The following is a 60948-nucleotide window of genomic DNA, read 5'->3' as shown; positions in this document are numbered from 1 at the left end:
TGAGTGTGTGTGTGTGTGTGTGTGAGCGCGCGCGCGCCGCGGCGAAGGTGGATCCGCTCCCTCCGCAGCCAGCCCGCCCCGGGCCCCGCGACCCGCCGCCGCCACCGCCACCCGCCCGGCCTCCCCTCGCGCGGGCCGGGCCGGGGATGGAGCCGCTGCCGGAGCCGCCGCAGCGCGGGCCGGGGCGCGGAGCGGCCTGAGGCGCGGGCGGCGCGCGGGCCCGGGGGGAGGCGGGCCGAGGGGAGGGTCCTGCGGGCCGGGGGGGCGGGCGCGGCGCGCCCCCTCCCTCGCGCGCTCGCTCCCTCCCCCGCGCGCCCTCCCTCGCCGCCTCCTCCCGCCGCCTCCGGCCCCCCCTCGCCGGGGACCGAGCGCGCTCGCTCCGGCGCCGGCCTCGCCTCCTCGCAGCAGCGCCATGGTACGTCGCCGCCCCCACTTTCGTTTTCGCCCGGGGAGTTTTTGGGGTGGTGCGTGGGCTCCGGGCGAAAGTTGCACGGTCTGGGGGGGCAGGGGGCGGGGGCCGTCCGAGGGAGGGGCCCGAGGCGGGGACCCCACCGCCCGCCCGCCTGCCCGCTGCCGCCGCCGCCGCCGCCGCCGCCGCGGGACCCCCGCCCGCCGATCCTCCCCCCTCCGCGGCTGGGGGCGGAGCTGGCGCGCGGGGCGCGGCGGGGGACCCCGAGTGGGGGGCCCCTCGCGGGCGCCGCGGAGTTGGCGGGGAGGGCGGGGCTCCCGGGAGAGGGTCCCCCGACCCGAGGCCGGGCCCCCGCCCCCTCCCTGGCCGGGCCCGGAGGCGGGAGGGCGCGGCCCGGGGCGCACGACCCCCGAGCGCGCGGGCCGCGGGGGCGCCGGGGCCGGGGCGGGGGCGCGGCGGGCCGTGCGGGGCGGGGGCGCGGCGGGCTCGCGGGGTCCCCGGGCCGGGCGAGCGCGGCGCGCCAGCTAGCGGAAAATGGCCGCTGCGGAGAGGGGCGGAGAGCGCGCAGCGGCCCCGCCGGGCGCCTTGAACTTGGAGCCGGCGGGCGGCCGCGCTCGGCGCCGCGCAGGGGCAGCCCCCTGGCTGCCGTCGCCCCGCCCCCCGGGCCGACCCCGACCCCGCCGCGGCGCACGGGGACCCTGCCCCCCGAGGGTGTCCCCAGGGCGCGCCCAGGCCCCGAGCGTCCGTGGCTGCACTTGAGGGTTCCGTGTCCGGTGCGCGGGCGGCGGTGGCGTCCGCGCTGGAGGGCTGCGTTTGGGGGCTCCCGTGCTCCCCAAACGGGTCAGCGGGAGAATCCGGGGGTGCATTCGCGCGTCTCTGTGCCCGGGGGTCCCGTCCCCGGCCGGGGGTCCGGGGGTCCCGAGGCGTCGCGCGTCCTCTGCTTTATGTGTGTGTGTGTGTCTGCGCATCCACGTGGCTGTGTGTGTTGTGTTGCGTGTGGGTCAGAGCATTGTGCGGCTGTGGGACAGCGTGTGCGTGTGTGTCTTTGGGTAACTGGGCGACTGTGCCATGTGTCCCCGTGGGGCGGTGTTGTGAAGCTGTGTGGCTGGGTCGTGCATCCCCCAAGGGGCCGCGATGTCCCTGGGTGACCATGGGGTGTCCCTGTGTGAGTGTGTGGCGGTTAGGGGGTTGCCGGTGAGCGGGGAACTGTGCCCTGTGGCTGCGTCCCTGGGGACAGTTGGGTGTCGCTGTGACTGGCGCTGAGTGACTATTCCTGGGGATGGGTCTACACCCTCTCCCCTCTCGCGCACCCCCCCCATTCCTTTTTTCCTGTAATCGGGGCCGCTGGGGTGGGGGGGGACGTCTGGTGCTTCCTCGACCTTGCCAAAACTCTCTCTCCTCGTCGCACCCCCGCCCCGTCCCCTCCACTTTCCGCTGCCTCGGAGTCCCCCATCCGCGGGCCCCAGGTGGTCCCGGCTTGAGGTTCGGGCGCGAGGTGGCGCCGGGACGCGATCGCTCGGTGGCGGCGACGTCTCCCGCCAGGGGCTGCGCGTGCGCGGGGACCTGCCCCGGAGGGAGGCGGGGCGGCGGGGGGTCCCCCCACTCCGCCGCAGAGGAGGTCCCGAGGGATGGGCAGTTAGAGAAGCGCGGGAGCTAGGTCGGGCCCAGGGGGGTGGCCCAGGGGACCCCCTCGCCCTCTTTGCTGGGAGCCGCCCCCAAGTCCTGCCTCCGAGCGCGGCCAGACGGGGTGGGCGCGCAGTGCTGTGTGCGCCCGTCCTGGGCACGACCCCCGCCCCAGGGCCTTTGCATAATTTTCTGAATTTCAAAGCCCCAAGACCAGGCCCGAGTTTCTGCTTTTTGCTTGAAACCTGTGTCCCATTTTGGGGGGGGCTGTTTGTGAAGAGGAGGAAAGGGGACCCACATCCACACGGTGAGACGCGCACACAGCCCTCAGAGTCACTGCGCTGGACCCGCCCAGGCCCCTCCATCCCTGAGGTCGGACACCTGGCCTGCCCTACACAGCGCTCCCCTCTATTCTACCATCCCACTTGTCGCCTGGCGCACGGTGGGATGCACTGTGTGCACAAATTCACAAGCACACCCCCGTGACATACCCTCACTGCACACAAATGTACGTAACTCCGTGCACACACAACCCCACGCAGGCACAGATACACAGACACACTCACAGAGGGACACCTGCATTTGTGGGATGGGGAGGGGACAGCCCCCTCGCTCTCCGCCACCTCTGTGTCCCTGCAGGGCCGGGAGAGCAGAGACCCCAGCTGTGGGGGGAGCTGGCGGGGACGGCCATGGGGGAGGAGCAGGGATGTGGTGTGTCACATGTTACTGTGCGTGTGTGTGCCTGTGTGTGTCGTTGCATTTGGGTGTGAGTGTGTGATCGTGGACGAGTGTCCGTGTGTTGCGTTTGGGTTGTGTGTGCACTTGTGTGGGTCTGCGTGTCTCTGTGTCCGTCTGCATGAGTGTGTGTGCGCGTGTGTCAGGTGGGGTCTCTGTGTGTGACAGTGTGTCTGTGGGGTGTGTTGTGTGTGTGTGTCTCTGCCAGCACCAGTGTCACATGCCACCTCTCCTTCTCAAGACCAAGGACCTTGACATCCCCTTCAGAACCTCAGTTTCTCTTCTGTAAAATGGGGACACACAGGACCGCGCGCCAGGCGGAGCAGGGTGGCACTGTCACGCCGTGCACTCGCAGACCTGGCCCTGGCTGTGTCCTCTGTCCTCAGGGTGTGGCAGCTGTGGAGTCACCACGCGGGCTCCTACCATCCGTGCCTGAGCTGCTGTGTGAATTCCACTCACTTTTGAAAAATTTACTTTTTACTTACACAAGCCTTTCATAAGCACCTAAAGAGGAGGAAAAAATGTCCAGAGTAAAAATTGAGCCTTCTTCTCATGCCCACCTGGGGGGACCCCACTGTTTGCATCCAGCTTTGCCTCAGCAACTGCACGTGGAACAGACACACCTTCTCATAAAGCACCATGTCTATTCTTTAAAAAAAAAAATCCCAAATGAGACCTTGAATTTAGTTCCTGGGTCGCTGAGGGTGGGTCTGCCCCCGGGGACACTGGATGATGTCTGGGGACATTTGCGGTTGTCACAACTCGAGGCTGCTCCTGGCATGGCGTGGGAGGGAGAGAGACCCTGGCCTGCAGCTCGCGTGTCTCGTGGAGACATCTGCAGCGGGGCCCCCTGTGCTTTTTCCGGGCTGTGTAATATTCCAGCTGGCACCCGCATCTGTGTTGCTGAACTGGCCCTGCAGTGTAGACACGGGGGCCGGCTCCAAGTGGTTGGCGTTAGTATGACAGGGTGCATCTGTATCGGGGACACTTACAGAGAAATCGGAGTGAGTTGTGGGGAGAGTGCATTTTTATTTTTTATCCAATGAGCCGAATGGTGCTCCGGAGCCAGGAGCTAAATCGTGCGCCGCTCTTCTGGGTCCTTCAACACGCAGGTCCAAACCCCCCAGGTGCTTGAGGCGGAAACCGCTAGGCGCAGGGCGCTGCCCTGGCCTCCCCGGGCATTGGCTGGTTTGCCCACAGCCACTCACGGGGGAGGAACCATCATGGCCTCATTTCGCAGACGGGGAAACTGAGGCACAGGGAGGCTGAGCTGCTAACTGGAGGGGACCCAGGCTGCAACCCGCTGGCCAGCTGTGGACCTACTCTGTGCACCGCAGGGGCCCCTCCTGCTCGAACTGGAATATATAGATAACAGTTCCTTACCGGTTGTGAACCGGCAGAAGGTTCTAGCAGCCGCCACCACTGATATGTTAACACGGTCTGCACACACGTAACCGCGGGCACCCTCATCTCCCCGATCTCCGAGGCGCAGCCTCCTGTGGCCATTTTACAGATGGGGAAACTGAGGTCCCGAGAGGGGCAGTCTGCGCTCGCCAAACCTCACCTTCGTGAGGACCCTAACCTGCCCTGTGATGGTCGCAGGCGGGCTGGGCCGGGGGTGGGGGGCAGTCCAGGGGGAACGCGCTGAAGTCCATTTTAATTTTAATGTCTGTGAGTTTGGGAGTCTGCCCCCTATGTGGCATGGCATTTTTGAATAATAAATCCTGGCTTTCAGTGGCTGGATGTTGGCATTTGGGTTCCTGTGCGTCCCCCGCTGTCCCGTGCCCCCGGTCGCTGTCCGCTCACGATGTTTGAGTAAGCGCTACCCGCGTGGTGGGGAGCCGGCAGGCCCAGGGAAAAGCTGCTCCCTGCCAGGTCAGCCCGGGGACCCTGGTGAGTGGCTTCCCGGCCTCTGAGCCTCAGTTTCCTCCCCTGTAACACGGGGGACTAGGTGGCATCTTCCGGTGCCCCTGGACATGGGGCAGCGGCCCCAAGGTGGCGAGAGGGTATCCTTTGGCCTCACGATGCTCCGAAAGACGAGGCAAAATGGCCAGCTTTCTAAGAATGTCTCTGTGCTCCCCGGACAGGAGGTCAAGGCTCTGCTCAGTGTCCTTGTCATCGGGGTTGCCGACCAGCCCCACGGGGCGGGCGCTGTTAGCCCACTGTACGGGGAGGACGCAGAGGGAGGCCCAGAGACGACAGGCCACGTCGCCGCAGCCTGGGAGGTGGGAGTGAGAGGTGCTGGGAGGATCGGGGAGGGAGCCGGGGGCGAGCTGAGGTCACGGTCATCTGGTGCCCTTGGGGCCGACGGGGGCGGGGAGGGCAGGTCTGTGACTAGCCATTCTAGAGAGTGAATAAGGGACCTTTAGGAATGTGGGCCGTGGGACCAGGTGGCCGGGCTCCAAGCCACTCACGGTGCCTCAGTTTCCAAATCTGTGAAATGGACACACCGATGGGGTCAGTGGGGTTTACGAGACACCCCGGAAGGGGCTGCACGGGTTTATCTGGGCAGCCTGAGTTCCCCCTCGATTGTCCCCCTCCTGGGGTGCTGGGGCCATATATGGGGGAGGCCAGAGCGGCCCCCCAGGTCCACTTTGGTGCTGGCAGAGGAGAGAGCAGACTCCTGGGGGCTCCCGGGGTGGCTGGGGCCCTTCTGGCCAAGGAGGGGCGGTGGAGGCCAAGCCCCTCTGAGCCGGGAACTGCAGTCCTTGTTCGGGGGAGCAGGGGGCGGGGGTGCCGTGGGACCCCTCTCCTGCGGGGCACCTGGGGTCGTACATCTTTAAGGGGAAAGACACGCTCTCTCCGGCCTCTGCACACGTCACTTCTTCATTCCCCCCCCAACTTGGCCCGAATCTCCAACTTCCCCGCCAGCTCAGGGCCGGTGGTGGGAGGGAGGAGGGTCTTAAAAATCCACCTCCGGGGGGGCCCCCAAATGTCCAGCAGCCACCCACCCCCTAGCCCTCCGCGCTGACCCCGGGCGGGCCTGGGGGACCCGCTGCGGGTGGGGCGAGCGCGCCCCTGGGGGGGTCCCCAGTGGGGACCCTGGCGCCTGGAGATCCGTGATCCCCAGTGATGGGGGTTCATGATCGTTGGGGGGGGGGTGGGCGGGGGAAGAAGCGGCTTTCCTTCCCGGCTCGCGCTCTTTTTTCCCTCGTTTCTTTGAAAGTTGGATGTTGAGAAGTGGGAGGGGAGAGCCACTGGGGGGGGGGAGGGAGGCGGCCAGGAGGAGGAGAGACAGAGACGCGGCGAGAGACAGAGACGGAGGAGGAGAGGGGGGGGGGGACGGGAAAGGAAGAGAGAGAGAGAGAGAGAGAGAGAGAGAGGAGACGGAGGGAGGGAGGGAGGGAGGGAGGGAGGGAGGAGGGAGGAGGGAGACCGAGGGAGGAGGCGGCGAGGAGCGCGCCGGCCGCGGCCGCGGGGGGGGGGGGGGGTTTGGAAAAATGACTCAGTAAGTTCAGCGCGCCCGCTCCGGCCGGCCCTGCGCCTCCCGCCGCGCCCGCCCGGGATGTATTCGTCCCCGCTCTGCCTGACCCAGGTACGCCCCCCGCCCGCGCCCCCCGCGCCCCGGGCCCGCGCCCCCCGCAGCCCGGCCCCGGAGTCGGGCAGCCCCGGGGAGGCGGGACGGAAAAGGCGCGCGTCCCTCCCGCCGCCCCGGCCCGCCAGGATGCCCCTGCCACCCCGGCCAGGGCGCGCGGGGGGCTGGGCTGGGCTGGCCCGGGACCCCCCTCCCCACCGCTCTGGACCCTCTCGCCCGGGATTCCCGCCCCCAGGCCCTTCCCCTCTCCCGGACATAGGGGCTGGGGGGTGAGCGGGAGGTGGGCAGGCTCGCCCTCTCCCCACGCAGGACGCGCTCCCACACCCCACCCGGGAAGGGCTGGGGGCGCCCCCGAGGCAGGGCTCCGCGCGAGCCCCCCGTTTGGAGCGCGCCTGCGTCCCAGAGCAATCGAGGAGGGGATCCTGGGCCCCGCGACCCTCTGGAGGTGAGGACGCCTCGGATGCGTTCCTGGAGCCCCCCCTCCCCCAAGGGGGTGCCCCGCCGCCCCATCCGGGGCCGCCTTTCCCCCCACGATTGGCCCACGTGTGCGTGGAGGGGGAGGGGGCGCGCGAAGTTGGAGGCGCCCGCCGTGGGGGGAGGGGGGGCCCGGCCGTCCCGCTCGGTCTCCCGCCCCCCCACCCCCCGCGGCCCCCCGCCCGGCCCGATCTTTCCGCCGCATCGATTCGGGGGCCCTGGAGCCGCCGGAGGAGCCGGAGGGAGGCGGGCGCTCCGGGGTCTGCGGGCACTGCGGCGCTGCGGCGCCCTCGCCAGCCCGGCACCTGCCCCTGCCCCCTCCCGCCGCCTCTCACCCCTGGCCGCGCTCCCGGGCTCCCTTGTGCAAGGCCCAGGGGCTGTGCGGGGAGGGGCGGCCGCCACTGCCCCAGGGCGCACCCTCCCGGGGACCCCGGCCCTCCCCCAGCTCCCGCCAGGCGCCCCCCCTCCCCAGGTCTGCCGGTTCTACTTTCCAGCTCCGCCCTTCACCCCCTGCCCTGCTGTGTGTCTTTAGGCCAATGAGGCTCCAGCCTCAGTTTCCCCGGAGGTGACATGGGGCTAAGGCAGCCTCTGGAGAGAGGCGCGGAGTGGCCTCCAGACTGCAAAAGGCAGCGCATGTGGGCGGTGGGCGCCTGGCGTCCTGAGGAGCACCGTATGGGGAGCACGTGGGGGCCCAGCTTGGGCCGCAGGGACCACCGCTGTCTACCGGGGATCCCCCCCATTCACAATCTGCGGACCCCGTCATTCGCGGTGGGACCTTGCTCCCTGGCCCCCTCCGGCCGCCGCTCGGGAGTTCCTGGCTCCCAGCGCGGCTGGTGCTCAGGGGGTCTCGGCTTGTCCTACCCATGATCCCCTGGGTGACCTTGGACAAGTCCGTGCCTCCCTCCAGCCCAACGCGGCCCCTTCGGAGCGACTTTGGGGGTCCTCCCCAGCAGTCCTCCTGCCGGCCCACCTCTGCCCCCCGGGCTGCCCGGAGCTCCCCAGCACAGGCAGCCCTCTGCCCGGGCTTTTCAGGTGACCTTGGGCCTGGCGGTCTCGGGGCTGGGGGTGCCCCCGCCCCCCGTGCCCTTCCCGCACTCCGGGCACGCTGGGGGGAGCCCAGGGCGGCTATTCCAGGCGCGGGGCTGGAAGGCCGCCTTTTGTCACCGCGCCCTGGAATTCCCCGGCAGGACTCCTCGGGCCGCAGGCCTCCGTCCCGGTGCCCAGAGCGGGTGGCAGGGAGAACCAGAGCCTGGCGTCCCCCAGCAGAGCCGGGTCCCCCAGGGCGGCCCTCGGCGGAACCGAACCATCCCAACTAGGAGGTTGCAAGAGACAGGGAGATGGGGGCCAGCGAGGGACCCCGAGGCTCCAGGCCAGGGTTCACCCCTCCTGTGCTTACTCTCCCATGGGCCCCCCCAACGGGGAGGGCACCTCCTCTCGGGCTGCCCGCAGCCTCAGTGTGACCTGCAGCTCCTTATGGGTCTGGTGTCCCCCTGGGGGACGGGGCAGGACCCCCACTCCTGGCTGTCTGGCTCAGTGTCCCTCATCAGGGCCCCACCCCATTTCTGTCTGGCTGTCTTGTCCCCTTCTGCCTGTCTCTCTGTCTCTGTGGCCGTCTCTCTCCATCTCTCTGTCGCCGTGTCTCTCTCCTTCCCCCTCCCGGGTCCCTCCCGGGTCTCTGGGCCTCCGTCTCCCCCCTTTGCCCCACCAATCCTACAACCTGGACCCATCCTAAAATAGCTCCCTTTTAGCTGATCCGACCCGGATCCTTCTCCGAGCCAGCCAGAGGGGGAGGGGACGGCTCGCTCGGTGCCAGCCCGCCCCGTGCCCCCCGGCCCTGCCCACCGAGGGGGGTGGCGGCCGCCCTGGAGGATGCTGGGAGCCCGGTCCCTGGGTCGCTGGTGACTCAAGCTCTTTTCACTCTTACTCTTAAGAGGAACTGTGTGGAGCAGCCGTTACTTCCATAAATCCTGCCGGCGGGAAGGCCGCCTCCTCCCGCCCGCCCGCCCTGGCCGCCCTCCCTCCCGGCTCCCGCCCGCCGCCGCCACGTTACTTATTCCGGGTTTGGGGCCAAATCCCTCTTGGCCCGGGCGCCCAGGATTCCCCGGGCCTGCAGGCTGGGCCTGGCCCAGGGCGCCTCCCTCCTTCATTCATTCTTCCTTCATTCCTTCCCTCGTCTCTCTCCAGGCCGCCACTCCTTACCGCCCTTTCTCCTGGGGGGAAGGGGGACCGAGGCTGGGAGAGGGCCCTGGCCTCACTCCGCGCCTCCGATGGGGCCAGGCGAGGGGGCAGCAGAAGGTGGCGAGGTCTCGGCCTGGGGTGTGGGGCTCTGTCGGGGTCGGGGGTCCCCCAGCACCTCAGAGCTGGAAGAGGAGAGGCCGAGACCAGAGAGGGCCAGGGCCTGCCCAGGGCGGCACAGCATGGCGAGCGGGCCTGGGTGTGGGGCCACTTTCCCCTGGCTGTTTGGCCTGGCCTGGGCAGGTGGGTGCTCCCCGTGTGCCCCCCGCCGCCTGTGGCCTCCTGGGCTCGGAGTCCCTCCTGTAAAAGGCACAGCCTCGCTGTGTGTCTCTGTCTCTGTGTCTCTGTCTGTATGTCTCTGTGTCTCTGCCCCTCCCTTCTCTGCGGTGGAGGTGCCCCAGCGCCAGGGCCGGCGCCTTGTAAATCACGACGGAGCTGGGATTCTGGCCGAGTCAGCGTTCTCTCCCTCCCTCTCTCTCTCTCTCCCTCCGTCTCTCTCTGCTGACACAGGCCCGCCGCCTCAGCTGCGCCCTGCTGGGGACCCCACCGAGGCAGATCCTGGGAACCCTGGGCTCCTCGCGCTGCCCGAGGAGTCAGGGAGGCGGGGGGGCAGGGGGGGGGCCTGGCGCACAGTAGGCGCTCATAAATGGCGGCTGCAGGAAGGAGGGGAGGGTTGGTTCTGGCAGCCGAGAGAAGGGACCGGAGTCTCTCGGAGCCTCAGTCTTTCCCAGCGTAAAGTGGGGAACGTACCGGCGCCTTCCTGGGACGCTTTGCCCCGCCCCCCCCACCCCCCGGAGCACGGGGCCTGGTATACAGTAGGTGCCAAATAAGTGCAGCTGCTGTTATGGTTGTTGCTAAACTAATAATTGGGTGAAACATCCACAGGCGTCTTTCAACTGGCCCTCCCTCCGTCCTGTCACTGTTTGCTGTTTGCATAAGCCAGGCCCTCACCCAGGTGACGGGGACAGTGGTGACCCCACAAAAGCTGGTGCCCTGACCCCCAAGGGTCTTGCTGTCGGCCGTTGCTCCTGGCTGCGGCTTCGGCTATGACAAGCCCCCGAGCTGAGGAGGGGGTGGCAGGTGACCCGGGACTGAGCGGGGGGCTCCGGAGAGAGTGTGAGGGTGCAGGGGGCCCGGCGAGGGGACCGAGGAGGCAGGAGGCCACGGTCACAGGGCCCAGCTCGGCTGCACGACTCTGGGCCTCAGTTTCTCCCTCCAGACAGTGGGTGCGACATTGGTTCCCATTTTGTGGAGTCTACAGCTCAGCCAATGCTCTGCCTGTGAGAGGCCCGGCCGCACTGCCTGTCTCTCTCCACACCCAGGCCCTCTGCCTCGGCCGCCATCAGCCCCGGGGACATCCAGCCACAGAGGGGGTCCAGGGTGCAGACTCGAGGAGTTCCCTCTCTTTGGACTCAGTTTACCCAGATTCCTCCCTGCAGCCTACAAGGCCCCGCACGACCTGCCTCGACCCCGACCTGCCCTCCCTCCTCCCCCTCTCCCCCTCACTCCCTCTGCTGCAGCCTCAAGGGCCTCCTCACTGTTCCTCCTACAACATCCAGTCCTGCCCCAGGGCCTTTGCACTTGCTGTTTTCGCCACCTGGAAAGTTCCAGCCCTGAACTGCCATCTTTCAGGACTTTGTGCAAGTGTCCTCCCTCCCCTACAGAAGACCCTTCCTGATCACCCCCAGCTGTAGACAGCCCCTGAGGGGTTCCCTGGCCCCCCCTCAGACGCCTTTAAATTCCCTGGAGCACTTTGTTTGACCTGACGTTTTATTGCATATTTGTTGGCTCATTTAACATCCATCCCTCCTCCAGAGCAGGATCCGGGGGAGGGCCCCCAGCACCTTGCTTGGGGCTAGCACACAGTAGGCGCTCAGTAGATGTTTGCTGAACGACTGAATGACTCTCTCCTTTGAAGGGTTAGGTAGGAGCCATTCGTAAATTCTGGCGCTCTGAGCTTGGGGGTGGGAGTTCCCCTAGGTTAGGGGCCTCGGTGCTGGATGGTCCTGGGTTCGAATATGAGCTCTGCCTTCTGGCAGCCATGTGACTGTGGGCGAGTCCCTTAATCTGGAGGAAAGGACATTGGAACCGGGGCTTTGAAGGATGCGTAGGAGTTTGGGACAAGCACTTAGGAAGTGGTTAAGATAGATTCTCAGTAATGTGTGTGGAATCATTGACTGAATGAAGGACAGAGGACCCTTTCTGGAAAGCGTCCGGTTTGGTGTTTCCTGTCCTGAACTGTCAGGGTGGGGGGCCTTGGGGAGGCCCAGAGAGGGACACAGTTGTCCACTGCAGGGGGCCCAGCAGGGGCGTGGGCCTCAGGCTTTACCTCCCAGCTAAGGCTGCCCTCTGTGGCCTGAGAGTTGCAGTGGGCCGAGTTCCTGGGAAACCGGGGTTTCCGGGAAAGGCCTGGCCTTGTTCCCCCTCCCTTGACCTTGCCTCTCTGGTTGCCAGGGCAACAGACAAGCCCTCCCCACCCCCTCGGGCTGTACAGAATGAGAAACTGAGGCCCAGAGAGGAGCAGTGATTGGTTCCTGGGTCGTACAGAAGGAGAAAACGGAGGCCACTGTCACCTGGTCTTACCCGCAGGATCTGCCTGGCAGCATGTGTCATGGCCCTGGCTTGGGATTGGGGACGGGGAGTGACAGAGCTGGCCTCAGAGACACCCCCCCCCCCCACCTTGTGTGGCCCAGGCCAGGGCTGCGGGAACCCTGAGCAGAGCAGGAAAGGCTGCCCGAAGGAAGGAGCACTGGAGATGGGGCTTTGAGGGATGTGTAGGAGTTCGAGAGGATTCTCAGCATCTGCCTGGCCTTTGCCGGCTCCTTTCTCCTGGTCAGCCATGGGGGAGGAGGGCACCTTGGTTGTCGCAGGTCCCATGGGACAAAGAGTGACAGGCCTGCCTGTCACCTGGGCTGACCTGAAGGGGAGGACGAGGAGGATGGGGCAACAGGTCCCTGACCCAGTTGCAGACTGTTTGTCCTCCTTCCTTTGGCACCAGCTGGGGTCACTGGTGACGTGGGCTCCCGCCCCTGCCCGCCTCCCGGGCACCTCTTCCCAGAGCGGGGGTGGGGGCTCCCCGAGGGGAGGGGTCCCGGAGAGGACTCTGGGAAGGCCCGCCCCCTGGCTCACACCCCAGCTGCCCCTCATCACGGCCCCAGTGAGTGCCAGACCTTGGGTGGCAGCCACGGCCCAACGTCAACACCGTTGCTCTGGCCTCCTGCCACCGTGGCGTCCCCCCGGGGAGCAGGGGGCAGCGACCTGTGTCTCCATCGATTCCGTCCCCCCCGGCTCCTCCAGCCACATGGCCTGGCCCTGGGCTCTGCTGCCCGGCTGTGCGACCCTGGGCCAGTCGCTGCCCGTCTCTGAGGCTCAGACGTGGGAAAGGCACATCCGAGGGGGCCCGGGACTGGGGCCTGGGGTGGCCGCCTCCATCGTCCCTCGGCCTCAGCGGAAAAGGGCCTGAGGTCCAGCTGTTCCGGTGACTTACGCTTCGGGGGACACTGGCGTGGGGAGCAGGGCTGGCACCAGCCGAGCTCGTGCCCCCAGCCCGGCCGGGGCAGGAGGCTGTTTTCCGAGGCTCGGTCGTGGGTGAAGTCCGGGGTCGTCCCTCTGCCCCCCGTGCACCCCAAGGCCAGAGGTGGCCCAGGGAGCCGGGGCACAGAGCAGGGAGGCACCCCGGGCCCGCAGGGGGGACCGGCCCGGCCGCCTCCATCTAGAAAGAGCCGACAGCCCCAAGCCGCGGGGTCCCTCCCGGGAGAGAAAAGGGCCCGATGGCCGTGGCGGGCTGGGGTGCTGGGGGCTGAGCCTCACCCGGGCCCCCCGAGACCCCGCAGGACCTGGGCCAGGTCCCCGCCCCTCCGTGAGCCTCAGTTTCCCCATCATGCAAAGAGTAGCAGAACCTGGGGTACTGCCTGCCCCCCCGGAAGACGGTAAGCGAACGAAGTAATCGTCGCAACAACCCCGATGTCAGGAATCGTAAAACGAGCCCAGGGCAGCCTTGTGAGAGCTGGGCGCGTTGCGGGGTTCACGTGCCAGGAAGAGCTGTCCCCACCCGGTTCAGAGACCCAGGGCTTTTCCTCTCGGTGGTCCTTCCTCCTGGGACTTCTTGCCCGTGAGGCTGAGACCCCAGGTCCCTGAGCTTCTGCTGCCTCAGTTTCCCTTGCTGACAAGTGGGGAGAAGGGGACAGCTTTTGCACGCCCGTCGGAGGGGACGAGGCGTGGCCGGGGCTGCGACTGTTTTCACGGCACATGCCTGTGGGTCCCAGCCCCGGCTCTGCCCCTCGGGACTGGGGCACCTCTGGGGCCTCAGTTTCCCCATCTGGGAAAGGGTGTCAGGGCCGCCCAGTGACGCCAGTGAGGCAGAGGGCTGGGGTGTTGGCGTCACAGCACTGGCCAGGCCTCAGGGCCCCACCAGGTCTCGGTTTTTCCGCATGTGGAGCGGGTATGGGGGGACGGGGCGGGCTGGACAGGCTCCGGCCCCCGTCCAGCCTCAGTTTCCTCTGCCGATGGTGGGTCCCAGAGCCGGGCCCCAAGTGCCACTCTCGGAGCACAATGTCTCCTGCCATCATTGGGCACCTGCTGTGTACTTGGTCTGCTCTAGACCTTGGAGCCCAACCTCTCGTCTAGGGGTCGCAAACCACGGCCCGGGGGTCCAGTGCCCGCGTCCGAGTTTGTGAATAAAGTTTTATTGGCGCGCGCGGTGACCGTCCTCGGCATCTCACGGATGGCGAGGTTTGCGCCCCGGGGCAGAGCCGGCTTGTGGCGGCAGAGACTAGAACATTCCGGCTGGGCGTCTCGAGCGTGCTGGTCAACTGGGGTTTCCGGACGCCAGTTCTCGCGGACGGTGGCTCCGTGCAGCCCGGCTTCCGTGATCCCCGTCTGTGCAGTGGGTCCTCAGCTTGCTCGAGGCTCCAGGACGGTGCTCCCTGAACGCGCGCCTTGGCCTGCCCCTCCCACACAGTCCGGGACTCAGTTTCCCCATCTGGGCAGCGCGATCCAGCCTGTCCCCCCCGTGCGCTTCTGCCGGGTGCCTTCCGTTTTCCGGGGGAGGGCGGCGGCCCCTGGGCCTCCCCGCTTGGGGGGTGTGCCTGGGGGGTCCCCGCGCCCCCTGACCTCCGCCCTCCCGCCCGCAGGATGAGTTCCACCCGTTCATCGAGGCGCTGCTGCCTCACGTGCGCGCCTTTGCCTACACCTGGTTCAACCTGCAGGCGCGGAAGCGCAAGTACTTCAAGAAGCACGAGAAGCGCATGTCGAAGGACGAGGAGCGCGCGGTGAAGGACGAGCTGCTGGGCGAGAAGGCCGAGGTCAAGCAGAAGTGGGCGTCGCGGCTGCTGGCCAAGCTGCGCAAGGACATCCGGCCCGAGTTCCGCGAGGACTTCGTGCTGGCCATCACGGGCAAGAAGGCCCCGGGCTGCGTGCTCTCCAACCCCGACCAGAAGGGCAAGATGCGTCGCATCGACTGCCTGCGCCAGGCCGACAAGGTGTGGCGCCTGGACCTGGTCATGGTCATCCTCTTCAAGGGCATCCCGCTCGAGAGCACCGACGGCGAGCGCCTGGTGAAGGCGGCGCAGTGCGGCCACCCGGTGCTCTGCGTGCAGCCGCACCACATCGGCGTGGCCGTCAAGGAGCTCGACCTCTACCTGGCCTACTTCGTGCGCGAGCGAGGTGAGCGGGCGTGCGAGGCCGACGGGGGAGGCAGGGCCGTGAGAGGTCAGAGTGGGGAGGCAGGGCCGTGAGAGGTCACAGGGGGAGGCAGGGCCGCGAGAGGTCACAGGGGGAGGCAGGGCCGTGAGAGGTGGGGGGGGGCGGTGGAGACAGGGCCATGAGAGATCAGAGGGGGAGGCAGGGCCGTGAGAGGTCTGAGGGAGGAGGCAGGGCCGTGAGAGGTCACAGGGGGAGGCAGGGCCGTGAGAGGTCAGAGGGGGAGGCAGGGCCGTGAGAGGTCAGAGTGGGGAGGCAGGGCCGTGAGAGGTCTGAGGGGGGTGGCCGCCCCGTTGGGTAAGGGGATCGCCAGATACGGTGGGAAGGTCCCAGGGAGGAATTGGGCCGCACTGGAGTCGCGGGGGGTGGGCGCCTGCGATGTGAAGGTCGGAGGGAAAGAGAGATGGTTCAAGGAGAGTCTGACGGGGGAGGCATGTGCGTCCTGAGGGTCTGAAGGTAGAGGCAGGCCCTGGTCTTGATGTCTGACGTGGGTGGCAGGCCCTTGAGGTCTCAGGAGATGAGACCGTGTCCCAGAAGGTCTGAAGGGTGGGATACGGCCTTGTCGGGAACGGGGCGCAGGAGAGAGAGCGACGGGAGAGGGGCCATCTTAGCGCTCGGGGAAAGCCGGGAGAGTGCTGGGGTCGCTCTGGGACACTGTCGATTGACTCTCAGACCTCCAGCAGAAGCGGACGGGGCACACACTTGTGCCGTGGGTGGGAAGCTGGGGTGCTGTGTGCCTTTGGCTGGGTCACCGCTCTCTCTGGTCCTCAGCCACCCCTGCTCGCTCGGGCCCTTCCAGCTGGGTGTTTGCTGGCTGCGGGCTCGATGCCCAGGGTCGAGCCTGGTGGGGTTTGTGAGGGTGGGGAAATCGTGGCAGCTTCCTGGAGGAGGAGGCGGCCATGAGGGGCCTCCAGGCGCTCAGCGGCTGGCCGGGCAGAAAGCGTGGAGGCTCGACGTGGGGTCCAGCCTCCAGCTCAGCGGGCTGGTGGCTGAGGGCAGGGCCTGGCTGGCAGGACAGAGGGCTCTGTCGCCCGCTGCTTCCTGGCTGTGTCTGACTCGGGCCTCAGTTGCCCCCTCTGTCACGTGGAGGCCGCCAGAGTCCCCGGCTCGGTTGCGCCGCCAGGATTGGCCAGGCTCACGTGTGGGGTGTGCTGATCGCCAACCGGCCACGTGGCAGGTGTCGGCGGTGACTGTCTTCGTGGGGACCCAAGCAGATGTGGACCCTAATGAGGACACACCCCACACCCCATGAGCCCCCCAGGTGGAGCCGGGCACAGAAGAGGGCACATGCCACCCCCGGGGCTGCCTCGGTGGGTCACGTGGGCGCCCACAGGTCACAGACCCAGCCGGCTAGACCCCACGTGAACGCGCGTGGTCGCATGACCAGAGACGGAGGGAGGAGGGCTGGGGGAGGGGGGTGCCCCCAGTGGGAGACCACGGGGGACACCAGGGGTTGGCCGCCCTTTGCGGGACCTGTGAACCCGACACATCGCTGTTCTGTGCCTCAGTTTCCTTTTCTGTCTAAGGGGGTAACAGGCAGGCCGTCTCCCAGCAATGGCATGGGGATTAGATGAGGTCGGGGGCTCCTGGGGTGTGGGAGGGACATCTGGCAGAGTGTCCCCATCTTGACCTTGAGTCCTTGACCTTGACCCCATCTGCCGGCCCCTCCCCCACCGCCCCCAGTTACCAGCAAACCCCCCTGGGGGCGGGGGCGGGGCTGCGGCTCCAGCTCATTAGGATGCGAGTCAGGTCCCCTCGCTGCCACGTCCCCCTCCAGCCCCCTCGGCTGCTGCTAACATTGCGCCGCGCTTTTCTGCGGCGTCAGCGCCACCTCCGGGCTCCCCTCCCCCGTGGCCGCCTCCCCAGTCACCTCCACGTCCGGCTGCCGCGCCTCTGCGGCGGGTCTGGGCAGCCCCCTCCCCCCCCCCCCCACCCGGGGCCGGGGAAGGTCAGGGCTGCGCCCTCCGGCTCCACTCGCAGCCGGCTCCGTGTCCCCAGGGGAAGCCCTGCTTAGACTGGCCCGGCTGACGCTGCCTCTGCTGGCTGTGAGTGAGGGTCGGGCGCAGAGCCGCCTGCTGCTGGGGAATCCGGGCGAGTTGCTGAACCTCTCTGTGCCTCGCTTCCTTGTCTGTAAAATGGGAGGCTCCAAAAGAGCCGCCTCGTGGGGATGTTGGGTGCTCACGGTATGCGCTCAACAAACAGCCCTCTGGGGTCGTGAAGGCACCGTTTTCTTCCTCGTGGTGGTTACCGTTTCCTCCTCTAGGCCTTTGCCCATGCTGTTCCCCCTGTCTGGAATGCTTTCCCACATGGAAAACTCCTACTTAGGCTGCAAAACCCCAACTCCTAGCTGCACTGCGTCTCTGCTGGGCATTTTTTCCTGAGGGCCAAGCGACTCTTTTCCATTGTCACAGCGGGAATCATTGTGGTCCCCATTTCACAGATGAGGAAACAGAGGCCTAGAGAGAGGGCCTGCCCCCGCCCCGAGGTCGCACAGCCCAGAGAGGGCAGAGGTGGGACAGAGCGTCGGCAGCTTCCGTCACTGACACCCCCCCAACCCCCCGCCCCGTGTCCCAGGCCCGAAGTTTGGTCTGTTCCCGGCCAGGCAGGCGTCCGTCCACTCCCTCCTCCCGCCTTGGGGTCCCTGGGCTGGAGGGGGTGACAGGAAGACGGCGAGAGACACAGAGACACAGACAGAGCCGGGGAGAGACAGTGGGACCTGGACACACGGGGGTCTTTCCCTGTCCGCGGCCGAGGCCGGCGTCCCCGTCTCTCCGGGGGCGTCAGGGGGACCCCGAGGCTGCGCCCCGCAGGGGAATTCCAGGCCTCCTCCCTCGGGGTTATTTCGGGGGACAGTCCCCTTCAGCCCTGGGGCTGCCAGCCCACTCAGAGCCCAGGGCACCTCATGAGGCTGCAGTTGGCTCCCCGGGGGCCCATCTGGTGCCACTGTGGCCACAGGGCACATGCTCGGGGCCGGACTCAGTGTGTGCCCCGGGGGCGGCCGAGGGGGTGAAGGGGTGACATGAGTCTCACCTCGGGCCGTTCAGGGCTGCCTGCTAAGTGCGTGCACGTGGGGAGGGGCTGTGTGCAACTGAGTGGGGACAGGGAAGCCGACGGTTCACGGTTAAATTACTAAGGATGTAGCGACAGGAGGACAGAACATGGAAGGGGCGTGGAGGGGCCTGGGGGGGGCGGGCGCTCCAGACGGGGAGGGACTCCCTGAGGAGGTGGCTTTGGAGGTGAGGCCTGGAGGAGGCGAGGGAGCCCCGAGGACTGGAGTGAGAGCCCTCGGGGGCAGGGGGCACCGCCCATGCAAAGGCCCTGGGGCCAGAACGCCGGGAGCCTGGGGAGCAGGGGGCACGTGGCTCCGGGGCGAGGGCCGGCTGGGCCTTCTGGAAGGAGCCTGCAGGAACCGGGCCGGAGAGGGAAGCCGCCGGCCCAGCCAGGCCTCCCCGCCCCCTCCGGGGCCTGAGAAACCGGAGGCGCGGGCGGGCGCCGTGCCAGGGCGGGGGAGGGGTGCCAGGCCCGCGCCCGCTCCGGCAGCTGCCAGCCCGCCCGCCGCCCGCGCCGCCGGCCCAGATGGTGCCCATCTGCTGACGCGGGGGGCCGGCCTCCCGCTCCCGCCCGGGGCCGTGCCAACCGCCGGGGTGGCGCTGCGGGCAGGCCCGGCCTGGGAGCGGCAGCTGCTGCAGAGGCGGCCGGGGGCCCGGGGCGGGGCGGGAGAGACGGGGGTCCCCGGTGCCCCCGTAGGAACGAGGAGCGGGAATCAGGACAGAGACCCTGGAAACGGAGGACACGGGTGGGGCCCAACCACGTCCGCATCCCCGGGGAGGGAGGGCCTGCCACCTTCTCCTGTTTCCGATGAGCTAACAGAGGCCCAGAGAGGGTCAGCCACTTGCCTGAGGTCACACAGCTCCCAGGAGACAGAGCGGAATTCGAACCCAGGGATCTTGAGTTCCTGAGACCCCGAAGGAAAAATAACTAAGAATCGGTTTTAAGATGGTGGAACGGAGCCCACCCTCCTGGTTGTGCCGATGGCAGACGCATAGGCCCTGAAGGCAGAGGGAACAGGTGAATGGAGAGCCGTGAACCGTGGTGAAGGGCCGGCTGGGCCGAGCCTGGGGCCCGGGGTCCCCGTAAAGTGGACCCTGAGCTCAGGTGGTGGGAGGAGGGGCCTGAGGCTGGAGTGAGGGGACCCGTGTCAGCCGCTGTGCTGTCCCTCACTTGCTGTGTGACGTAGGGCAGAGCGCCGCCCTCTCTGGTCTGGGACTGTGAGGAGCCGAGGGTGGCAAGGGAGGGCCTTGCGGGCCACAGAGAGGGGCACGCTGGACCCCGAGCCACCGCCTCCGCCACCTTCATCTTCCTCCCAGCCAGGGAGACTAAGGCAGGCGGCACAGGGGGGAGGGCGTGTGTTTATCTGCCTAACGGACACCCTGTGCGTCTGTGCTCGCTCCTGGCCCGTGTGAGGTGCGCCCCTCTCTCTGAGCCTCAGTTTCCCCATCTGTACATGGCGAGACTCAGAGCCGTGTCCACCTCATTGAGGATGGGAGTCGGTGATCCCCTGAGAGCATACAGGAGACGCTCAATTAATGCTCAGGCCCTTCCTGGCCCCCAGACCCAGGAGGCAACGGGGAGACCTCGGTGCTGCTCTGTGCCCCCAGCAAATGCGCAGGGGCCCCCGTGACGCAGGCCGGTGACCGCGGGACACCCCCCCGCCGCCCCGCTCCAGGTGTCCCGGCGGCCAGGTGGACAGCTGTCCGTCATGGCGGGGAAGGTGGCTGTGGCCCGAGGGCCCGACGCCAGCGGCCGGGGTATTTATAGCGACAGCCGAGGACTCTGGGCTCGTGGTCAGCGGCCCCGAGGGACTGACAGGTGGGCGAGCCCACGAGGGGAGCCGCGTGGAGCAGGGCCGGACGGAGGTCGGGGCGCAGGCTGCAGCTCCATGTGGCCTTCGGCAGGTGAAGTCGGCGGGGCCTCAGTTTCCCTCCCCGTCAAGGAGGGCCTGGCACGGCGGGAGCGCTGCAAGGCGGCTTCTTGCCCCAGAAAGGGGCACTTAAAAATGGTTAAAATGGTCAATGTTATGTTACATACATTTTCCCACAATAAGTCGTCGTTGTTAATAATAATAAATAGTGACGTGTCCTATGCGTGTAACGAAATGACAAGTAAGTAACTCATGGAAATAACCCCAGTGACGGTGGCGTAAGGACAGGTGTTACTATCGCGGCCGTCTCCTCATCCTTGCCGTCGTTCTGGTCCCAGCTCTGCCCTCTGGCCCGCTGGGCGCCCTTGGGCAGGTTCACGCCGTCTCTGTGCTCCCGTTTCTCCAGCGCAGAGGGGGCAGGGGGCGTGCGCGGAGTGGGCCTGACATCGTGTCCACGAGAAGGGGACCTCGGAGCGCGTGGCGGGGCGGAGGGGCGCGGAGGGTCCCGGGGCGGCTGGCGAGGGAGGGCCGCCCCCCAGGAGCCCGCGGAGGCGGGTGCGCGGCCTTGCACCTGTGGCGGCCACCCCGGCGCGGTGGGGCTGCAGTTGCCGCCCTGGCCCCGCGCCCGGGGCACCGAGGGGAGGCCGAGGGCAGCTCGGGACACCTCCGGCCCCCCCCAACGCCGGCCGCCAGCTGCTAGGCCGGCCCCGTCCCTCCGGCCGCGTGTGGGCGGGAGTCACAGATGGTCAGGGCTGCCGAGCGCCCAGGGAGGGGTCGCCGGATGTCTTGTCCAGATGGGGAAACTGAGGCCCAGAGAGGCGCGGGGCATTGGCTGGGGCTGCCCAGTGAGGGCCCTTCCTCTGGCCGGTTCTGTTTCTTGACTGTCCGGAAGGTTCTAGAATTCTCCTGGCAGCCCGGTCCAGTAGCCGCAGGATCATTGAGCACTTTTCTGGTATCGACACTCAAAGGGGCCACAGCAGGGGCGTGAATTTTCACAGCTGACCGTGTTCCACCTGGACGTCCGAAAGGTGGTCCTTTTGGCCTGAAATCCACGTGGAAAAGTCACTGAGACGTTTTCATTTTTCTTCTTGGGTCCAAAGTCTTTGAAATCTGGCGTGAGCTTCGCGCTCGCGTGTCCATTCCCAGTGGCCATGTGCTCGGCACCACCCGGCTCCAGGGCCCCTGAGTTCTAGAAGATTCTGAGGCAGGAGTCACCTTGGGGCCTTTGAAGATAGAAAGACGGCGTCCCCCCCCCCCCCAGCAATGTGACATCAGGGCCGGGTCACCTCTGGGGGGCCATCCCGGGTGCTGTGGGGGGCTGAGCGGCACCCACTCAATGCCAGGAGCCCCCCCAGTGTGACACCCCAGACGTCACCCAGCGTCCCCTGGGAGCAGGGCTGGTCGAGAGCCGCTGGGCTCAGGGAAGCCTTGGGACTCTCTGAAGCGGGGTGACAGCCGCCCAGGAGGTGGGTCGGGGACCCCCACATGGGCCCCCCCGCTTTAGAAGCCCCCCCAGCGCGTCTCAATGGCCCCGGAGCGGCAGGTCCCGGGGTTTCCGAGCATCCTGAGTCGTCTACACGCGGGTTTCACTTCTTGAAGGACAAGCTCCAGAATCCCGCGAGGTGGGTTCTAGAACATTCTGGGGGCAGGTTCTAGAACTCCCCGGAAGTTCAGGGTCCAGTCGAGTGAGCCTGTCCTCAGACGCCAGGGGACGGGGCAGAAGATTCTGGAAGAGAGGCCTGCGTGCGGGTTCAAGTTTCTTGGGCTCCCCCAGGCTGGTGGCGGCCCTGGGGGGAAGTAGCGGGATGTCTGCATCTGGGGGGACGTGGCCCCCACTGTGTCTCCCGGCGCGCCCAGCCCTACGCCGAGCGCGCTTAGTAGGTCCTCTGGCGAAGGTGGTGGTCGTAACCGGCGACAGTGCCACCTGGCAGGAGACGGGCTGTCCGGTGTGTTCTGGCTCTCGGGGGCGTTTATGGGAGGGGGGGTGTCAAACGCTTGGTCAAAACCAGGGGCGATGGGCGCCCGTTGCCTTCCGCCTCCATCCCACCGAGGTCGCCGTGATCACCAACTGCATTTAACAGGTGGGGAAATTGAGGCCCAGAGACGTAAAGCCGCTGGCCCAAGGTCACACAGCTAAGGGGCAGGGGCAGGATTCGAACCCGGCTCTGGGAGATGCGAGGCCCCACAGGGGTTCCCGGAGAAGGGGCTGTTTGGGGGGTGTCAGCGACCTCCCTAGATGTCCCAGGTCCCCCTCTTGGGGCCTAGAGGACTTTGGTGCTGGAGAGCGGGCACCAGGTTCAGCTGGATCAAGGAGCACTGTTGGGGGCTGCAGCCTGAGTGGGGGTGAATCAGCCTGTAACCTTTGACCTGGGGGAGCCCGGGGCGGGGGAGGGGCGGCCGAGGGTGTCCCTTCCTGTCTGTCTCTGTCTCTGTGTCTGTCTCTGTGTCTCTCCTGGTCCCCCCCTCCCGCCTGGGCCGGCTCCTCCCCACCCCCAGGCCCCCGGGGGCTGCCCGGAGGCGGCAGCGGCAGCTGAATGGGCCCCTTGTTCCCCGCCACGCCCGGCCTTGGGGTCACCCGGGGACAAGCCCTGGCTGCAAGCTGCCTTAAAGGGCCAGCGCCCAGGGAGAAGGGAGGTGAGGGGCCGCCCCCTCCCAAGCCCCAGCCCTCCCGGAAGTGGGGGGGAGGTGCCATATGCAGACCCCCCCCCACCCCTCCCACCCCCGACCCCCACGCGTGGGCCGGGTGGCCCCCGGGGCTGGGAGGCCCGCCTGGGGGAGGAGACTGTGCGGGCACAGTAGGACCCGGCTTTAAGCCTGGACGTAACCTTCTCCTCTGTGTGCCTCGGTTTCCCCATCTGCATCTGGGGCTCCTTGTGCCCACCCCCAGGAGCCGTGGGGCAGGTGGAATAGTCTCTGGGCCAGGGTTTGGTACACAGTCGGCGCTCTTGCTGTGCCCGTGGTGCGGTCACGCAGCCCCTGCGGCCTGGGCGTTCCCTGGCTGTGCGGACGGGCCGTTTGTCACCCTTCTCTGCCTCAGTTTCCCTTCACGGAGCACGAGGCAACAGCAGCGCCTGCTGGCAGGCATTAAGCCCGGGAAGAGAATTAAAAGTGTTGGGGAGCAGGGCCCCGGGTGGCGTTTACGGCTGCATTTATTGAGCGCCAGCTGCATACCAGGACCCGCGGAGCGAGGTCCCCGATTGTAGCCCCGTTTGCCAGAGGGAGGAGCGAAGAGGGAGGCCGCCCAGCCTGCTCTGCGCCTCCGCCCTCCCCTCCGCTGGAGGCTGTGCAGCTTCAGGCTGCTCGCTCGCCCTCTCTGGGCCTCAGTTTCGCCTTCAGGGCCATGGGAGCGGCCCCCTGTCCACCTGCAGACGGGAAGCCGTCCACGTCACCCCCCTGAGGAGGGGACTCCGGGGTGGCCTGGCCCTCCCGCCCGGGCAGCCGACAGCCGGGACAGGTTGCTGCCGGGCCGACAGGCCTTATGTAAGCGGTTACGCAAGGGCGCTTACATAAGGAGGGGCGGGCCCGGCGGCGCCAGGCTCTTAAAGGGGCCCGGGGCCGGTGTCCCCTCGGGCCACGCCCCCGCGGAGGGAGCCTCGCACACCCCGACCCCCGTTCCGCGCCCCTTCATCCCCGTTATTGTTATTGCCGTCGATGTTGTTTGCCGGCCCTCTGATCTTCCCCGTGGCCGTGCGCTCTGCTTCCCACCGCCGCCGCCGGCTGGTCCCTTCTCTCTCTGGCCTCAGTTTCCCCCCCAGTACAATGCGCCTGCGTCCTGGGGCTGCTGAGGGAGAAGCGAGTGGAGACGCAGCGGGGGCTGGGAGCACGCGGGGAACACTGATTGAGCCCTTGCTGTGTGCCAGGCGCGGTTCTGGGTCCTGAGGACGTCACCGTGAGCAAGACGGGCAAAAGCCCGGGCCTCGTAGGGTGCACAGCCCGGGGGTGGCGGGGACACACGGGGAACATGCAGTCAGTGTCGCCTCGTGATAAGGGCCATCGGGAACCGAGATGGGAGCCGAGGGACGGGTTCGTCCGGGAGGCCTGGGGGGAAGGAACCAGCGTGCGCAGATCTGGGGAAGGTGCTCCAGGCAGAGGCACAGCGTGTGCAAAGGCCCTGGGGCAGGATGGGCCTGGTGTCTGGAGGAACAGCGAGGAGGAGGCCGTGTGGCTGGAGCAGAGGGAGGAGGGGGACAGAGGGAGGAGGGAGGGCGGGGAAGGGACGGGGCAGGTCGTGCGGGGTCTGGGGGGCCGCGGGGAGGACTCAGCTTCCAGTCCAGGGAGGGGAGCCTGGAGGGCTGCGGGCAGAGGTGGCGGGTCGGACTCGGGGGCTCCGGGCGCCCTCTGGCCACTTTGGGGAACAAGCGCCGTGGGGACGAGGGTGGAGCACGGGGTCGGGTGGGGGGTGACGGGCGGCCAGGCAGAGGCGGGCCCGGGGGCCGGGAGCTCAGTGGACGAGCTGAGGGGCCCCACACTTGGGTCCCATTCCCGCTCCTCAGGGCCCGTCTCGGCCCCGTGCCTCAGTTTCCCCATCTGTGCCAGGGCCGTGGTCACCCGCGCCTGCTGAGCGGCCCCTGCGCAGCGGGCACCCGGGCCGTGACGGCCACAGTGAGGCGGGAGGCTGGGGATGGCCCCTCGGGGGCAGGTGAGCGACCCTTCCTCGTTCCTGTGACCCGGGACCCCGGCCACAGGGCCTCTGCCTGCTCTGTTCCCACCCGGGCGTGACGCTGTCCCTGCCCCATGGGACAGCTGGGGAAACTGAGGCTCAGAGAGAACTTGGGGTGGCCTGGAGTCACGTGGCCGGTTAGGGGCAAGGGGAGGCCGTGAGCGGCTCGCTGCGTGGCTCTGACGCCCCAGGACCAAGGCGGCGCCCCTGGAACGGGTGGCCAGGCTCCCAGCCTCTCACTGGGCCTCAGTTTCCCAATCTGTGAAACGGGGCCAGGGGGAAGGACTGGACACGGGGAGAGGCTGCGAGGGTTTCCGCGGCCACCTGGGGTCCCACCTGGAAGCCGCCCTCCTGGGGTGGGGGCTGGACCGGCCACCACCCCCGGGGGGCTGCACCCCCATTGCGCCCCCACCCCCCCCCCCCCGCCTCTGCCAGGCCCAGAATGGTCACCCGGGCTGCTGAGTCTCCGCAGGGGCTCGAGTCCTGGCTGTGTGCTCGGTCCAGTTGCCCAACCTCCCTGGGACCTCTGTGCTTGGCAGACTCCTAGTCATACATCAAAGCCCCGGCTCCCGTGTCCCCTCCTCCAGGAAGCCCCTCCTGGACCCCCAGGCCAGGTTTCTGTCCCTTCCTTGGACTCTTCCTGCTCCAGGGCCCTCCCTCCGATATGCGGGAGCAGTTGGGGGAGTTTCTCCAAAGACGATTTCTGCTGATTCTCAAAGGCCCATGGGGACCAAGATGGGCCACCCCTGGGTGACATTCCACACTCCGCCCCGGGCCTGCGGTCAGACGTCTCTTACGTCACCATTGGTCAGGGTCCCATCCCCCTAACCCTGGTCTTTCCCTCTGAATCTCCCCGATTTTCCCAAATTTCCTCAGATTCCTTTGTCCGACCAGCATTTATTTTGCACCTGCTGTATGTCAGCCCCTGTCAGGATAATCCTGCTTATTCCAGCAATGAGCATGTATTAGGTGCCTGCTGTGTATCAGGCTCTGCTGGAGTAAGCAGACCCCCTTGTCTGAAAGCATCTATTGAGTGCCCGCTGTGTGCAAGCACTCATTGAGCACCAACTGTGTGCCAGGCTCCAGGAAGACAGGCCCCCCCGGGAAGGCAAGGGGAGGAGAAAAGTCTCTCACCGCCCAGCCCCTCGGGCTCCCGCTCTCTCCTTTCCAACCCACGTCACCACCGTGGGCCCAGGCCCAGAGAGGGGCAGGGCTGGCCTGAGGCCACACAGCACGGGCAGGACCCGGCCCTGCTCTGGAGCCCCCTCCCTGGCAGCCGCCGCTCTCTGGTCCGCACTGCGGCCACCATGGCTTCCGGGGCCTGCCCGTCCCCTCCTGCGGCCACACGTGTGCGTCCGGCCCGTGGGCACATGTGGCTCGCGGAGGTCCCCCCCCACCCCGCCCGCCGCCCGGGCCTGCCAGGGAGGCGGAGGCCTCGGCTGGCTGCCCGAGAGCCAAGAATTCCCTCCGGTGTAAACAGCGGGTTATTTTGGGTCGGGCCCGGTGGCGCTGACACGTGTGACATTGGAGGGACCAGGAGGGGCACGCGGTATTTTTAACCCCGGCGCTCGCATCCCCGGGCGGCCGAGCGCCCAGAGGGACCCGGGCCGCCTGGCACGGCCGCCACCCTGCTCGGACCCCCCCCCCACCCCGGGGAGGGGAGGGGACACGGCCGGGGTCCCCCGTGTGCGCCCCACCCGGGAGGGGACCCGTGCTAGCCCGTCCTCCCGCGCGCACAAAATGGCCGCCCGGCCAGAGAAGCATCTGGAAGCCGGGGGAGGGAGAGTTGAGAAGATGGCCGCCCGGTGGTGATGTCACAAGGTGGCGTGGCCGCCCCGGCTGGGCCGGGTCCCCGGGGTTGGGGGCCTCCAGGGGTGACGGCCGGACCCTCCACCCCGTGGGGCCCCGAGGCCGAGGCCGGGCTGGACGACGGGGACGACGGGGACAGGGGACGGCCAGCGCCGCCACCCCCGGCCCGAGGTGTCCCCGAGCGTCGGAGGGCCGGCCGCCAGGCCGCGGGGCGCGGGGGCGGTGGAAGGGGAGAGAAAGTTCTTTGAAAGTGACTCCGGCAGCTTGGCTCGGGCCCAGGCGGCAGAGGGAGAGGGAAAGTGCGGGCCAGACTCGGGCCGCGGCCGCGGGAGGGGGGACGGCGGCCGGGAGGTCACCGCGCGCTGCCCGGCGTCCCCGGGCCGGTCCCCAGAGGCCGGGGAGCGCCCTGCCCGCCAGCTCTGCCCGTTTCCTTGACGGGCCCGGGCACAGCCGGGCGGAGGCTCGGATGTTCCAGGCGAGGATGCGGGGCTCAGAGAGGGAAAGGGCTGTGGCTGGGGTCACACAGCGTGGGCCACACCGAGGGCCGGCCTCGGGGGGGCAGGAGAAGGACGTCGGGGGAGGCGGGGTCGGTACCCGGATTCCTGGAAGCCCGGGGCACATTCAGTTGGCCTGAGTCCTCCCACGGCGGTGACCTCACGGGGCAGCACGTGGTGTCCGCCTCGGTCGTTACTGTGTCCCTAGAGTGTGGGGCACGGCCGGGTACACAGCAGGCGCTCGATACATGAGTTGCATGAAGGACTTACAGTTTCCCCTTGGGTTTGCGTGGACTCTGGGAGGGGGTGGGGGCGCAGGTGACACAGCGGGTGGTGACATAAGTGGACGTCCTCGGGGTCCGCTGCCGGCACACTTCTCGGGACGGGGCTAGGGATGTGAATCTTTGAACCTCTGGAACGTCAAGTCCAGGTTCTGTGCCGGGGGCTGTGGACACACTAAGCGCTTTGGAGCAGAGACCCGAATAAAGCGAGGGGGCGGGCCCGGCACCAGCTGGGGAACAGAGCTCCAGGCGGAGGGCACAGCCTGTGCAAAGGTCCTGGGGCAGGCGCGTGGGAGGAGCAGCGGGGAGGCCGTGTGGCTGGAGCAGAGGGAGGAGGGAGGGCAGGGAGGGGACGGGGCAGGTCGGGCAGGGCCTGGGGGGCCGCGGAGAGGACGCGGCTTCCATATATTTAGGGACCCAGACGGAGCCCAGTGTGATGGCAGCCAGGACCGAGGTTTGGCCGGGGGACCAGGGAGGGTGTGCGCGGGGCCGAGGGCCAGGGTCGCGTGCGCGGAGCCGGGATTCCAGGGCCTGGCTTTGCTTCTCTCTCTGGCCGCCGGCGGGAGGCGGACGTGGCAGCGGCCGAGCCAGCGACACTTGGAAGCCGCCCGGCCCGAGAGGAAACCCCGGAGCCGCGGCGGACACGCGCCCGGGCGGGAGCCAGTGACGCTGGGGGCTCGGCTGGCCGGGCCTGTCCTCATCCCGAGGCGACGATCATGTGACCCCCAGCCCATCCCCCTGTGGTGCCCGTGTGGCCACTGCCTCGCTGGGCCCCCAGCCCCGAGAGACCAGAGACTTTGCTGTGTGTGTTGTGGTGACAAAACTCTCGTCACATCAAAGTCACCATTTTAATCATTTTAAGTGTCCAGCTCAGTGGCATGAAGCACACTCACACGGTTGTGCCACCGTCCGCTCCATCCGTCTCCAGAACTTTCCGTCTCCCCAAACTGCAGCTCTGTCCCCAGGAAACACTGACTCCCACCCCTCCCCCAGCCCCTAGCCCCCCATCCACTTTCTGTCTCTGTGGATGTGGCTCCTCTGGGGACCTCCTGTGAGTGGACCACACAGTGTGTGTCCTTCTGTGTCTGGCTCGTGTCACTGAGCGTCACGTCCTCCAGGTCCGTCCACGTGGGAGCAGGAGTCAGGACCTCCTTCCTTTTCACGGCTGCGTAATATTCCAGGCTGTGATGGACACACTGTGTGCGTCCGTCCCCCATCCACGGCCACCCCGGTTGCCTCCACCTCTTGTGACTGTGGTCGTGAGTCACCCTGACCCCTGCTTCTGACCCTTGGGCTGTCTCTGCCTGGCCTCCCCGTCTCACGTGCCCCCGACGTCACCCGAGGGCTCCCGTCTCCCCTCACCCCACAATGTCCCCGAAGCCAGACAGGTTCTAGAATAAAACTCCGTTCGAGTCACAGCCCTTCCCCGGGCTCAAGAGTGACCCCAGGGTCCCCCGCGGCCCCACGGGTTCCAGCGCCCCGTTCCTCCGTCCCCAGCGCTGACGTGACCTCCTCCAAGGGGTCCTCCCTGACTTCTCTGCCGAGAGCCGCCCTCGGTCCCTCGGGACTGAGAAGGACGTGAAGTGATGTCACCCCTCGTCGCCGTCTGTCTCTGGTCCTGCCCACTGCCCGGCGCGTAGTAGGTCGTCCCTGAGCATCTGTGGGACGCAGGCCGGGTGGCACCTCCGTCCCCCGGTGACAGGATGGAGGGGTTGCCCGGGGGGGAGGGCAGGGCGGGTTGGAGGCCGCGGCGGCGCCTTTGTCGTGCGCGGGGACAGGCCCCTTGGGCTCGTGGCCACAGCGAGAAGGAACAGTCCGTCCCCACTGTCAGCGGATCCAGTTTACCTTTCGATTGTCGCCGAGCTCACGTGTTTGTTTGAGCGGAAAGCTCCGGGGGGTGGTGACATTCCGGCTGCACGTGACTCTCGGGGCCCCGGGAAGCCGAAAGAACTGGTCCCCGGCCAGGCCGGGGTGTCACAGCTGCGGGGGAGGGCCAGAGTCTCGCTTAGACTAGCGTGAGTGTGGTTGGCTGTGCTTCGTGGGTGCTGCTGAGGGCCTCCGGTGTCTCTCGGGGACCCAGGGCTTTGAGGAACGTCCCAGAATGAGGGAAGGGCGTGAGCCTTCCGGATGCTGAGGGAACAGAGCTCCAGGCAGAGGGCACAGCCCGTGCAAAGGCCCTGGGGCAGGCGTGTGGGAAGAGCAGCAAGGAGGCCTCTGTGGCTGGAGCAGAGGGAGGAGGAGGACAGAGGGAGGAGGGAGGGCAGGGAGGGGACGGGGCAGGTCGTGCGGGGCCTGGGGGGCCACGGGGAGGACTCGGCTTCTCCCCCAGGGAGGGGAGCCTGGAGGGCTGCGGGTGGAGGAGGGGGAACCCTAGCTGGGGGCTCTGTCCTCCTGGTCCCAACACGGGGATCACCCCAAACTACTGACTGCAAGGGCGCCGGGGCCTCCCTTTGCCAAAGACACGGGACCCGGATGTGAGGCCTCCGGGTGTCTGGGTGTTGATTCCAGGCCTCTTGCCGTGTGCTGGTGCTTTGTGAGTTTGAATATGCCGTTGCCTGTCTTTGTGCCTCAGTTTCCCCATCTGAAAAACAGGGACGATAATCACGTGTGCCTCGTGGAGGAGTTTTGGAGATTAAATGAGTCCGGAGGTGAAACTGGCAGCCCAACGTAGTCAAAGGAATGACTCACTAAGTGTTAATTATTGGAATATGCCATTTCGCACACTGGGCTCCGTCTGGGTCCCTAAATATATGGAAGCCGCGTCCTCTCCGCGGCCCCCCAGGCCCTGCCCAACCTGCCCCGTCCCCTCCCTGCCCTCCCTCCTCCCTCTGCTCCAGCTACACGGCCTCCTCGCTGCTCCTCCCACGTGCCTGCCCCAGGACCTTTGCACAGGCTGTGCCCTCCGCCTGGAGCTCTGTTCCCCAGCTGGTGCCGGGCCCGCCCCCTCGCTTTATTCAGGTCTCTGCTCCAAAGCGCTTAGTGTGTCCACAGCCCCCGGCACAGAACCTGGGCTTGACGTTCCAGAGGTTCAAAGATTCACATCCCTAGCCCCCTCCCGAGAAGTGTGCTGGCAGCGGACCCCGAGGACGTCCACCCCCTCCCAGGGTCCACGCAACCCCAAGGGGAAACTGTAAGTCCTTCATGCAACTCATGTATCGAGCGCCTGCTGTGTACCCGGCCGTGCCCCACGCTCCCGCAGGACGTCAGGGCCACGACGGTGGGGATTTTTGTCCCTGTTGGCCACTGCTGTGTCCCCCGGGGCATCTGACACCCAGGAGGCGCTCAGCTGTCAACCTGCTGCGTGGTCAAAAGAAAGAAGATGGATGAAGAAACGGAGGCTCAGAGACATCGAGGAACTTGCCCAAGGACACACAGCTGGAAGTCGGCCGACTTTGAGTAAAGGGCCAGATAGGAGACACTTTAGAGCTGGAGGTCACTTATGGTTTCTGTCACATGTTCTTTCTCCTTTGAGGATCCTTTAAAAATAGACAAGACCCTTTCTTTTCCTTATTGCTTCTGCTAAGGAGCCTTTTTCGATTTTTTTTTCCTAGTCACTCCGCCCCCTGGAGCTTTCCTGTCACAGCTGCTTTATGTGTCTATGGTTTATACAAAACCAGCAAAATTCTGGAGCCCCCTCACCCCCTAGAATCACTGACAATGGACGGATCTGAAACGGGCTCTCTGAGCCGGGCCTCAGTTTCCCAGCCTCGTCCGACGGTGCCAGGGGGCTCTGACCGTGGCGGGAACTCGGCCTGGGGTCCGTCTGTGCAGCCGGGGGTCTGAGGAGACGGAGAGAGGGGGAGTGGTCGGTGCTGGGTTTTTCCTGATTTCTCACGGAAACATCCAGAGCAGCTCAGCCCAATTGACCTCTCCGTGATGGGGGCACATTCGGCGCCGTCTGATGTGGTCGCCACCAGCCACGTGGGGCACGGAGTATTGACAGGTGACCGGTGCGTCGGAAGTCTTGGAAATTTAAGTTCAGGGCAGCTGATTTTTTTTTTTTTTTTTTTTTTTGAGGAAGATCAGCCCTGAGCTAACTGCTGCCAATCCTCTTCTTTTTCTTTTCTTTTTTTTTTTTTGTGCTGAGGAAGACTGGCCCTGAGCTAACATCGTGCCCATCTTCCTCTACTTTATATTTGGGACGCCTACCACAGCATGGCTTGACAAGCGGTGCCGTGTCTGCACCCAGGATCCGAACTGGGAACCCCGGGCCACCAAAGCGGAAAGTGTGCACTTAACCACTGCGCCCACCGGGCCGGCCCCAAGGGCAGCTGATTTAAATGTCAAGTCACGTGTGGCTGGTGGCTCCCGACGGCCCCGGGGTGGGGGTGGGCGTTTCCAGGAGCCAGTGATGGACGGGCAGGTGGTCACCAGGGGGGATGGGAAACAGTTCACGGTGTCACAGACGAGAAAGGAAGACAGCAAAGGACAGAGGAAGGAGGTCCTGACGCCTGCTCCCGCGTGGACGGACCTGGAGGACGTGATGCTCAGGGACGTGAGCCAGACGCAGAGGGACACACACTGTGTGGTCCACTCACAGGAGGTCCCCAGAGGAGCCACATCCACAGAGACAGAAAGCGGATGGGGGGCCAGGGGCTGGGGGAGGGGTGGGAGTCAGTGTTTCATGGGGACAGAGCTTCAGTTTGGGGAGATGGAAGGTTCTGGAGACGGATGGAGGGGACGGTGGCACAACCGTGTGAATGTGCTTCCTGCCGCTGAGCTGGGCACAGAAAAATGGCTAAAATGGTCAATGTGATGTTCTGTCTGTTTAACCACAATCTGAAAATGAAATTGAGAAGAATCGGCGACGGCGCAGACTCCCGCGTCCTCGGATAGAATTTCCTCCGTTCTCTTGTTTCCCGTATTTTCACTCTGTTCCTGTTACTTAGAATCGAGAACACGCTTGTTTAAGTTCAAACACGCCCCCCTCCCCCCCGCCCTCCCGGGGCTGGAGAAGGAAGAGAGTGTCTGCACGCCCCCGGGGACCCCGGCCTGGCCTCACGTCGGGCGCAACGCCGAGGCCCCTCTGCCGCGTGGGCTCAGGATTGTTCTGGAAGAAACGGAGCCGAGGGCTGTGGATCGGGAAGCGGGAAACGGAACCGTCCCCACTGGCAATGACATGACGGTCGGCGTAGAAAACCCAAGGAAAAAAAAACCCTTGGACCTCAAGACAAGGTTGACACTCAAGGCTGGGACAGGAGACCCAGGAGCCGACATGAAGAGCGCAGCCCCGCTGGTGTCCCCACCCTGCCCTGTGTGCCCGCCGGTTTGGCGCCCGCTCTCCGACCCGGGTTGTCAGCTGGCTCAGCGACCGAGCATCCCCGGTGAGCGGCTTGCTTCTCTTCCCATTTTACAGACCAGGAAACTGAGGCTCAGAGAGGTCGTGTGGCTGGCCAGAGGTCACACAGCGAATATCAACGAGATAAAGGCTCCACGCTGGAGCCCGCCCGTTGCTTTTCGTGGTGCCCAGTACCAGCACCCAGCCCGGAAACAACAATGATGACGTTAATAATAGTAACAAAGCCCCCTCCGATGGCTGACGTGCGGACCACGTGCCAGCCGCGGTTTGGAGCGCCTCACGGCATTGGGACCACCTTGCCCTGCACAGAGGGCGTCAGGGGACGTGCTGTGGTTGTGCCCATTTCGCAGACGTGCAAAGAGGCACAGAGAGGTCAGGCGACGGGCCTGAGGCGCACAGCCCGGCTGCCGGGTCCCCAAGCAGGAGCTGCGGGCCGGGCTCAAGACGCACCGCCCCCCCCCCACCCAGGGAGGCGCCGAGTGCCAGGCGGGCGGCGCGAGTGTGGGCGCCCAGCCCCAGAGGGTCCTGTGCCCGCGGCCTGGAGCCCGCGCGGCCGGCTGCCCGGGCTGGGCCCTTCCCAACGGCGGGGCCGGCCAAGCAGGACTGGCCGCCTCCAAGGGGCCGCCGGCTGCCCAGCCCGGGGTGGCCGCAGGGCGCGGGGCCCAGCCAGGCACGGTCCCCTCAGCCACCGCCTGGCCCCGCCTGGCCCGGCCAGCGAGGGCTGCCCGCATCCGTGCTGTCGTGGGTGGGGAAACTGAGGCACGGGCCCGCTCCCGTGCCACTACGGCAGCCTCAGTGACTATTCCCACAACAACCCCGACGGCACTGACGCTCCAGAGGGGACGTGACCTCGGAGGCTGCAGGGCTGGGATGGGGACTCGGGCGTCGGACCCCAGAGGCCAGTGACTCCCGCACGCCCGACCCCGTGACCCTGAATAAAATAACCCCCGGACTTTCGCCGCCCCCCCCCTCGGTTTTCCTCGTCTGTGAAATGGGTACGTCACCGTCCCAGCCCTGTGGCTCCTGCCCTGTCACCGATGTCGTGTCCGCTGGGACCCACAGAGCGCCGCGTGTGCGGCCGTCGTAGGGGTTTCAAATAACAGTAATAATAGCGACGTGACGGACATCACCTTGGCGGGTCTGGAGGCCTCCTCCCGCCCGGAGCACGGCCCCTCTGTTGTCTCCCGCCACCTCCTGGCCACCTGGTCAGGCCTGGGCGATGCTCACGCCCGCTTGAAAGAGGAGAAAACGGAGGCTCAGAACAGTTGAGCGACTTGCCTGAGGTCGCACAGCATGGACTTCCTGGCTTTGGGGTGTGGCAGGAGGGAGGGTTTCTCTGATGGGGATTCGGGCCGCTTCTGACCTGAGGGGGCAGCGGGGGTGCGGGGTACCGGGGTTGCAGCCGGTGGGGGGCGCGGGGGCCGCAGAAGGAGCTGGCGCCAACACGGCCAAGCGCCGCTGTCTGCCAAGGAGCCGGGTTATTTTTAGATAAGTGGGGGGAGGGGAGGCGCTGCGGGGAAGGGAGCCCCCAAGCGAGGCGGGTGGGCGGGGGTGCTGCCACGGTCGAGGGATCCCCCTCAGCCCCCTCTCTGGGCCCCCAGGCCTTGGAGGGCAGAGGCCGAGGGCTCAAGGACTCGTCTCTCTGGGCCTCAGTTTCCCCATCTGTAAAGCGGGCATAGCGACAGCTCCTACCTCAAGGGGTTAAGCAGGATTCAGTGTTACCCTCACTGCACGGGCGGGGAAACTGAGGCTGAGTTCTCGCCGCATGCCAGCACGTAGGAGTACGGGCACCCTGGGGACCCTCGCTGGCGCCTGCAGGTGCCGGGTTGAATGTCCAGACGCCCTGGGGCAGCAACCGAGGGAGGGGGCCCGGCCGACCCCCGGGGCCTGCGGGTTCGGGGACCCCCGCTCCACGGCACTGGCCCAGCCTCCTGGGGGGGGGGGCGGTCCCTGCAGTGTCACCATGTGGTCCTCCCTCTCTTTGCAGACGCGGAGCAGAGCGGCAGCCCCCGGGCGGGCATGGGCTCCGACCAGGAGGACAGCAAGCCCATCACGCTGGGTGAGTGTGGGGCCCCGGCCCCTCGATTTGGGGACCGTTGTCCGATCACCCCGCCCCGTGGGAGCGGGACCCTCGCGAGTGTAATGGATTCGTCCCTCGCAGCCATGCTGGGGGGCGGGCGCCGCTGTGGTTCCATTGTGCAGAAGGGGAAACTGAGGTTCAGAGAGGTTCGGGGGCGCCCGGGGAGCTGGGCGTGGAGCCCACGGGCCTGAGCTGCCCGCGTCTGGGCTCCGGGGGGCTCACCCTACGGGGAGGCCCCAGACGGCCCGCGGTTCCTGGATGAGGGACAGAGGAGGACGGGCAGGTTCTGGGGGGACAGTGGGGGAACTGGGAGTGGAGCCTGAAGACCCGTCCTCGCCCCCCGTCTGTCCTCCCCAAAGTGGTCAGACGGCACCCGGGAGCCCCTGAGTCGGGCCTGCCCTCCTCCACTCACAGCCCTCCAGGCTCCCCTCCCCCTGGGGAGAAGCCCGAGTTCTCTCTCCCCCTCGCTCCCTCTGCTCCAGCCGCACAGGCCTCCTCGCTGTTCCTCCAACACGCCAGGCCCAGTCCTGCCCCAGGACCTTTGCACGGGCTGTGCCCTCTGCCTGGACAGCTAACTGCCCTCCCTCTCCAGATGACCCAGGTCTCAGCTCACGGTCCCCCCTCTCAGAGCCATCTTCCCCGAGCTCCCCCAGCTCAAGCAGCCTCAGCTGCTATTGATGGGCGCCCTCTGTTTTATTTCCCCCGGAGGAAGTTGGTGATGGCATATGTGTTCGCCCCGTTGCTTAGCGATTCTGTCTGCGTTTGCTTCTCTCTCCTAATGGAACGTCACCTCCTCGAGGGCCGACGTTTTCATCCGTGTTGCTCACCCCTGTGCCCTTGGTGCCTGGAACAGGACCTGGTACACAGGAGGCGCTCAATAAGTATTCGCAGCACGAAAGAAAGGAGAGAGGGACAGATGAAGCAGAGGGGAGGAGAGAAACTCCAGGGAGGGTATTTCAGGGACCAGGAAGGAAAGAAGAGATGGAAGGAACAGTGGGTGGGGAGGGCCGGCTCGGGGTGGCCGGATGGTTCCAGAAGGTTCACAGGGCGGGCCGCTTCTCACTGGCCCTGTGTGACCCCGAGGCCTCCCTGGCCTCCCGCTGTCCCCAGGCGCCTCCCTCCCGGCCAGATGTTCAGGGTCGGGGGGGGTGGGCTGGCCTGCTCCCGGGGGAGCTCGGGCCACTGCAGGGGTCACTTCCTCCGGCCGTCCACCCGCCAGGGAGTCCCCGGGTCTGGAGTGCGCGCTCCGCACAACAGGAAGCCCCGGAGGGAGGGTGCGGGGCTGCTGACACCAGCTGGCCAGCTGGGGCGGCAGGAAACGGCCACGGCCACTTCCCCTGGACACCAGGGGCCACCGCCCTGTCCGCAGGGATGTCCGGGCGCCAGCCTCCCAGCGTGGCCCCAGGGCGGACAGTAAGTGCTCAATAAACGGGGCGCGCACAGCTTGTCGCCCGGGAGGCCGGGGTGGCCGGGGTTCCCAGACCGGCCAGCCGTGGCTTGGGTCTGGGACAGTGGCCTGGGAGCCGGTCCCCGCGGTCCCTGCTGCCCCCTGGGGGCCCAAAGGAGAACTGCTCCCCGCCCCCACCCCCGCCTCCACCAGGACCCTGGGCCCGCCTCCTCTGTGCCCCGTCGCCGGCTCCTGTGCTCCCGCCCTGTTGGCCTCCAGCGCGCTGGGTGCCTTCCAGCCCCGGGGACTTTGCACGGGCCGTTCTCGCCGCCGGGAACATCATGGCCCTCGGGGAGGGGGCGAAACCCCGCGCTGAGCAGCATCCTGCTGACCGCAGCCTCCACGCAGGCTCGGTTCCCGGTGCTTCCCGCGTGGCACCGCGTGTGCGCCTCGCTCGGCCCGACCGTGAGGTGGTGGGGAAATGTCACCCTCTCGGCGAGGCCCTCTGGGAGCCCTTTGTGTGAAATGGGTCCCTCCTCCCCGCCCCCGCAGCTCCCCCACCCCACCTGCCTCGACCTCTGTTTGACTTTATAATCCTTTCCCACGTTTTTTATTGTGGTAAAACGTACAAGATAGAAGATGCATCCTTTTACCCATATTAAAATGTACAATGCAGTGTTATGCACTGTCACCTGTGTCTAGTTCCAGAACATTCCATCATCCCAAAAAGAAACCCCGTCCCCATTGGCATCACCCCCACCCCCTCCCCAGCCCCTGGCCCCTACAAGCCCACTCCCTGTCTGTGGATCGGCCTGTTCTGGACGTTTCCCGTCCATGGGGTCACACGCCGTGTGTCCTTCTGTGTCTGCTTCTCTCCCTGAGCGTCGTGTGTGCAGGTCCGTCCACATGCGGCTGTGTCAGGGCCTCGCTCGTCTTCACGGCTGCGTAATATTCCAGCGTGTGGCTGGACCACATTTTGTGTGTCCATCGTCCACCAGTGGCCAGTGGGTGGGTCCAGCCTGGGCTGTGGTGAATGTGCTGCCATGAATGTGGGAGCACAGGCTTTTCACTTACTGAGCTCCGTGCCCTCCGCCCAGGCTGCACCGGGGCCCAGGAGGGCAGCCACTCCCGTGGTTCTCGTTCCCGGCGAGCTTCTTGACGACATGGGTCCTGCCTGTGAGGGCGCCACGGCCGGGACAGGCCTGCTCCGAGCTGTCCGAGGTTGGCCTGGGCTCCCACCCTGCTGGAGCCAACCTCAGTTTCCAAATCCGTGAAATGGGTTCAAACCACCCCAGTGGGCAGAGGAGGGTCCCTCTTCCTTTGACGTTAGGCAGGAGGGGCTCTGGGGACCTGGGGGTTTTGACTGCGGCCCGTGGACCCTCCAGGCGGCCGGTGGTTCTGAGCCCCCGCTGTCCGCCAGGCGCTGGGCAGAGACACCCCTGCCGGTGGCCCGGAGCTCCCAGCCTGGAGGGAGAAGGATGTGGAACCGTCGCGTCGCAGGGGCGATAAATGATGCAAGGGGGGCAAGCGGCCGCCTAGGAATCCAGCTTCGCATGTCACAACCACCCACACGATGGGGACACGGTCCCCACCTTCTAGATTACAGAGCGTCGAGGCTCGGGGAGGGGAAGCGGCTTGCCCAAGATGCCAGGCCGAGTGGGCGCCCGAGCCGGGCTTTGAACCCGGGTCCAGCCTCCACTGGCGTGCCCCGGATGAAGGCGAGGCTGGATAAGAGGCCTCCCCGGGGGAGGGGACACTGGCTGGGGCTGCAGCGAGGACGACGGGGGAGGGGCTCAGGAAGGTCGGCTCTGGTGGGGTTGGGGGGGGGTGGAGGGACACCCCCAGCGGGCTGGAGGGGCTCAGCTGGCCGTGCTGCTGCCGTGGGGACGGAGGAGGGGACCTGCCGGGGAGCCTGGGCGGCCCCGGTGGTGGGGGGACGAGGAGGGAAACGGACCCGACTCCGCAGCCGCCCGCTGACCCCCCGCTTTCTCCCTGTTCCAGACACGACTGACTTCCAGGAAAGCTTCGTCACCTCCGGCGTGTTCAGTGTCACCGAGCTCATCCAAGTGTCCCGGAGTGAGTGTCCCCGCCCACCCTGCGCTGGGACCGGAGGCGGGAGGGGCTTCGGGAGGGAAAGGGTCCCAGGGGGAGGGGAGGGGCTTGGGGAAGAGGAAGTAGCCGCCCCCCCCCAACACTCCCCCTTGTCCCCTGCAGCCACCCTCTGTCACAGAGCCAGGCTTCCTAGGAAGGGCGGCCTCCAGGCCCCTCCCAGAGCCCAAGGTCAGGGTGACAAGTTCCTCCCCAGGAAACAGACTCCAAAGGCTAAGTGGAGGATTTGGAGAACCTTCCGCCAGCATCCCTCCTTCCTGGGGCCTCCCCCCGCCCCCCCAGAGGGCCCCACCCCGCACCCACCATGCTTCCTGTCCCCTTCCCTTCCCTATGGATCTGCTGGGGACCCTCTGCCCTCCCCCTGACACCCCCGTTTGAACCCCACCCCAGGGAGCTCTGGGCGCTGTCCCGCCTTATCCCTGAGCACCACCCTCTCTGTGCAGATCAGCAGAGCCTGGCTTCTGGGGGAGCCGGGAAGAGCTGGGCTCCGGTTCTGGCTACGCTTCTGCCTCACAGGGTGACCTTGGCCTCTCTGGACGGTCTCGGGCTTCTGATCCGTAGAATAAGCCCACTTTTGGCCAAATTAGGAACCAGCCCGGGTTTGCAAAAGGGGTTCCCCTTTGGACAAATGGCCCCCAGACGGCTCTCCCCACCCCTCCAGGGTAAATTGCTCCCTCCCTCATTCTCCTCTCTGTCGCCCCCTGCAGCACCCGTGGTGACTGGAACAGGACCCAACTTCTCCCTGGGGGAGCTGCAGGGGCACCTGGCCTACGACCTGAATCCAGCCAGCACCGGCATGAGAAGAACGCTACCCAGCACTTCCTCCAGTGGGTACGTGCCCCGGTCCACATCTCCATCTGGGGCATTTCACGACCGCTCGCCCACCTCCATCTGGCCCCACTTGGTTCATTCCTTTCCCTGGAATGCCTTTTTTCACGGTCCACTTGGGCAACTCCTACTCATCCTTCAAAACCCAGCCCTGAGTGCCCTGACACCCACTCAGGGTTCCCACTGCCTGGTGTCCACGGGCCCAGCCCTTGAGACTGCACGAGGATGCAGACACCCGGTTCTTGCTGAGACAGGCCGTGTGCTGTGACCTGATCACCCTGCGTTGGCCTCAGTTTCCTCATCTGTAAAATGGGATCAGAATCCCACGGGGTTGTTCTCAGGATTACAGTGGTCAGCCAGGCCTTTGGGGCTCGGGTGTCCACCCTGCTAGTTTGCCCTGTGACCTCGGCCGGCTCCCTCCCTGCCTCTGGCCCCACGTGTCCCATCCAGGCAACTGGCAGGATGGCACAGGTGTTAACTGAGAACCGGCTCTCCCACAACGTCTCTCGCGATAGCACCCGCCTCGCCCCGCCCCCTCGGGACCGGAAGTCCCAAAGCCCGCCCCGCCCCCGCCCGCCCGCCCCCCTCCGCGTCTCCGTGGTAACCGGCGTGCGTTCTTCCTCCCTCGCGCCTTAGGAGCAAGCGGCACAAATCGGGCTCGATGGAGGAAGACGTGGACACGAGCCCCGGCGGCGATTACTACACCTCGCCCAGCTCTCCCACGAGTAGCAGCCGCAACTGGACAGAGGATATGGAAGGAGGTAGGGCTGGCGGCGGGGGCGGAGCCGGCCTTCCGGTCGTTCGGGGGGTGGGGGTGGGGGAAACCGCGGCGGGGACTACGTATCCCGGCAGGCACCGCGCGGGCGCCGGGGAGCGGGAAGCAGGCCCGGAGCCGCGGGGCCTCCTGGGAATTGTAGTAGTGAGGGCTGCGCGCGCCTGAGAGGCAAGTCCGGATTCGCGATCCCGGAGCTCTTGGGTTCCGCTCGGGCGGGGGAGGGCGGAGACTACCCGTCGGCCGGCTTTCCTGCCCTCTTCCTTTTAGGGCGTCATCTCTGTGGGGTTCCTGACTCAGTAGCGATTCTGATCGACAGGGGGCTTCTTCCTGGGGTCCGACGTAGACTGTCCTCTATAGGGTCCCCGCCAGAGGGTCCCGGGATGTAGGGTCCCTTTTCACTGGGGTCCTCCCTGAGGGAGTTTCCTTTTTGCGAGCATCTCGTCCCCATGGGACCTTCCTCCGTGGGATTCCAGATGTCCCATCACAGTGGCCTCTGCCGGGGACACTTTGTCCTGCTGCTCTTACAGGGTCCCCTCCAGGGCGTCTTCTGGGGTTCCCATTCTGTAGGGTCGGCCGTCCCATACCCAGCTCATCAGCATCCTTTGTCCACTTACCGCCCCCCAAGGGCCTTCTCCAAGATGTCCCTTCCCCGGATCCCCGTCTCCACCGCGGTCCTGCCCCCCAGCGGGCCGGTGCCCGTGACTTTGGGGAACCGTGTGACCCCGGAAGGGTGCCCCGCGTCCCTCGGATTCTTGGTGGGGTCTGTGCCCCACAGTTTAGGAGCATCTGTCCGTCCCGTCTCCCTTTTTGAGGGTTCGCCCTAGGGCCTCACGTGGGATGTGAGGTCCACCAGCCCTTATGGCTTCCGGGGACGCCGCCCCTCGGGGCCTCAGTTTCCCTATCTGTAGGATGGAGACATTGGTACCTGCAGCACCCACCTCGTAGGGTTGTCACAGGGACTAAGTGAGTTAGTACATTCGATGTCCCTAAAGCAGGCCTGGCACATACTAAGCACCCCATAAACCTTAGGGTTTGTTTTTTCTTCCCTCCTCATCGCTGTTACCACAGGGTCTCCTTCCTTATAAAGATCTGTCTATACAGTGTGCCCCACCCACAGGATTCTTGAAAAGCAGTATAACGTTACAATCAAGAGGGCAGCGTCAGGCCCGGGAGAGACCTGGGTTCGAATCCCAGCTCTGCCGTTGACTCACTGGGTGGGCTATGTAACCTAGGGTGGGTGACTCGACTTCTCTGAGCCTCGGTTCCCTTGTCTCCAAAATGGGAGTGATAAGTCACTCTTCTTTCGGGGTAGTAGAAGGAGGAAATGACAGAATGAGCACAGAGTGACGGAATGGCACATGTGTGCCCAGGAAGGAAGAGAAAGTTTGCTTTTGGTTTTTTTTGAGGAAGATTAGCCCTGAGCTGACATCTGCCGCCAATCCTCCTCTTTTTTGCTCAGGAAGACTGGCCCTGAGCTCACATCCGTGTCCATCTTCCTCTACTTTATATGCGGGACGCCTCCCACAGCATGGCTTGCCAAGCGGTGCCATGTCCACACCCGGGATCCAAACCAGGGAACCCCGGGCCGCTGAGAAGCAGAATGTGTGCACTTAACCGCTGTGCCACCGGGCTGGCCCCAAAGAGAGTTTGTTGTTGGTCGTGTCTTTATAAAACTCTCATCTCTTTGAGTCGGTCTGTAACACATCTGATTGTGACACTTGAGGTCCCAGGTGTGGTCTCCCAGAGCAGGCACCGTCTCTGTTTGTTAGGCTCTGATTTATTGGTCAAAGTGTCTCTGTGGTTCTTTGTCGGATTTGTCTCCAGAACTTGTCCAGCAGAACTTGGGGGATGGTTCACGTTTGCCTGGTCATTTATGGATGGGGGACAGAAAGCAGCTGTCGGGAACGCTGCAGCTGAAGGGCCCATGTGCCCCCAAAGTGTGTCCTGTTGAGAGTGGAAGGTGCCCCGTGTGGGGCCACTGCAGTCCCCAGAGGAAAAATGATAGCCTTAAGCCTTGGATTAGAAAGAAGGAAAGGCCAGGAGTAGCGAACCCAGCTTCCAGTTCAAGAGGTTCAAGAAGGGAAAACTGATTTATACAGGAAGGAAATGTGAGAGGCCCCAGGGCTGGGTCTGACCTTCCTGCCCTGAGAATGAAGCGGCTGCAACCAGGGAGGACAAGGAGGAAGCCCTCCCGGGCCCCAGTGTGAGGTGGGGAGTCACAGAGCTGGAAGGGAGTGTCAGAGGGGGTCTGTCCCCCTCCAGCTTGCACTTGGTTACCTCAGGTGACGGCAAACTCACTCCCTCCTATGGGTTTCATCCTCAGGGTGAGCCCATACTGTGTGCCTGTCCCTGCCTTCCAGGGCTCACAGCCTAGTGGGGGAGACGGACTTGGATCTCCTCTTCTCCATGCTTCTCCCCCTCCTCCCCACTCTACTCCCCCTCCTCCCCCTGCCTCCTGCCTCCTCCTCCTCCTCCTCCCCCTCCTCTACCTCCCCCTCTCCCTTCCTCCTCCCCCTCCTCCCTCATCCCCTCCTCCTCCCCCTCCTCTCCCTCCCCCTCCTCCTCCTGCTCCTGGCTTCCTCCAGCTTCCTGTCTAGACAGCTACCAATTAGTTGCTCATTAAGAGGCTTAAGCTGATTACGCCCCTCCCCCTGTTCCTCTGCGGTGGCCGCCACGGGAAGCACTCAGTGGACTGTGTGTCTGGGAGGGGCAGAGGCCTGGGGTGGGGTCCACGGCAGCCCCACCCAGGCAAGAGCTCCCCCAGCTGCACCTCTCGGCCCCACACACCAGCCTCCAGGTCTCTGCCTGTCCTGTTCCTGGCCAGAAGCGCCCTTTCTCCCCTGCCACCTCCTCCGGAGGCCTTCCCTGACTACATCCCCCCTGCCCCCGCCCCGTGGGGCAGGAAAAGGCACCTTCTGCTCAGGTCCCAGAGTGCTTTGCTCTCGCTGCCTCTGTGGCCCTCTCGCAGGGGACACAGCCCCCCCAAGGGAATTATAATACGGGGTGAAGCTGGCAGCTCCCATCTTGCTCCTCTGTCACCCGGGGGTCTTCCCCCGTCTCTTCCTGGACTCAGGGGCCGGCGGGGGGTGAGGGGGATTGAGTCCAGGCTGCCCCACATCTTAGTCCTGTGGCCTGGGGCAAGTGACTTCCCCCATCAGGGCTCAGTCTCCACGTCTGTGAAGTGAGGGGACCCCTGTAACTGCTGAGTGGGACGTCGTGGGGGTGACGTGAGAGCAGACTCCCACTCACAGAGGGTCCTCACTCAGGTCTGTTCTGCCCCCAGGGGACACCGGGCCATGTCTGGGGATGTCTGTGGTTGTCACAGCTCCTGGCATCCAGTGGGTGGGGCCAGGGATGCTGCTCGACCCCCATAGCACCCAGAACAGCCCCCCAGGGAGTGACCCGGCCCCAATGTCACAGCACCAAGGGGGATCCTGGGCACGTTGGCTAACACGCAGAGGATGCTCGGAGGCGGGCTGTGTGCTCGGGGCCTCCCGCCCGCCCGGGCCCCAGGGGTGGTTCTCTCCCAGCCTCCCGCCTGTCTCAGCTCCCGAGGCCCAGTTTGGCCACCAGGTCTGGGACATCCAGGCGGCCAGCAGGGTGTCTCAGGGTGGCCCAGCTTCCAGGCCCAGCTGGCAGAGGCCCAGGCAGCATTCCCCTCCTCCCGACGGGCCGGGGACAGTGTGAGTTCCAGGTCACCCTTCCCACCTAGCGTGGGGCTGTCCCGGGTGCCAGTCCCTGGGGGACTACCTGCCCCATCCCAGCGACAGGCACTCACACGCAGCATCACGCATGCTCAGAGCTGTCGAGGGCAGAGGTTTGTAACAGCAGAAGCCGATGGCAGCCCGAGTGACTGTCTGTGTGTCCCTCTGTGCAGTGGCTCCCGGTCCCCCACCGCGGGCTGCTGGGGGAGGGAGAGGCAGGGCCAGGGGTCCTGGGAGTGGAGCCCGTGACCCTCCGGTTCCCCCCACTACAGGCATCTCATCCCCGGTGAAGAAGACAGAGATGGACAAGTCGCCTTTCAACAGCCCGTCTCCCCAGGACTCGCCTCGCCTCTCCAGCTTCACCCAGCACCACCGGCCCGTCATCGCCGTGCACAGCGGTGAGCCCCACGGGCCCGGGCGGGGGGCGGCGTGGCCCCTATGGCCAGGGAAGTCCCACTGGCTGTGTGACCACAAGTCCTATTGCGACAGCCGGGCGAGAAAGCCTGGAGGTGCCTCGGTGCAGAGTACCCGGGCCTGGCCAGTCTCTTTGGGCCTCAGTTTCCCCTTCTACACAAAGAGGAGGGGCAGCCCGGGGCTTGTCCCTCAGTCTCCTCCCCTTTTGTCACACTAAAGAGACCCACAGACAGACCTCGGGGTCACAGAAGGAGGTAGACACCCCTGACATGTGGCTGGACACACACGAGGACACACATGGGCCACACATGGTATGGGGACGCTCCTGGACATGTAGACACATTCCCAGCAGACAGATAGACTCCACCCACCGCAGGGTGTGAGCCGAGCTGGTCAGAGGGCACCTGGCCCGCTGTTGGCTCGGCTGTCAGTCGGGCTCATAAGTGTCCCCTCCCGGGGCCATCCTTGGGACTGAGTGAGTGAAATCGCGGTGAGAGCTGGACCACCGCCTGGTACCATTGTGAGGATGGTCCCAACTCAGTTCCTCACAAGGGCAGATACGCGCACGGGGACCAGGCGGAAATCCAGACAGTGCAGCCAGTCAGACCAGGAGCCAGCGAACCAGGCCCCTGGTACCTGTGCTTGTCAATAAAGTTTTATTGGCACACGGCCCATGCCAATCGTTGACATGTCGCCTGTGGCAGCTCTCAGGCCACGAGGCGGAGTGAGTGGCTGCAGCAGAGACCCCGTGGCCCCCACAGCCCCAAATATTTACCATCTTGTCAGGGGTGGAAGAGAGAGAACGAGAGAGAGTGACCAGAAATGGACATAGGGCTTCTTTTGGTGGGGAGGGGGCAGGGGAGAATGTTCTAGAATTACAGAGCGAGTGTATTCAGTCACTGAGTTGTTTAGAAAAATAAAAAAGCAAACAGCACACTGGAGTATTACGCAGCTGTGAAAAGGAGCAAGGCCCTGACATGGCCGCAGATGGATGGACCTGAAACGTCCAGAACAGGCAGATCCACAGAGAGCCGGCTCGTGGGGGCCAGGGGCTGGGCAGGGGGCGGGGGTGATGCTGATGGGGACACCGTTTCTCCCCAGGATGATGAGAACGTTCTTTGAGAGCTCATAGTGATGGTTGCACAGCTCTGTGAACGCACCAAAAACCAGTGACTCGTACACCGTCAAAAGACGAATTTTGTAGGATGCAAATTAGATCTTAATTTATAAAAAATAGCGACCACCCGGCGCTTTACGCAAAAAGCTAGCTGAGGCCCAAGTGAGGTCTAGACTCGAACCCTGGGCCAGCCGCCTGCTTGCTGTGTGGCCTGGGACTGGGGTGTGAACCTCGGGCAGCCATCGTGTTATGCTCTGTTCAAATAGACAAGGAAACAACCAGGCAGGGGCCCCGGGCCCGTGGGGCTGTGCTGGAGGTCCCGTGTGCGGGCATGTGGTGACCCCAGGGCCTGGCCCGTGCGGGCTGCTGGGCCTGCTGGCGTTTGTGGGACGCGCCCCCAAACCCTGTGACGCGGAGCCGAGCGGCCAGCGCGACCGCCCCGGTGACCGGCTTCCCGCCCCCGCAGGGATCGCCCGGAGCCCGCACCCGTCCTCGGCCCTGCACTTCCCCACGACCTCCATTCTGCCCCAGACGGCCTCCAGCTACTTCCCGCACACGGCCATCCGCTACCCGCCGCACCTCAACCCCCAGGACCCGCTCAAAGATCTCGTCTCGCTGGCCTGCGACCCGGCCAGCCAGCAGCCTGGACCGGTGAGTCTGGGGGCCCCGGCGCGTCGCAGGTGGCCCCCCCACCCCCCGAAACGGGCAGCCTTTGCCTCAAACGGTGGTGTTTTCGTGGACGACGAGGGTCCCGGTGCCTCGTCGGAAGTTTCCAGATGTTAGAGCTAGGGCTGCGGCTCGGGCGGCTTTTGCCACACTCCCTCAGTGCTCAGAGCCGTCGGGGTTCTGGAACCGCCAGCAGGTGGTTGATGAGGATGTCCCAGTGGTGCCCGAGGCGCGTGGACGGGCCCCGTGAGGTCGAGGGGCGTTGGCATCGCGTGCAAAGAGGGAGACGGGGTACATGGTGGCTCAAGACGGAGAGGAAGGCGGTGTGGGCCCAGGATGCTGGAGGCCCACGGGCAGCCGCCATCCCCGCCACCCTTGTCCTGGTGGCCCCAGCCTGGCCACGGCCCCCAGGCCCCCCGGCCACCTTAACCGCCTGTCTCTCTGTTCCCCCCAGTTAAATGGAAGTGGTCAGCTCAAACTGTCCAGTCACTGCCTTCCCGCCCAGATGCTGGCCCCCCCGCCCCCCGGGCTGCCGCGGCTGGCGCTCCCCCCCGCCGCCAAACCCACCTCCGAGGGAGGATGCGCATCGCCGACCTCGCCCTGTAAGCACTCGGGAAGCGGTGCCCGCGGCCGGGCGGGCGTCCCCGAGGGCCCCTCCCCTCCCAGCCGGCCGTGCGCCCGGGCGAGTTCGGTGGGTCCCCACAGAGAGGCCCAGGGCCGCGTGGTCAGGTCCCTGCGGGGCCAAGGCAGCCTCGGGGGGCGGCAGGACGAGTCTGGGGTCTGCTCCCTGCTCGCCAAGGGGCCTGGCGCCCCCGTGCCCACCCTGGGCCTCAGAGCCCTCCCCTCACCCCAGCCGCTGGCGGGAGTTGGAGATCTCAAACTGGCAGCCCGAGGGCCAGCCCCAGACCCCGGGTGCCTTTTGTTCATGGAAAACGAGAATCTGTCATTGTTTTAAAATCGGAACATTTCTCATAAAAGTTCCAGAGTTCTGGATTCTGGGAAAGAAATGGCCTCTACAGGCCTGGTTCCTGCCAGTGACCCGGGCTGGGCCGCGCCTGTAGACGGGACGGTCCCTGTCTGCTCCCCGACCCCAGGAGGCCACTTGGCCTTCTAGAACTTTCCACCCTCTGGATGTGGTCCAGGTGGTAGCTTGGTGGAAGGCCCTGGCTTGGTATCCTCACCTTCTAGAACTTTCCACCGTTTTGATTTAGCTCCGGGTTACACTCGCTGGCCCCTCGTGCACCCCAGTCAGCTGGGAAGCAGCTCTCGGCTCCCCATCCTGGGGTCCACCCCGTCGGCGGGGGCTGTGCCCCCAGCCTCTCCCTGGACCCATGAGCAGGCTTGGGGGAGCTGTCCACACTCTGCTGGGCCACCGAGCCCCCCGTCCTTCCGGTGCCCAGCACCCAGGGTGTCCGCTGCCTCGAAGGCCGAGCTGCCGGGGCGGGGTCCTGGCAGAGGGTCTCAGAGCCCGCGACCTCTCGCCATCTCAGTCTGCCCCTCGCCCCCCAGTGAGACTCCCCCCAGCTGCTCCATTTGGGCCCCATCACCCCTCCCCATGTGCATCCCCCTGACCCCCCCCACCCCCCCGCCGCCCTTCTCCCCCGGCGTCCACTGCCTGCCAAGCCCAGGGGCAGCTTCCCGCTATCTGAACGCCAGACACAGTGCCGGGCGCTGGGCTGAAATCCTGTGTGACCTCAGGCAGATGTCCTTCCCTCTCTGAGCCTCAGAACTCTCAGCCGCAAAATGGGACCGTCATGGCACCCAACTCGCGGGCAGCAGGGAGCAAGTCGGGGAACTCGATGCGGAGTGGGGGGAATGTGGAGCGTGACATTGGGCGCACAGTGGAGTCAGGATGTGGTGCCGACTGTCACGTGCCTCCCTACTTTCTTATCTGTGAAATAGGACATAAGCGTGTCGGGCTGCGTTGAGGCCACGGAGGGTTCAGTGGGCTCACGCCTGGTGCCCGGTGTACAGGAGGCGCTTAATAGATGCGGCCTCAACGCGGATTTCTTCTTCTCCTCCTGCACCGGGCTCGTGGCTGCCGCTCCTGCCTGCTTCCCCCGCAGCCGCCCCCGTCACCCCCGCCCGGCCGGCCGAGAACCCTCGGGGACCCTCCCGAGGACCCCCAGCCTGTCCCAGGCCCGGCCCCCCGGCGGCCCCAGTCGTGAATTATTCACTCACGGACAAAGCGTAATCGCCGGGCTTTGGACATAAATAAGTAAACGTCGCTATAAATATCGCATCACCGAACCGGCCCTCCGCTCCCTCCGGGAGGGCAATGAATAAGTAAAGCGCCTCCATAATTCATGGGCCAGGACGCGGCTGGGCGCGGTGGACCGGGCGGGAGCGCCCTGAATAATTCACGTGGCTTCTGCATCCTGCATCTCTCGGCGGGACCCCTGGCCCGCGCCCGTGGGCTCCCCGAGTGCCGAGACTGGCCAGGGGAGGGCAGCCAGCTCGGAGGCGCCGGGCGCTGGGCACGGAGGCCCGGCTGTGTGACCCTGGGCAGCGGCCGCCCTCTCTGGGCGCCCCCGCGCGCGGCCCTCTCCGCTAATGGGCTCTCGGTCTCTCTCCTCCTCGCAGCCTACTCTACGCCCGGCACGTCCCCTGCAAACCGTTCCTTTGTGGGATTAGGACCAAGGGATCCAGCGGGCATGTATCAGGCACAGGTAGGGGCCGTGAGGCCGGCTGGCGGGGGGGGGCGGCGGGAGGGCGCGCAGGGAGAGGCCACCCCGCAGCCGCGCCCCCAGCACGGCGGCCACTGAGCGTGGCAGGAGGCCAGCCTCCCGTCCCCTCCCAGGGCCTCGAGCCCACGCCTGGGGATGCGGCAGAGCTGCGTGGGGCCGGGGTTGTCACCAGCCCGGGCCCATTGTGCAGACGGGACCACTGAGGCCCGAGGAGGCGAGGGGATTTCCCCAGGATCACCCAGCGAGGCAGCCCCAGCTTCCAGCCCCCCAGCCTTTGTCCCTTCCGTGCCGCCGGCCAGAGGGAGCACAAGGGAGGAGGGCAGGGAGTGGCAGAGGATTCTGGGATGCTAGGACAGGTGGGGAAACTGAGGCAGCCTAGGCGAACGTGTGGGCTCCCACCCTCCCCCCCCAGGCTCCAGCCTGCCAGGTGGGGAAGGGCTGGCAGAGGCGGAGTTGGCGTTACTACTGCTGAGTGGGCGCCAGGGTGGGGGAGCGAGGCAGCCTAGGACCAGACAAGGAGGCTCAGAGAGGAGGAGCGAGTTGCCTGAATCTGCACAGCAGTGGCAGGCAGAGCCTCGGTGGCTCTCAGTGGCCTCACCCTCTCTGCCCATGTGTCCCCAGCACCGGCCCTTGGGTCAAGGTCCACATCTGGATTGGCAGACAGTGCCCGCGGGTGATGGCTGGACCCCCAAGCCCCCTCACTGGCGAGGGCAGTGCCTTCCAAGGTCCAGATGTGCAGGGAAGCCAGCTGGGGGCTCCCCAGCTTCTCCCAATCACCGGAACCTCAGAGCACGGGCATTTATGGGGTCCCTTGGGGCTACGTTCCGAGTCTCCCGCCCCCGTGGAGGGTCCCCTACAGCAGAGTCCCGGGTGGGTTCAGGGAGGAAGTCCCCTGTTCTCAGCTGAGCCCAGAATCAGCCAAGCGGACCAGGCCCAAGGAACCTCCTGCCGCAGCCTGGCTCCCTGGGGACCCTCCGATGCTGGCCGGGTGGCTGCTGGTGGCTCAAGGGGGCCAAAGTGTGTGGGGAGGACCCGGCCGTCCCCTCCCTCCCTGCCCAGGCCTCAGCAGGGGGTGCTGGGGTCAAGAGACCAGGTCCTGCTTTAAACCACTCTGAACTTTGGTCTCTTCTTCTAGCCTTGGGTGCTTCCCAGGGAGTCTGTGAAGGGCCTGAAGCTTAGGGGACCAGTTTCATCCGGAAAGGGCACCAAAGGGCCAAGGTCGCCCCACACCCCCTCTCATGCCCCAAATATTAAGCATTCTGCCTTTCAGAGCTCCGGCCGAGATCCAGATGGGGGGAGGGGGGTCATTTTGCCAGGGTCACCCAGCGAGCTGGGGCAGCCCCAGGACTCCCCGCTTTGGGTTTTGGGTCTCCCACGGCCCCCCTCTCTAAATCCTGGCGTGGATGCCCCTGCCCAGCAGTACTCAGGGGACCAGGCCTCTCCCCTCCCCCACATCCGTCTCCTTCATTATCAGCCTGGGGCGAGGCGGGGTGGGGGGGGGCGGCGACCCCGAGCCGACCTCCTGGAAGGGGAGGAAAACCGAGGCAGGCACGGGCAGCACCTTTGGTTCTCTATGTTTCTCATCATCCCTCTCCACCAGCAGCCGGCCAGGGACCCAGGGAGGGTGGGACAGGGCTGGCAGTGGAGGAACTGGGGGAGGGGGCATCCGGGGCTCTGCCTGGGCGAGGAGGGGGCGGGGCATGGAGCCCCCTGGCGTAGGCTGGCCGGGCAGAGAAGCGTGAGAGTGTCCACGCAGGGGGCTCGGCACCGACCAAGGCTGGGAGTGGTGGAGAAACAGCTGGAACGGGGAAGGCCTCAACTGTGGGGCCACGGGGAGCCACGGAAGGGTTTAGGGTGGGGGGGGCACAGCCTGGTCTGGGAAGTGCAAAGAATTCTCTGGGGCTGGTGTTGGGGGGCAGGGAAGGGAGGTGGCAGATTGGCAAGAGGCTCCCAAGGGAGCCCGGCTGCGGGGAGGCGAGGCTCCCAATCTGGGTGAACGGGGAGGGCGGTTCTGGGGGAGGACGCCGCTGGCCCTGCACAGGCCCGACCATGGGTCTCGGACTGAGGGCGTCCCAGTCCTCGGGTGGGGTCAGGCACCCCAAGACCCGCAGACCCTGAACGGAGGGAAGCGGGGAGGAGGAAGCCCGGAGCCCCTGCCCCCTCCCAGAGCCCCTGCGCAAAGGGCTCAGCTCGCTCTCGCTCACTCGCTCGCTAGGAGGCCTCTGCTTCTGGCCAGTCAGCACTTCTGCCTCCGCCTCCTTTATTCCTGGTGGTTTGCCTTCCTCCGCCCCTCCTCCAGCTGCAGCCGCTTCTCTCCCTCCCCACGGGCCCTTCCATCTCCTGCCTCCCCCGTCAGTGCCCCTCCCCAGTCAATATCCCCTCCCCTGATCAATATCCCTTGATCAATCCCCTCCCCTGATCAATAGCCCCCATCAATATCCCCTCCCCTGATCAGTATCCCCTCCCCTGATCAATAGCCCCCATCAATATCCCCTCCCCATCAGTATCCCCTCCCCTGATCAATATCCCCGATCAATATCCCCTCCCCATCAGTATCCCCTCCCCTGATCAGTGTCCCCTCCCCTGATCAATGGCGGTTGGTCTCCCCCTGGTGGGTTACCTACCGTCTCCATCCCCGCCCCTCAGTCCTGAGCCGACTGTCACTGGCCCCCCGACCCCGAGTGAGGCTGCTGGGCTCTGACGCCCTCGTCCTCCCCCATGTGGTGGGGTGTCGTGTGTCCCTGTCCCCCCCACCCCGGCTGAGTATCTTGCACCCACACTTTCAGCAGATGAGTAAACGGGGGCCAGAGGGGTTAAGCCACATGCCCAGAGCCGCCCTGGGCTCCAGCCAGGCCAGGAGCTACCAGAGCCCGGACCCCACCCCCGGCACCGCGCTGCCTTGGTCTCCCCCTCAGCCAAGGGGGGTGTGTGGAGCTGAGGGTGCCCCCCGGTTCCTGGGGCTGGAGCTGGGGAGGAGGAAGGGAGGAAGGGCTGAGGGGTGGCCGGCCACCGCGGGGAGGGTCACGCCCAGAGTCTGTCTGGTTGCCAACGGAAACCAGACATGAGGTAATGGCCAAGATGAACTTGAACTTGGCTGGAGGTGGGGGGCTGGGAGCACAGTGCCAGGTCGATGGGATGGCCCAGCGGCTGGCTGCGGGGCAGCGTGGCGGGAGGGGGCGTGATCGATGTTCAGTAGGGGTGGGGGTCCGTGCTCCGCCGACCTCTGTGGGGCGGGGTCCCCAGGCCCAAGGCAGGCGGGCAACTGGATGCGTTTCCAGGGGAGGGGTCTGTACAGTGGCTTCCCTCTGGGGACCAAGGCTGGAGCTGTCCCAGGCAGGCCTGGCCTCCCACCAGAGTCTAGGTGCCCCTTCTGTGAAGTGGGAGTCATGGGCTCCTCGGGGCCAAGGGTTCAGGCCTGGGCAGGGAAAAGGCGAGGCCTGGAGCCACACCAGCCTGAGTTCCGCTTTGGACACTGCCCCTCCCACGCTGGTGGACTTGGGCAAGTGACTTGACTTCTCTGAGCCCTGGTTTTCTTCACTGTGAAATGGGGGGGCGCATAGTCCCTCCTCCATGGGGCTTCTCAGGGGATCATTACGTGGGAAAATATTTTTTTTAAACAAGAAAAGGAAACCACTCTGGTCACAGCGCCTGGATGTGGTGGCGCTCCGTAATGATGCACTCGTTTCCCTCTGAGCGCTGGGGGCAGCCAGGGGCCCCGTCCCCTTCCCCATGCACACTGGGGACAGCGAGGCTCAGAGGTCGGGCTGCCAGATCCAGCAAACAAAACTATAGGACTCTCAGCTAGATGTGAATTCCAGATAAACAAAGAATTTTGAATTTTTTAAAAAGAGTATAAGTATATCCCACAAGTTTCAGGGGATATACTTAGACTAGAAGGTTTATCAGGATTCAGATTCCACTGGGCATCCCGCGTTTTATCTAGCAGCCTGCTGGGGGCAATGTCACTTGCCAGGGGACACACAGCAGGGGATGACAGGTCTGGGGTAGGGGAGACGGGTCACAGGTCACAGGGAGGTGGGGGGTCCTGGGCAGTGGGCGCAAGGTCAGTGGCCGGGCCTGACCCATCTCTTTCTCTCTCCCTTTCTCTCCCTGCGTGTCCTCATCGGCCGCCCAGTCCTGGTATCTGGGATAGGAATTCTTCGCGCGCCCTGCTCCTTGGTCCCGGGAATCCCGGGGGGCCGCCCAGCTGGCCCCCGGGCCACGTTTTTGGTGGAAAGTTAGAGTGAGCAAGAACAGACCCCGACTCCCAGCCCGGCCGAAAAGACAAAACACACAGACACTTATACACAGGAGGGAAAAAGAGAAAAAAAGGCGGAAAAAAAAAAAAAAGACCAACGGGGGGAAAAAAGAAAACTCATAAAAATAAACCCACCCAACCAAGAAGACAAGAGGTGAAGACGGCAACGCTGCAGACTCTCGGGACGCCACGGCCACCCCTCCGAGGACCAGGGGCGCCTCCCTAAGTTATTCATCTCCTCTCGCCGCCACCACCGCTGCTGCTGCTCCGGACACGGGCGCCCGCTCCCGTCTCCGCCCCGGACCAGGTGAGCGCAGCCTGGTGCCCGGGCCAGGCCCAACAGGGCAGGACACCCAGCGAGGCCACCTGTCCCCGCGCCACCACCGCCACCGCCGGGACGTCGCCGGGCCCCCCGCGATGGGGTTTGCCAAGCGGGGAGGCGGGCGCCGGGGGACGGCGAGGACCCCAGCAGCGGGCAGCAGAGGCCGCCCTGGAGGCCGGGGCGGGCAGGGAAGCCACAAGAGCAGAAGAGGGTTGTGGGGAGACCCCGGGTGTCGCCACGGGCCGAGGACGCGTGGCAGGTACCTTCTTAGGAGTGTCCGTGGTCTCGGACCTCCGTCCGCCCCGGAGCGCGCGCTCGCGGGGGTCGCCTGGGGACTTGGGGTTCGGGCCCCGGGCCTGCCCTGTTTGGGAGGAGAAGTCTATGCAATTGACCCCCAGCCCCCCGCGGCAGAGGAGGCCACCCCCCCACCCCGCCCCCGCCGGCCCGCACCCCCAGGGGAGGGACCCACGTTGCACACACTGTAAGAAATGCACTTTCCGAGGAAGGGGCTGGGGGGCTGCGTGGAGAGGGGGCGCCGTCTGGGGTCTCCATGCGCCGCGCCCTGGGAGGGAGGACCCCCCACTTAGGTTCCTGCAGGTGGGAGGTGAGAGCGAGTGGTTTAAGTGCCTGATTCCCACCACCCGCCCCCCCCTTGGTCCAGCCGGGATGCGAGTGGCCGCGGGCATCTGCCACCCTCCCCTCCCCCGCAGCCCGGCCACCTCCAGTCGCTGATCCCTCATTGCTACTCCCCCCTCAGAGCTAGAGAGATGGGACCCCCGCCCTGTGGGCCCAAGGGGCAGAGCCGGGCGCCCCCCCAGCGTCCTGCCTGCGGGGGTGCGGGGTGGGGTGTGCGGGAGCCGGCGTGCACCCCGCGCCTCCCCTGCCAGTGCCTTACATCCTGGAGCCACACCCTCCCTGGTGCGTCCCAGCCCAAAGGGGGACCACGGTTTGCACTTTCGTCCCCCTTCCCCCCGAGAAATGGGGCAAAGGAGAGAAGACAGCCGGGGGCGGCCACACGAGCCCGGACGGGGTGGGGTCCTGGCTGGGGGGGGGGTCATCGGCGCCTCGGGGGGGCCCCCTGCGGCCGTGTAGGGGACCTGCTATCTGCTAAGCATTTTCCGTTGAGCCGCTCCAAAAAACACTAAGCCGGGGACACCGGGGGCCCCCACCCCGGTTCCCCAGCCCCATCCGCACTTCCACCCCTGGGGGGGTCTGGGAGGGGGTGTCCGGTGTTCTAGGGTCACCCCTCCCGGCCCATCCGTCTGAGCCCCACCTGGCCTCCTCCACGCCTGGCGCTGGGGAACACGTTCCCCCCTCCACGACCCCCACCCCCGGGCCTGGGCCAAAGCCATTGCCCTGGGCAGGGCCCCTCCTCATCTGCCCCCGGCCTGGCCCTCCTCTCCCTCTCTGGTCCCCCGGGACGGGGCCTGGCCAGCCTCCTCTCACCTCCCCAGAAACCGGACTTTCTCCCAGACCAGCCAGAGGGGCTGGACGACCCCACTCGATCTTAAAGAGAAAGACCCAAGACCCTCTCCCCCCCCACGCCCCCCCCCCCGCCCTCCCCGAGGGCTTCCGGGACCTCAGGTCCGTCCGTCTGTCTGTCTCCAGCGGCCCCTCCACTGGGGGGGCCGCTGGGGACCAAAGCATGGGCCGCTCTCCGGGAGGGCAGGCCGGGAACCCTAGGGTGCGGGTCGGCTGGGGAGGACAGGGGGCGCCCGGCAGCCCCCCTCCCTCGGTGCATGGTGCTTAGTGAGGACTCGTGCCTGGCTCCTGACGTCAGCCCGCGCGGCTGACCCTGCATGGCAAATGACCCCTGGCTCCCGTCCCCTCCTCGCCCTGCCCCCCTAGCCCTCCACCACTCCCCCATCCTCTTTAAAAAAAAAAAAAGATACAAAAAAAAAAACCTTAAAAAAATTCCGTGTTTCCTAATTTGCACGAAAATTTCTACCACATAATGTGCCTTGCCTTCCGAAAAATAAGTATTATTACCTTGAAACAATATCAGCGCACACAGGTAGCTGCATGCCCTGCTCGTGTAGTCAAAAAAAAAAAAAAAAAAGACAAAACAATGACATGAAATAAAAAGTAAAAATGGAAGAGGGATGTATTTCTATTTGTAAAAAAAGAAAAAAAAGGATTTAAAAAAAAAAATCTCACGCTACAAAAGCGAACCACAACAACAATCGCCCGTGGTCCACCCCGCCCCCACCCGCCCCCCCAGCTCCGGCTCCCGCTGCATTGGGGGTGCTCCCTGGTGCTCTGCCACCCCCGGGCTCCCAAGGGGTCATTTCTGAATGCCCTGCCCACAGCAGCGGACAGACCTCAGGGGTGTGCCCTGGCCCCGGGCCACCGGCCAGCCCCCCAGACGCCACGCATGCACGCATGACCCCAGGCGGTCCTCCCACTGTGGGGTGGCCGCCCTGCCCACAGCCAGACCCCCATCCCACCTCTCATGCAGGCTGGCGTCCCCCTGGCTCAGGGTCAAATTGCTGTCCCACCCCCAAAGACGTCCCCTCTCTGCCCCCCTTCTTGCCAAAGCACCCACTGGTCCCCCGTCCTCCCCGGAGACCGGCCATGGGTGGCCGGTCCCTTCTTCCCGCCCCCTCTTTGCCCCCACCACCCGGTTCTGCGTCTTCCAGCTGTGACTATGGAGGGTCTCTGGTCTGAAACAGAAAAACAAAAACCAAACCCGATATATATATGCAATATTTGTCTGTCTGTCCCTGTACGTCTAGGTCAGCCGTTGAGGGGCCCCGGGGATGGGGCCGGCCGGGGGACACCGCATCACAGGCCTGGGTCCGCGTGGCTGGCCCGTGCTGTTGTCTTCTCCTCGATTTTCTTTTTTCGGGCTCTCCTATCTTTATCTTTGTTTCTTTTTTTTTTCTTTCATTCTCATTTTCTTTGCCTTTAAGACTCGACCAAAGCTGAGACAGTGGCGGACGGTTAGCGGGGTGTCCGGCGGGGAGGACCAAAGGGCTGGGTTCCCCAACCTCAGGCCGCCCCCCCTGGCCACTTCCGGCCCCCACCTGGGCCCCTCGAGCATCTCCCGTGGGGGACGCACCAGGCAGCCGGTCCCCGTTCATTCGCCCCCGAAGTCAGAGTTGAGAACCGTCCCCAGAGCAGGTGGGGCCTTGCACACAGGCCCCCGCTTTCACCCGCCATCACGTGTTATCCAATGTTTTCTTCCAAAAAGATTCATCAGGGAGCCCCAGGGGACCGAGGAACAGCGCAGACCTCGGCCTCACGGCCTAGGGCCACGCGGGTCAGTTTCCAAGTGGCCGATTGCTGGTTTTTCTCCCCGTCCCGCCCCCGGGAAGTGGGGAGCAGCCGGTGGCAGAGGGGTTCCTCCAGGGCCCCCTCCCCGAGGGCTCTGCGGGGACCATCTTGTCCGTCACGGCCCGCCCCCCATCGCAGGTCCTTCCCAGGAAGTGTGTTCTTGTGGGGTTGGTTGTTTTTTCCCAGGGTCCCCCGCAGGGCGGAATTCCCAGGCCCCTCGCAGCAGGCAAAATAAGGCGGAGACCCCATAACCCCGACCCAGCTCCGCAGTTTGGGCTGGGGACCCAGAGTGGGGCTGGGGGACACGGCGTTGGCTGGTTGGCTTGTTCGTTGCACGTGTATGAAACTGACATCTCCTCCAACCCCATCCCCTGCCAAGCTGGCGTCACCCACCCGCCCATCGTCCGTCCCCACCCTCGCCAAGCCCCCCAGCCTGACCCCAGCCCACGCTGGGGAATAACAGAGAGGCCCCCACGTATATGCAGGTAGCCCCTGGCCCTCTCGGATGAGCGCCCGGGACCAGGGCGGACAGGGAGTGTGGAGGGCAAGGTGGCCCGGCCCCATCTGACGGCCGGGGGCCCCCTGGCCCAGCCCCGAGCTAGACAATCAGACCCGAAAGGAACCCCAAGGGAGACTCGGGGGGCTGGCACGGCTCCCCAGGCGGCGGACAGCTGCAGCGTCAGCATCCTCTCCCTGCTCCAGAACCTTCTCTCTGTCCCCAGAGGCAGCCGCGGTCCAGGCCTTCCAGAAGAGACAGCACCCAGGACCCCCCCACCCTCCTGCCCGCCCCCCGGCTTCTCCGACGGTACTTGGACCTGCAGTGTAGGGCTATACTATACAGATATATATATAATTTTGGAATTATTTCTTGTGATATAGGTGATCCCGTGGCTACTTTTTCTTTGGGTCTGGATTCTCTTTCAGACTGATTTTGACTCTTCTCTTTGGAGGGTGTCGAGAGAGAAGCCATCCTCCCATCCTCCCATCCTCCCTTCCTTCCCCGTTTCTGCCCCCTGGACGGCCGCAGCCTCCCCCCCCAAGCCGGCCCGAGGCATCTCAGAGGTGCGGGGTCCGAGCTGGCCCCCTCCCCGGGCGAGGCGGGGAGACAGACCCAAAGCCACCCCAGCAGGACTTGTTGCCAGAGATACCAAAACAGACTTCCCGAGCAGTGCCTCACACGTCTGCTGGCGTCGCTTTGGGGTCCCCCTCCCTGCCCCCCGGGACCCCAGCCTCAGGAAAGACCAGACGGGATCCAGCAGGAGTGGGCTCCGGGAGAGGAAGGAAGGGCCCCCCCCCCCGAGCTGCCACCCTCCCCACGGCCCCCCGTCCACACCTCCGGGCTAGGAGGGGACCCACCGGACAGGGGTCGGGAGCTGCCCGGCCCCCTCCACTTGGGGACCCCCAAAGCCCACTCTCAAAATGCACCAACACCCCATCTTCCCTTCTTGGGTCCCAGCCAGGCCCCCCGAAACCAAAGTCCCTTCAAGTCTGGGGGTCCTGGCCCTGCCCCCAGCCTCCTTCCTTCCTACCCCCAGGACCCCACGTGGGGGACGGACGAACAGAGCATCCGAGGGACAGAACGCCCGGCCTGGGGGCCCCGGGGAGAGGCAGAGAGACCCACCCTCTGAATTCAGTCTTTCTTTCTTTTTTCTTTTTTTCTTTTCTTTTCTTTTTTTTCTTTCTTTCTTGTTTTTTGGCGGTGTTGCCGTTCATTTTCTTTTCCCTCCGAGATATTTTTTGAGGTCCCCCCCCCATTTTGTATTTTACTGATATTACCAGGATAGTTTACCGTTTCTCGCTTTCCGCTTGCAGCACACACACCGGATCTCACACACACACACACGCACACACACACACACACACACACACACACATGCGCACACGCGCTCATGAACCCGTCAGGAGAAGGTGTGGCCTGGGGCTCTGCCCTCCCCCTCCCCCGCCTCCCCGATGACCTGGGGACCGGATGGGGGACGACGGGGACCCCTGGGCAGACCCGGGCCGGCCTCTCCCCCGCCCGCCCCGCCCGGCCCCGCGCATCTACTCCGATCAATCGTAACCTTGTAGCCTACGCAGTCATTTCGGTTCTCGCGGACGCGCCTCCCCAGTACCATTTACAGAAGGTGACTCTGGCTGTTATTATTTTGTTTTGTTTGTTTCCCTATGCAAAAAAAAAAAAAAAGAAAAAGAAAATGGAAAAAAAAAGGGGGGGTTCATAAAAGATTCAATAAAAGGCAAAAAAAAAAGAAAAAATGTATAAAAATTAAACAAGCTATGCTTCGACTCTTTCTGGCTGTCTCGGGTGGTCCTTTCTGTGCTCAGCTGGGCTGTTCTGTGTCCCGGCCAAAGGGACGCGGGGAGTAGGCTGAACGGGCAGGTGGACAAACAGCCGGGGCCTGGTTTGGGGTCCCCTCAGGTGGCAGTGCCCTTGGTGGCTCCTGGCCCCCCCAGGATGGGCCGCTGTGCACCCCCGAGCCTTTGCTCCTGCTGTTGCCTCTGCTCATCGCCATGTCCCGCATCTGTGCGGACACTTGAGGTCCCACAGCGGCATTCTCTTCCTCCAGGAAGCCCCCCCACCTTCCTGACCGGTCTCCGAACCCCCCCGGGGTCTTCGATCCACAAATTCCACGGGCATCTAGGGAGCGCCCGCTCTGTGCCAGACACAGCAGATTCTGCCTCCTCCCCGGCTCCAAGGATGGAGCCTGGCACACGGTCGGTGCTCCGTAAATGCACACGACGTGCCTTCCCGGTCTTTTTCCACCTGGCAAACTCCCATCCACTCGGCAAAGGTTTCCTGAGCATCTGCTGGGTGCTGAGTACTGGCGACACAGCAGGATGCGTGTCCCCCACAGCGGCCTGCCTTCCTGGCACGGACAGTGCCGAGTTGGGAGGACAGACGGAAACAATAAAAACAAGTCAAGTTTGTGTCAGAGGAAGTAAGTGCCAGAGAGACGAGGAAAGCAAAGTCCGGGCCTCAGTCGAGGGGGTAACGTTTAAACAGAGGGAGGGAGACAGCCACCTGAAGATCTGGGCAGAGAGCATTCCAGGCCGAGGGCACAGCCCATACAAAGGCCCTGGGGCAGGGCTGGGCCTGGCCTGTTGGAGGAGCAGCGGGGAGGCCCCTGTGGCTGGAGCAGAGGGAGTGAGGAGGGAGAGCAGGGAGGGGACGGGGCAGGTCGTGCAGGGCCTGGGGGGCTGCGGGGAGGACATTGGCTTTCCCCCCCCGAGGGTGTGAGGGGCAGTTCCTTCCCTTTCTTGGGGGTTTAGTATCTGAATCCTTGCCCCCCCACTCCAAGAGACCCCCGGGACACCCTGAGATGGGGAAGCAAAGCTCTCTTCGCTGCCCAGGCCCCTTCCATCCCCCAGCAGGCCCCCCGCCCCCCGGCAGGGACTATGACGTCCCTTTTGACTGATGGGGAAACTGAGGCACAAAGAGACAAACCAAGACCCACGGAGGAGCCAGGCGCCGTGCGCCCACGCTGACACGTGACGGGCATGGAAGCCCCACTCGTGGGGGCGGGGGCGGGGGTCCGAGGCCCCCCATCCACGGCTTCCCTTCCCCGCCCCGCCCCCAACGTGGGGTGGGGGGGGGGGGTGGTGTGTGGCCTCTGCTCTCAGCAGCGAGGTTCTGCCGCCCCCTTGTGGGCGGACTGAGGACCTGACCCCAGAAACCAGGTCCCCGGCGGAGGGGACAGCGGGCGGCCCCCACGCGCCTGCGCCCCCATCCCCGCGGTCCAGCCCCCCGCAGCGGGAGAGGCGGGCACTGGCAGGAACTTCTTTGACGGGGTGGGGGGCTCCGTATGGGGGGGTGTCATCTGAGGGTGGGAGGCTCCGATGGGGTGGGGGGCTCTGTCCGGAGGGTGGTCATCTGGGGGTGGGGGGCTCAGGTGGGCTGGGGGGTCCACGTGGCCTTTGATCTCCCGAAAGCCTCAGCGTTTCCCAGCCTCTGGCCCCGGGGAAGCAGTGGGGGCCTGTCCCAGCGCGGCAGGCTGTCTGCCATCCGAGTGCCAAATAAGGGGGGACAGGCTTGTGACAACCCCAAAACGCCCCCCTCATCTCTGCAGCCTCCCCCTGGCGGGGAAATCCCGCCCCTGCTGAAACGGAGGGGTCCAAACCAGACCTCCCCTCCCCCTGCCTCCCTCCCCCCTCAGCACCGCCCCCCACCCGGCACCCCCAGACCTGGCACGGAGGAGCCCGGGGGCAGAAGACTTCCAGGCTCCCGGAGCCGCGGTCTGGAAACCCACCCTCTGACCCTCGGGACCCCCCAAGTCTGAGGGGGGAGCCTCATTCGCTCTTCCCCCCATTGCCACCATTTCAGCACCCCCAAAGCTGACATTTATTTGATACCTTTTGAGTTCTGGGTTCTGCCCTCAGGAGTTTTCTAGACATTATTCCGTTTAATCCTCGTGACAATTTATGCAAGACCTAGTTATCATCCTCCCCTTTTACAGGACAGGACACAGGCACAGAGAGGTTAAGTTACTTGCCAGGGGTCACACAGCAAGGAAGCTGGGACTCCAATTCCTTTACCGTGGAGCGCCCACCGGGAGTGCAGGACTGGAAGAGGGGGTGACAAGGCTGTGCACCCACAGCCCAGCCCCTGGGACTCGCAGCTTCCAGGACGGTCCCCTGAAACTCAGCGCATGGTGGGAGGGGCCCTCCTCGCCCAGGCAGCCGGCTCCACGTTCACGTTCAGGGTGGGAGAAGAAATCAGGCAGCGGGTAAAGAAAGATGTCTGCGATGCAGAGGGGGGACAGAGATGAGACCCTGGGGGCCGCGGGCTGTGGGGAGCTCCTTGTCCGGGCTCGAGAAGAAAGACCAGGTGGAGGCCCAAGGAGGGTGTAACAGCCAGGTAACCCGCAAAGAGACTTCCAGGAGGGACTGCGGGGGGGCGGGGGGGGGCCAGGTCCTGAGCCGCCTTCATCCAGGGACACTTTACCCCGAACCCCAGATGGAGTCATTCTCCCGGCCCCAGGACCAGGGTGCGGAGGAGACACTGCGGCATCCCTGGGGGGCTGCCTGGAGGAGGCGGGTGGGAAGCCTTCAGGTGGAGGAGCTCGCCGCCCTCTCCTGGCTCCCAGGCTCCTCCAGCTCCTCCAGCTCCAGCCCCCAGGCGTCCTCTCCCTCCTCCTCCTTCTTTCTCACAGTCT

General features: G+C 65.6%; 2 protein-coding genes across 12 annotated transcripts in view; one reads left to right on the top strand and one right to left on the bottom strand.

Moving 5' to 3' along the window:
- The first annotated feature begins 246 nt into the window (after window positions 1-246).
- NFIC (nuclear factor I C) lies at window positions 247-54614 on the top strand. Of its 11 annotated transcripts, none has more exons than XM_070622532.1 (11): window positions 284-415; window positions 14144-14675; window positions 34163-34234; window positions 37644-37718; window positions 38459-38582; window positions 39216-39340; window positions 43331-43456; window positions 45056-45240; window positions 45710-45857; window positions 47839-47924; window positions 52078-54614. In XM_070622532.1, the coding sequence occupies exons 1-11, from the start codon at window positions 413-415 to the stop codon at window positions 52093-52095; spliced, it is 1494 nt and encodes a 497-aa protein (XP_070478633.1). In that variant the 5' UTR covers window positions 284-412; the 3' UTR covers window positions 52096-54614. The 11 variants fall into 11 exon arrangements, with proteins under 11 accessions (XP_070478637.1, XP_070478640.1, XP_070478633.1 ...); XM_070622530.1 differs by lacking the exon at window positions 284-415 and adding an exon at window positions 6129-6302; XM_070622534.1 differs by lacking the exon at window positions 284-415 and adding an exon at window positions 12168-12940.
- A 5496-nt stretch (window positions 54615-60110) lies between these two features.
- LOC139083784 (small integral membrane protein 24-like) overlaps window positions 60111-60948 on the bottom strand; it is a 3446-nt gene continuing 2608 nt past the window's right edge. The window contains exon 3 of the mRNA XM_070622544.1: window positions 60111-60948. This exon is cut by the window's right edge and continues 20 nt beyond it. Coding sequence (XP_070478645.1) covers window positions 60842-60948 — 107 coding nt within the window. The 3' untranslated portion in view covers window positions 60111-60841.

The sequence above is a fragment of the Equus przewalskii genome, chromosome 6 (genome assembly GCF_037783145.1).
Source record: "Equus przewalskii isolate Varuska chromosome 6, EquPr2, whole genome shotgun sequence".
Lineage (NCBI taxonomy): Eukaryota > Metazoa > Chordata > Mammalia > Perissodactyla > Equidae > Equus > Equus przewalskii.
The sequence above is the reverse complement of the archived record's forward strand: the minus strand, read 5'-3'. Positions and strand labels throughout refer to the sequence as shown.

What these genes read in the sequence shown, in the direction of transcription:
- NFIC (XM_070622541.1), top strand. Translation starts at nt 6,273, where the DNA reads ATGTATTCGTCCCCGCTCTGCCTGACCCAG. An exon ending in CCCCGCTCTGCCTGACCCAG is followed by an intron (nt 6,303 to 14,143) that starts GTACGCCCCCCG and finishes TCCCGCCCGCAG; the next exon opens with GATGAGTTCCACCCGTTCAT. An exon ending in CGTCATCGCCGTGCACAGCG is followed by an intron (nt 43,457 to 45,055) that starts GTGAGCCCCACG and finishes CCGCCCCCGCAG; the next exon opens with GGATCGCCCGGAGCCCGCAC.